The sequence below is a fragment of the Cornus florida genome, unplaced genomic scaffold, assembly GCF_030987335.1.
Source record: "Cornus florida cultivar Cherokee Brave unplaced genomic scaffold, ASM3098733v1 CherokeeBrave_3.0.0_Hap2_Chr03, whole genome shotgun sequence".
In the NCBI taxonomy this organism is placed as follows: domain Eukaryota; kingdom Viridiplantae; phylum Streptophyta; class Magnoliopsida; order Cornales; family Cornaceae; genus Cornus; species Cornus florida.
The window spans coordinates 15719110-15780057 of NW_026775573.1; the positions used below are offsets into that span (position 1 = coordinate 15719110).

At 33.3% G+C, this 60948-nt stretch overlaps 4 protein-coding genes and 2 pseudogenes across 4 annotated transcripts; 1 reads left to right on the forward strand and 5 right to left on the reverse strand.

Annotated features, from left to right (window-relative positions):
- Positions 1 to 3915: 3915 nt before the first annotated feature.
- Positions 3916 to 5509, reverse strand: LOC132298669 (ferritin-like catalase Nec2). Its single transcript, XM_059795060.1, has 3 exons — positions 5140 to 5509; positions 4760 to 4985; positions 3916 to 4496 (listed from the first exon to the last, which is right to left on the reverse strand). Exons 1-3 carry the CDS (start codon positions 5487 to 5489, stop codon positions 4125 to 4127), a joined length of 948 nt encoding a protein of 315 aa, XP_059651043.1. The 5' UTR covers positions 5490 to 5509; the 3' UTR covers positions 3916 to 4124.
- A 25376-nt stretch (positions 5510 to 30885) lies between these two features.
- LOC132301158 (ferritin-like catalase Nec2) lies at positions 30886 to 32637 on the forward strand. Its single transcript, XM_059798434.1, has 3 exons — positions 30886 to 31238; positions 31414 to 31639; positions 32266 to 32637. Exons 1-3 carry the CDS (start codon positions 30886 to 30888, stop codon positions 32635 to 32637), a joined length of 951 nt encoding a protein of 316 aa, XP_059654417.1.
- Positions 32638 to 35585: 2948 nt separating this feature from the next.
- On the reverse strand, positions 35586 to 37729 carry LOC132299669 (ferritin-like catalase Nec2). The gene is made up of 3 exons (XM_059796424.1): positions 37317 to 37729; positions 36878 to 37103; positions 35586 to 36150 (listed from the first exon to the last, which is right to left on the reverse strand). The coding sequence occupies exons 1-3, from the start codon at positions 37661 to 37663 to the stop codon at positions 35779 to 35781; spliced, it is 945 nt and encodes a 314-aa protein (XP_059652407.1). The 5' UTR covers positions 37664 to 37729; the 3' UTR covers positions 35586 to 35778.
- Positions 37730 to 40487: 2758 nt separating this feature from the next.
- Positions 40488 to 42612, reverse strand: LOC132301159 (ferritin-like catalase Nec2; annotated as a pseudogene).
- Positions 42613 to 48836: 6224 nt separating this feature from the next.
- Positions 48837 to 53952, reverse strand: LOC132301160 (ferritin-like catalase Nec2). Its single transcript, XM_059798435.1, has 4 exons — positions 53858 to 53952; positions 53476 to 53794; positions 52050 to 52277; positions 48837 to 49307 (listed from the first exon to the last, which is right to left on the reverse strand). Exons 1-4 carry the CDS (start codon positions 53950 to 53952, stop codon positions 48936 to 48938), a joined length of 1014 nt encoding a protein of 337 aa, XP_059654418.1. The 3' UTR covers positions 48837 to 48935.
- Positions 53953 to 57183: 3231 nt separating this feature from the next.
- On the reverse strand, positions 57184 to 59403 carry LOC132301161 (ferritin-like catalase Nec2; annotated as a pseudogene).
- Positions 59404 to 60948: the final 1545 nt, after the last annotated feature.

A 60948-nucleotide genomic window follows, 5' to 3' on the forward strand; every position in this document is an offset into this window, starting at 1 on the left:
GAGCTTGCTAAGATTATGAAGGATTATCAAATCGGATTGACCAATTTCTAGGGTTTCCCTAATGATTGAAGGTGACTAATTGAATTTATGGCTCCAAGTAGGCACTATTGTTGACACAATAGACTACTTCATTTATAAGGTGCATCATCAGTTGTGGAGGGTTTAAAATAGCTGTAAAAGGTCTTCATACTCTTTGTTTCCCTCTCCCTTCCTAAGAGCTTCCCCTTTTATCTTTGGATCACAAAACATAATTAATCATAGCTGGTCGAAAAATCAGAGTTGATCAAAAATATAAAATTTAAGAAAAATAATCATATATGTGAGGGAAAGAAAATCAATAAAAATGTGGTAGACTAACTAATAATAAAAAGAGTTTTAAGCCATGACTATCGGATTGTTTTGTTGGGAGGATGAACCAGTTGCTGCCCATCAATTGTGATTTTCTTAAATTTTACATCTTTAATCAATTATGATTTTTCCGATCAACTGTGATCATGATCAATCTTGTTTTGTGGGACAAAGCTCTTTTATGATGAGGAACCTCAATCTTTTATGATGAGGAACCTCAATCGTGTCTTGTGGGGCAAAGCTCTTTTACGATGGGGAACCATGATTTTTTTATTTTCTAAGATTTTATTTCCTTCAATAAAGTTGTACCCTTTTGTCTTTTCATTTCAATTATATTTAATGGTAATAAGAGTTTCCTAAATTATTACAAATAAAGGATATTCCTGCTCACTAGGGAGCAATTGAACGCTACTATATATATATATATATATATATAGATAGATATATGACTGACTTATTAGATCCTAATTTGTGTCTACTATTCTGTATGTGTCTACCATTTTCTAAAGCATTTTAATTTGCCTTTTCGATTGAAGTGGGTGGCTGTAATTAAGCATTTGGCTTTTGGTTCACTAAATTAATCTTCTAAAAATCTTGAAATTCGAAGTTGTTTTAATAAATCCTGTTAAAGTACTATTTGTCTTCTGTCCTAATTATTAATAGGGCACGTACACTGATCAACTAGCACTTTATTTGAGGAGGTTATAATTAACATGAGTTTCTATTAGTCCTAATTGTGTGTGTGTGTGTGTGTATATATATATATATATATATATATATATATATAATACGAGGACTGAATGTTTTGTTATTTGAGGTTGTTTCGCTGGAATATTGCTTGGTTTTTGTTATTATGTCTCCCAGAGATATGAGAAGTAGTATGAAGATGGCTTTGTGTGTGTTGCGTACAGTAGAGAGAACAAAACCATGAAACAAAAGGGATTTAAGATCAACTTTTCTCCGGAGGATGTGAGATGTCACATTGGAATAGTAGAATTTAACGAGAATTGGGTTTGAAAAGGGTTTTAAGATCAACTGAATGAAACCAAAAAAAAAGCTGACTGTAAGGTCTGCCTTTAGCAAGAAAGAGACGTTTATCCTCAAGAACCTGTAAACTAGTTTTGATAATCTTGTACAGGCACATCATCAAACTTTTGACTTATCTCCTCCACACCTACTGATAGCCCCCACCTGTTAGTAGTAGTCCCCAACTACTGTGATTGGGTGATTTCATCGTCCTAGTGCCTTTACTGAAGATCATCTAGGACCCCAATTGGTGCACTCCATCAAGGACCCGATCCCCATTTGTTAGAGAAATTATTACAATGGACCATTGGTCCCGGGCCTATACCATGTAATAATTTCTTCATTTGCGGCAGGACAAGGGAATAAATTATCTACCATTGTCAAATCTATTATGAATTTGAATTTTCTCATGCTTTTTATATCGCATTGAATCAAGCAATTAACGAGAAGTGGTTGGTACGGACGTAAATGATATCATCGTGATCTTACATTTTTGTATCGCTTGAGATGCTTAATACTACTTTGCCAACTAGCATCGTTCGTGCTTTTGTGTCTCTCAGTGTGGAAGGGGGGCTTACTTTTCCTATGCTAAATCATCTTATTCAAATTTAGCTAACACATTATATCACAATGCACATGCTATATCACATATATAGCACATGCAATACCCATGTGACATAGTAAATTGTATTGCATGATGCAGTCCTATTAATTCGAAAATTCAACGCCTTTATATATTTATTAATTGTGCAATCAATTTAAAATTGTTGCATTGTCGATTTAGACTGACAAGTAACATTACCTAAATTTGCACTTGAGAGATCCTAATATTCCAAGCCGATCAATCAATTACAAGCTAATTTGGTGGATAAGATGAATCAGAAAGGTACTTTATCCGTGATGTGTACTCATCATGCTATGGTTTCCGTATTTAAGTTTGTAAAAATCCATACATTAGGAGCAAAAGCGACATTTGCTTATGTTATGTGTGTATCAATGTGAGTTGGAATTATATTTAAGGGGTCACTCCATGTTTATTATATTTAAGTGTTCATGGCATATTATAACAATAAAAGTTTGAGTGGACAAGTATGATTATGAGAATTCTGAGACTAAGAAGAATAACAAAACTGTAAACTAAAAAAAAAAAAAAGTGTCTAGTGAATTTTAGGTTTTATACATCTTTAAAAATATACACTTTTAAAAGTATTGGAACTATGAACTTTAAAAACTAGGTTACTGTGATATTATTGATATTGTTGGGGTATCATTTGATTGATCAACCTACCAACATTAATGATGACAACAACAACAATCACGTCATTTTTTTTTAAAAATTAATTGAGTTAATTTAGATCAATCATATTTTGATAATAGGAGATTTTTGCTAATATTGTGTTGTGTTACATCTATAAAACATATTATATTATGTTGCAACACAATAACTATATTAAATCTCAAGAATTTGAAGTCTTTTCATATTTATTGCATAATGATGATATCATTACAATGTCTCTTTTTGTACAGCAGGAGATGTCGAACACCACTTTGCCAACTAGTGTCATTTGTGATTTTGTGTCTTCCAGTGTGGTCAGCCCCGAGGTGTTTTCGAGTGGCAAGGCTTACACCCCCATTCACATTAGTCCATCCAACGCCAAATTCAATCAAGGCATGGGGGCCTCCCTTTTTTCTGATGCCAAGTCATCCTATTCAAATTTAATTCACACTATATATCACGTACAATGCAACATGCTATATCACAAATAAATTATTTATGCAACACATTTACATAAAAAATGTAACATTTATACAATATATTACATTATGTTACAACGCTGCAATCTTATAAAATCGAGAATTCAACACTTTTACATATTTATTGCGACCTCTCTTTTTGTTGAAATGCTTAACACCACTTTGCTAACTAATGTCATTTGTGCTTTTGTGTCTCTCAATGCGGTCGGGTCGGGTGTTTAGCAGTGGGAATTTTCAAGCAATAAGGCTTACACCCACTCACATTAGTTCATCCAAAGCCAAATTTAATCAGGGCAAGGGTGGCTTAGTTTTCCTTATGTTGAGTCATCCTATCCAAATTTAGCTAAATGCACTATGTCACATAATATTTATACAACACATTTATATAGAAGATGCAACACTCATACAATATATTAGTAATTCTATTGAATGGAGAATTTAACATCTTTTCAAATTTATAACATAATGGATATGAAATTGTTGTATATATTGTCGATTTGAATGAACGGAACATGAACTAAATTTTTTCATGATAGATGATCCTGATCCAACCTAATCCGATCTATTCCATGCTGAATTGATGGATAAGATGCATGTGACGTTTTGTTTATCAATGTCCTCAATATTTTGTTGAAAAAAAAAAAAAATGTCCTCAATATTTATTGTAATTAAGTGTTCATTTGATAAAAGTTGACTTGTATTTCAAAATCGTCTTTAGTATTTCATTCAAACATTACTTGCGCTGGACCAATATTGAGTAATGTTTTCTTGTTACAAATCAATACATGCTGACGAACCCATGAATTTTTTTGAGCACTTATATAGGAAATGCCAATTTCACAGCAAAAGATTGATCACTTACATTGATCATAACAACATTACATGATAATAAAAAAACAACAGATTGATCACTTACGTTGATCATAACAACATTACATGAAAATAGAAATTATTTATTCATTAATTAATGTCTGGGCTAGCATTTTTGGCTATGCCTATTTCAGAAATCCCCTAGCAATCTTTCCATTTCCTCCCATGGGATAGAATCCGCCGGGCATACTCTCGTCGCCGGAGTCATACAGGACCCTCAATATCTCTGCTGGAATTCTGCTGTAAGAGAGGGAGTCAGTGTTGGCTGACAAAACATTGCTTGTGGTTCGGTTCTCGGCCCCGAGCTCAAGTGGGACTATGATTCCTTCATCTTTGATGCCACACATTGCCAGTTTGTTCCTCAGCTCCGAAATGCGGATTGTAAACTCTGCTACCGTGATGTTGTATGGCTTCACTGTTTCATTCAATCGCTCGTACAGATATGTTCGTATAACGGCATCTTGGCCGCCTTCAACCCCCAAAAGTCCTGCCAACAGCTGCACCAGACAATGTTTTTTGTTAAAAGCTTGATATATATATATTGAAACATGGGTGAGAAGTTATATGACTTGGAACCTTTTGCTGTACGTTACAACATTTTGCTGTACAACAGAGGACGACTGTGATCATTCACATATGTGGACACTTCACGTGTTTGAGTGATCACATTTGTTCTCTGCTATACAATACGTCTGTTGTTACAATAGAGAATCCGTGCTTAAGCTATATATGGCATTTCAAGGCCAAAATGATGCCTTACCATCTTTGATTTGTAGCCAATGAGATTTGGATTTGTCCCAACATAACCTACAAGTCCCATGTATGGAATCACATAAGAACCTAACATGTAACTCAGGCTGTCACGATACGGGTCGAAGGGAGGGAGGAGTTTGTATCCGAATGCTTCGTCGAACAGTTTTGCGAAGTTCTTACTGCTTAGATCCATCAGAGGCCTTGGAAACCCGCCAACTGTTGATTTGATGGCCCTGTATACAATCAATCAACATATACGAAGTTTATGCGCTTGTTTAGTTCAGTTTTCAAAGAAGGGTACGCAAACATGTACAAAAACCGTTCACAATGTTATTCAAACTTAATAGTATATATACATGTGTATATAGATCATAGAGAGATCCGAACCTGAGATGACCAACTTCTTGGTATGCGAATTCTTTGATGATGTCCTGCACGGGGAAATCAAGGTTAGCTTTCCTGGCCCCGATGGGAGGAGGACCGCCCATGGCTTGCTGCGGAGCAACCACATCAAGTCCATATCCCAGTGCAGCAAACAAGTAGAATTCTGCTTCTAAGTACTCGAGATTAAGAGGAAATTGCAACATGTCCACATCTTCATTAGCTACCGGAACTGCATTTGGTGGATAGGTTGGCTGGCAAGTAGGTTCAGAGAAACAGACATTGATCATCATGAAATTGGTGATCAAGATCATGAACATGACTAAGGAGGATGTGATGACTAAAGGAGTAGCCATTCCAGCTCGTGTGTGTAGAAAGATTGTGAGATTGGTATACAATGCAAGCGAAACTAGGTACTATATATAGCCGAATGAACAATTATTGTTAGACAAAGGTTGTAATTTAGTGGTACTTTCTCATCTTTTAAAGTTAAAATTTGAGGGTTCAAATCTTTATAAGAATAATGTGAAACAGCTAGCATTGTTTAGAGCTTAGATTATGTACATTGTAACATACTGGTACTGCATCGGACTGTCCACAAGCATCACACGTGTATACAATGACACGTGTTGCTTGTTAGTTGATCAATACAATACAACATGTGTGCACAAAATCAGGAGTACTCCATCTTTTGATTGCATGGCTATGCAATCTCCACGTACATTGTATGTGATACTGTATATACATGGACAATATAAGAGAACTGAAGTTCGCACTTCTTCTCACGACTCAAAATTATTGATTGTTGCATAATGAAAAGATACTATTGACTATGAAATTTATTTTGTGTCTATGAATTTTCTTTTTTTATTTTTTTATTTTTTACATGCAGAAAAACATTTCATGTAGTGTTAATACTTGATTGGTGACGAGTAAGATCCTCAAAACCTACCGGGGGAAAAAAAATGTTGAAGTTTGGATTTCTTATTTATTATTGAACATACATGTGATATTGGATGCCTGGCCTTGTTAAAAATGTCGGATTCCCTTTTTATCTATGTATTTATATATTGAAGGTTGGATTTGTTTCTTTTCTATGTTGTTGCATATAATTCTTACATATTAGGTTTTGATATGTTGTTACAAATGTGAATCGTTATATTAGGAGTTTAAGTGAAAATTATATATTTAAATTTAATTTAACAATTAATCAAGTGGATTAATTTAATATATAAAATTATCGGAGCTTAGAATCTAACTAGCTACGAATTATACATTTTCATTAGTTATGTTTATCTAATTGTTATGTGACGCCACTATTGCATATCAAGGTGATGTTGAACTTACGAGCTCACCTAACTCTTAACATTTTAGAATTGACGGTGAAGGCCCAAGAGGAATTCAGAGTTTGGTATTTTTTTGTTTCTTAAGAGAACTGGTTTTCTGGTTTGTTAAATTGGGATGGGCTTGTCCATGTTTAGCTTGTTTGGTAATTGGGTTGGGCTAGGGCTTTGTGGTTTGCTTGGCCTAGGCTCACTATTGTAAATTCTTATTATTTAAGTCAGTAGCTTAACTTTTCCACAAAAATAAAAAAAAAATAAAAAAATAAAAATGGAGAGAGAGCACACCTCGAGTTTGAAATAGCTTGATTTCACAAGAATTGGATTTTTAAAAGGATTTTGGATATATTCGGGTTATATGGAATTGGAGTCTTAAAATTGAAATTAGTAGAATTTGAGAAAAATAATTAAAAAAATTGAATCAAAATTTTATCAAATTTCACCAATTTCAATTCTAAAGCTTCAGTTTCATACAACCGAACACATCCTTCATATATTTGAAATTAATTGCTGTCCTATCAACCGCCAAGTCTCTCATTCTAAAATGATACAAAATCTATTTTCTTTCCTTCAAATTCCTTTTAATAAATTTTAGTTTATCCCAAACATGGCAATAGAATTTCATTTTACAATCTATTCTATTTACGTTTTTAATTCTAATTTTAAATCCCAAAAGAAATTGGTTCGAGACAAAACATAGTCAGTGATTTCACTAATCAAACAGAAGTGTAACTGTGACGTCCTCATTTAGCAAGATAGACGTTATCCACAAGCTTTTTATTTAACCTGTGAACTAATTTTAATAATTAGAAAGAAAAAAAAAATTAAAAAACTAGTTTTTAGAAACCTCTTCAAGTTTATATAATCCATACAGGCACATGAGAACATCATCACCTACTGATATGATTGTGGAAATCGGCCTATCAGTAGGCCTCATGTATTGATCGGGCAAACTTTCATCATTTTATGTGCGTCTTAGTCGGGGTTGGTCCAGAGATACCTAATATTCTCTGAGGCTTTAGGCAAATGTGAAGTACAAAATTTTAGAAGATTCTAATAATATATAATTTTGAGTCCAATTAATTGGGAGTTCTAGGCGATCACCTAAATCGCCTAATCTTGATCCTAACAAACAAATAGTATGCGGCTCTCACAAATGCGAAAATCTCTTCTCTTTATCTTTTTCGTTATAATCGTATAATTTGATTTGAACTGAAAAATCAAGTCAACAACTCTTATTAATGCGGCTCTCAACATTTATAAATGTAGATCAAGAGCACTATGCCTCTTGCTCTAATCCAATCTATTACATTCTGATTTGATGGAGAAGATGAATCAAATTGATGCACTTGATGGGCCTTTGACGGTGGATTAAAGTTTCATACGGCAGTTATTGATGTTATGGTTACGGTATTTAAGTTTGTGATTGTTCCAATATTTTTAAGTTCGTTGTTTCAAAAATGCACACGTTAGGAACAAAAACGACATTTGCTTAATTATGCAACTGTTATGTCTGTCACGTCAGTGTGTAACAATGTCCTCAATATTTATTGTATTCATGTGTCATTGCCTGTTATAGTGATAAAAGTTTGCCCTGAGAAATATAGATACAATAAATATGAGTACATTGATATGACATATATATATATATATATATTTTTTTTTATAAAAAAAACAAGATACGAATACTAGCATATGATAAAAATAATAATAATTTTTTTTTTATTTACATAAAAATTAAATTTTGGTAAATTCTTTGATTATAAAATTATGAATTTAAATGCATCCCATTATGGATAATGCTTAGCTACTCACTGGTAAATTGTTTTACCATATTCACCCCTACGTATTTCAAAAACAAAATAACACGTCAGTTTTAATATAATAAAAGTCCTGTATGTTTATTCAATGGTTGATTCGAAAAAGCAGAGGATCGCGTGGGTTATTTTATTATTAAAACGGATGTATTATTTTGTTATTAGAACACATAAGGGGTGAGTAGGGTGAAGTTACTCACCGGTGAGTAAACTAAGCATTGTTCTTCCATTATTACATACAAAATCATGATATATATATATATATATATATATATATATATATATATATATATATATATACTTTTTTAAAAAATAAAATTTAAACTATTTTTAACAATTATACTACGATAATATGGTAAGAAAATAATATTTTTTAAAATTATGCATACACTTAGGAAGTATCCGTAGACACATATCACTGAATATCTGTATCCTATATTGACACAATACGGGTATGTCACCATTCATACCTATACATGAATTCGTATGTTATAATTGTTGGAATTCGAAAATTAGACATATTCATTACGATATTTATTTGAGTGAAGAATGATGTCATATTTCACTCACAAGAAAAAGTCAAATGCGTCCGACTTTCAAATTACTTATGGATTGATTTAAATAGTTTAGTAATAAAAAAATCCCAGTCAATCAAGAAGGATGGCGGTGCTGAACTTACCGGCGAGGAGGGTCTGAATTGAGCTTTTGAATCGTCGGCAAGATGGCGTTGAACTGATGGTGAGCACAGAGGGTGGACTGGTAAGACTGATGGTAAGCAAAAAGGACGGCAACACTGACAGTTGTATTCCCGGCAGTGAAGCTTTTGAGTATGCTTAAAGAACGCCGACAATAGACAAGGACGGCGGCTAGAGAGCTCCACAACGGCAACCAAATTTCTGTTCGACAATGGGTTAGGTTGGGTTGTGTGTTCTTGTATGTTTCACTGTCGATATAGGAGATGATGATGCCAACGGTGGGTTTGTAATTTGTTAAGTTTTATTTTTTAATATGTTTTTTAGTTTGTATTTTTTTTTAAAGTAGGAATGGAATGGTCATTCTTTTTGTCAGAAGGTGGAATGATTTTGATGGAATGGCCATTCTCCAAGAATGGTGGAGAATGACGATTCTAAGTTTAAAATTGGGCACCAAACACAATAATGGAAAAAAAAAAAAAAAAAAAACCATTTCATTCCACTTTCTTTGTATTTCATTCTACCGCACCAAACTATCCCTTAGAGAAAAGAAAAATGGAAAGAGAACACTTCCTTGAGTTTGGAATAGCTGGATTTCACAAGAATTGAATTTAAAGAAGGATATTGGATATATATTGTTATATGAAATTGGAGCATTGGAATTGAAATTGGTGGAATTTGAAAAAAAACAATTAAGAAAATTGAACCAAAATTTTATCAAATTTTAATTCTAAGACTGGAAGTCCATGCAACAGAACACATCTTTAGATATTTGGAATTAATTGCTACCTAGTCTCTCATTCTAAAATGATACAAAATCTATTTTCTTTCTTTCAAATTTATTTTAATAAAGAGTCGTGATACTCAGACAGAAAGATTAGACTGATTTGTTAGACAGATTGTACGTGACACAAAAGACAAATTAATATGGCAATCAAATGGTTCCACTAGCATGTTTATTAAAACAATATAAATTTTCAAAGACAAAATTACCTTTATATTGCCTTCTTGTATTCATCCTCCATTTTTTAGAATCACTTGATTGAAATCATCGTTTAAAAAACAACTATAATTAAAAATTTCTTAAATTGCTTTTATAAATTTTATTAGAACACTATGTGTCGCTATATAGATGTATAATAATATATAAATTTCTAAAAAGAAATCATCAGAATATGTATACATAGATTCTTAAGCATACTGCAATTCAATTCCCATAATTTTGTTTTTAAAATTTTATCAAAACACTCTCTCTATTAGCAAACCAGTACCAATTAGTATTAGAAGTACTTTTAATACTAATTGGTACTGATTTCCTAACACCCTCTCCTTTATGTATATATATATATATATATGTTTAAGAATATACAAAATTTCGTAAAACATAAAAAAAAAATAAATAAATAAATAAAAAGTTTTTAAAATTTTCATCATAACTACAAAAAAAATGAAAAAAAGAAGAAAGAAAAGTGGTGCGTGTTTGTATGGCGACGGCTACGGTGACGATGACGAAGATAACGGGAAAGAAAACCAAAGTAGTGTAAAATGATATATTTGTGTATCCTGAAGTAAAATCAATGAGTAATGGAGAAAAGTGTGAGAGAAGAAAATAAAGAATTATTTGACTATGGGATAGAGATAGATGAAGAGAAGTATTACTAGTAATTGAGATTTTGTAAGGATAGTTTTGTCTTTAAAATTTTATCTTTTTAAGTGTAGTACAGCTATAGTGACACATCGACTTAAATTTTGAACTTAAGTAATCGTGCAAGTATCATTTTTCTTTAATAAATTTTAGTTTATTTCAAACATGGCAATAGAATTTCATTTTAGTTACAATCTATTATATTTACGTTTTTAATATTAATCTTAAATCTCAAAAGAAAGTGGTTCGAGACAAAAACATTCCAAATTCCCCGAAAAATAGACGTTATCCATGTAAATTGACTATGTTCCTTTATTTGGATTAGATCAAAAAGAAGTGTAACTGTGACGTCCTCATTTAGCAAGACAGACGTTATCCACAAACTTTTTATTTAACCCGTGAACTAATTTTAATAATTAGAAAAAAAAAAAAAAAAAAAAAACCTAGTTTTAAAAACTTCTTCAAGTTTATATAACCCATGGACACATGAGAACATCATCACCTAGTGATATGACAGTGGGGATCGTCTTATCAGTTGATTGGGCGTCTTAGTACCGACTCTGAAAGACTTAATATTCTCTGAGGCCCTAAATAAATGTGAGGTCTAAAATTTTAAAAGATCCTAATGATATAAATTTTTGGACCTAAATTGGAAGGCGTAGGCAACCACTTGGATCACCTAGCCGTGGTCCTACAGTACTAAATGACTTACAGTGAAGAGATATCACTCCATCAAGGACCCCCATTTGCTGTTGGATGATTCGGTAATCTATTAGGAGTCCGGATCCTCTCATGCTCCTCCCCTGCCATGCATCCTCTTGAATCAACAGTGCAATCCATGAGGAGCGATATGGTCACAGATGATATCATTATGTCTTCTTCTTTTGTACCGATAGAGGGACGGATCTAGCATACAACCAGGGCCAATTGCCCCACTAATTTTTTTTTTTTTTTTTTATACTTTTTTAGCATTAATATTACTTATCTTTTCTTTTTGAGCTATATACTTATGAAAATTTCATATTGCCTCTCTGAAATTACAAAAAAAATCACACTATTGCTTGCCTTACACAAATTCCTGAGTCCATCGTAGAGATGTTTAACATCACTTCTTTTATACCAATAGAGATGTTTATAACATCACTTTGCCAACTAGCATAATATATGTTTTTATGTCTATGAGTGTAGTTAGCACTGGCTGTTTTCAAACAACTAGACTTTCACTCATTACTATTAGTGTTATATCACATAGGCAACACATTTACCCGAAAGATGCAATATTCATATCACATATTATTTTGTGATTTGAGTAGTGATACTCACACCGAAAATTTTAATTTATTTCCTTAGTTGAATCTACCTGAATGCAATATCATCAAGATTAGGAGTCGAAATGATTTGCTTTGAGCCGGTCAATTTTCTTTAAAATTAAATTTTAAATAATTATCTTCATCAATCAAGAAAAATATTAATTCGCGATATATAATTTTCTGTTATAACTTCATATACCATATATATGGACATTATATCTTTCATATAATAAATTAGATTACCGCTAGTGGTCAATGAGATGATAAGGTGGGAGTTCATGGTTGAGATTGTTGATTGTGCGTAGCAGAATGGTTGTGGAATATAATATGGATAAATAACCTAGAGGATGGTAAATATATTTAACTTGCTCTTTTATCTAATTTTTACTTATTTTAATTTTACCGAAATAAAACTAAAATCAAACCACAAAGCAAAAATAAAGTGCAAGTAAAATAAATAGAGTTTGAGAGATGACATCAAGATTTTATCGAGGAAACCCCAATTGGTAGAATAGACTAACAGGAAAAACCTCGTTGGACGTTGCAGTCCTGAGATAAACGATCCACTATATTTGAAGTAAAGTATACCGAACTTTGACCCAGTCTCACTCCCTATCGTTTTACCAAAAATTAATTGCTGACAATCTCTGATTTTGCGACTTCCCTGTCCAATGGCTCTCGACCTCAGACTTACTCTTGATCTCTGTAGAAGAGTTACAGGTAGATCAGACAACACTCCACAAATGCTTTGACCCCTTCAAAGTGTGATCACTTCACCCCTTTTCTTCTAGATCTGAATTTGACGAAGAATGAATGAATTCTGCTTTTCCGGAATTTTTGAATCTTCAATTATGCTCCAATTTCGATGAGATAGAGAACAACACTCCTAAATCACTCTTGTGTTTATGTGTGTACTCTCAAAAATAAAATCAGAAAAATCAGATTGACTTTCTGAATGAATAAAAATATCTCTCAAAGATGGCTCTCAATTGGATCTGAATTTTCTATGCAAAAGTCGTGAATATACTTATGTGTATGGCAACGTTTATATAGAGTTTAAAATGTCATAGTCCTTTTGAAAATATAGAAAATTTCGTGCATATGACTTGGAAGGAAATCTAATCCAAAAAGGAAACAAATAGAATAAGAAAACTGAAGTTCTAAACTGATCAGGACTTACTTAAATCGGTACTAGAATGTGGCTACTGGTTCCTATCGGTTCCCAATGGATAGAAGTGAATTTCCTACCAGTACTAAATTTTGGCTACCAGTACCAAATGGACAGAAGTGAATCTCCTACCAGTACTAGATTTTGACTACCAGTACCAAATGGACAGAATGTAATTTTCTAAACACTTCAAACTTCCATAACTTCCTAAGTGTTCTTACACACTCACATACCTTTTTAAAATGTTGTTCTCATCATCTCGGAGTATAGTAAACCATGACCACTTGAATTTCTTCAAATCCGTATTCGATCTTCAACCTTGAAATTCTGAACCAAAATATTATAACTCGATCGGACTTGTTTTGACAATGAAATTAGCCAATATACAATATATATATTTTTCACAATTTCCTAAAATATTTATTTCACAGAGATGCCTGATGCAAAAGAGATTAATAGTGGTAAAGATAAGAAAGGAGAGAGAGAAACTGATTTATTGCTTTGTCGGGAAGATAAGTAAAAAGAGAGAAAATGGAAGAGAGAGAATTTAGAGTTACTATATTGATTTCTGACGTGGATATCCATCTAAGCAGACACATAGATTCGGATAAATCGGTGTATTACTTTGGTGTAAGTATCATTTTCCTACTTTGTGATACAAGACTGCAACCCTATTAAGTTTAGAATTAAACACATTTCCATATTTATTCCATAATTTATTTAAAATTATTGCATTAACAAAATAAAGTTCTCACGTGACATGATCTAAATTCCTAAGATCAAGAGAAAAAATTTGGCAAGCGTAAGGTTTATCTCATGTGAGCTCCACAAACAAAAAGCATGCAGCCCCACAAATGTAAAAATCTCTTTCTCTTTATCTTTTTCATTATAATCATATAATTTGATTTGAACAAATTGTAAAGAGTCAAGTCAGCATCTCTTGTTAACGCAACTCTTTCCATTTGGAAATGTAGATCACGAGTTCTATTACATTCTGATTTGATGGAGAAGATGAATCAAACTGACGCACGTGATGGGCCTTGACGATGAATTCAATTCTCATACTGAAGTTATTGATGTTATGGTTTCGGAATTTAAGTTTGTAATGGTTTCAATATTTAAGTTTGTTGTTTCAAAAATGCACACGTTAGGAACAAAAACGACATTTGCTTAGTAGCCTAAATTTTTAGATTAAATAGCAAACGTTTGACCTCTTATAATTGATATCACAGAAGGGGTTAGAGCAACTCCAATGGTCTTCTATATGTTGGGATTTATATGCCCTGATATAGCAAATTCCTGTTTGGATTAAAGTGACATATGTTCCTGACATATCTGAAATATTTATACTTTTATACAATTGGTGAGTCCAATGTATTATGTTTCAATTCATTAAGAAATTGATAGTGTCCATTTGATTACAAGAGATATTTATATATGTATGTGATGGCGATCAATACATGAATATAAATAGTAATCATAAATTGTTCATAGTTGGTAATTATGGATGGACTCATAATTAATTAAGACTTGAACTGGATTCGCATTAGGTTGAGATATATTGCGAGAGCCGTCGTATGCAATTGCTCCTTATCATTGTCATGGCATTTGACTCTTAAGCATGAGAAAATTATAAACTCTTTTATTAATTAATAATTACTTTGATTTGTTCGGCGGATACTTCGGGATCCTTAGACCGACACTTGAGTACTTATGTAATTAATAGTTAGAGTGTTATATTTTCAATATTTGAATCATTGTTATATGTATTTATTTTGTATTGATTATAGTTGATCACAAAATAAATTCGAAGGCCTTCGTGTATTTTTAGACAAAATGATTCATTATATATTTATTTATTTAAGTTTATTATTTTTGTCAAACAAATGTTTTATTGTGATCGAGTTAGAAATAATCAAAGGTACCAAAATAAATATATTAATTAAGTAGTCGGATTGATGACTTTATTTATTCGATAACTAATTAAGAATAGAGGGGTCAAAGTGCAAAATTGACTTAGAGGTTATTTATTATTTAATTGGTGTTCAATTAATTTCTTTTAGTAGAGTAGAAATTAATTTATGAATTAATTGAATTGGGTCCATGGACCGGGCCAATTATTAATTCATTGTAGCCAATAAAATAATAAACCCAAAGGATTTTCACTCATAGCCCAACTTGATATTGGAATCCTATTAGATTTGAAACATGTGAATTAGAGATTGAGAAAGATTTATTGTTTTATTTTCTTTATCTTTTTGTTACCTATATATATACATGGTTTATGTATATTTTAGGTTGTGATTTTTATGAGAAGGAAAAATGAATATATTTTCTCTCTCTAGAAAATTAGGGTTTATGTTCTAATCTAATGGAGACTCCCACAAGCCTAGTTTTTCAAGGTCATTCATGGAGGCTTATGAGTGATTCTTAAAGGCAAAACAATTACCAAGAAGATGAAGATCCAAGGAGAAGGCATCTTGCTAAGGGATCTACAATAAGTGAGAACATTTACTTTAGAGGAAAGAATTAAAGGTTTACTCAGACCTTTAATGTAAGTATTTAATCTGTTAATTGAATTGATACATCATATTTTATTTTTGCATAAAACTTGTCTTTATGTGATGAATCAAGATCTATGTATGAAAATCCCTCAGAAAGTTTTTAAAACTAGCATGTTTCCCAACAGTGGTATCAGAGTATGGTTTGATTCATTACTAGAGATCATGTTTTTATCAAAATTTATCATTCATGGATCCAATTTTGATATGCATATATTTATTTATTGATGTATGTTGATGTATGAATTAATATATTGATATATATTGATACATGATGATGTATGTATAATTGTGAATGGATGATGATGTGTGTTTGGGCCATGGATGAAACTTATAGGTCAATTGAATGTAATTTTATCTTTGGATGAATGTAATTAAGGCTTTGATTTAGCCCTTCGAAAGTTCAATGATGTAATTTAATTTTTTCCATTGTATTTCAAATTGTAAACTTATTTAAAGCTATGTAATCTGTATCAAAGGATGTTATGAAGCTTCAAGAATGTCCAAAAGGGTTAAATTAGGCTTTAGGAATTTTCTGGAATTTTTCTAAAATTTTTTGGGCTTAATTTATATTTTTTGGAATTTTTAAAATTTTTTCTGGAATTTAACGGTGATTTTCCGGTGGCTGGGGCATTTTCGGCGGCAAAGGGCGCGGAGGAGAACGTCGGAGCAGCTTCTGGCACGTGAGGAGCACGCGCCAATCAAGTTCAACACACTTGCGCGTGCGGAACACGCGCCATTCAAAGTCAAGATCCCTGGCGCGTGAGGAGCACGCGCCAGGCAAGTCTGCATCCCAGGCGCGTGGTTTGACGCGCGATTGTTGGCTGATGCGCCTTCCAGGTGCGTGGAGGCGTGTCCAGGCGCGTGCCACGCACCACAGCACCTCCTAAGGGAGTGTGAGGGCGTGGGGGCGCGTGCCACGCGCTGCTTCATCCCTCAGGCGCGTGCCAGCTAGTGTGGGGTCCTCCGGGCGCGTTCCAAGCGCTATTTTGCTTCTCCAGATACGTACCAGCTTCCTAAAGGTGTTTACAAGCTGTTGGAGAACGTCCGTATAATACTTAAAGCAATTAAATGTCAAAAGTTGAATCCATTGGCCATTTAATTTGCTTTATCTGTCATTTATTTATTTATGTGATGTATGAAATGAGTAAAATAGATAATTGTTAATTATTATTCATGCATTGGATCCATGATATTTATTTAAATGACTTGATTTATATTAATTAAATTATGAAAATTAATTGGATTTGATTACTAATTATTTGAGGGCACATCATGGGAAACGAATTTTTTTTTTTTTTTTGTAAATTATTTTTAAAAGTGTGCCTCAAATTAAATATTAGTGAATCATTTAAAAGTCCAAATATTTCCTAAATTTAATTGGATTAAAATTAAGGCGTTTTGCATGCATTATATCATATAAATGAATAAATTGAAAACCCTAATTATATATGATTAAAAATTAAGTGGGAGTGGGGATTTTTATACATTGCCCCATGGCCTTCGTTATTAAAACCATTGTAATTAGATCTTAAAAAATAAGGCCCCACGCATGATTTGAAGAGTCTTAATATTACAAAAATGGTTGTCTCATGAAAATAAAAATATTAAATGTTCATTATAATTAGATCTTTAAAAATAATGCCCCACTCATGATTTAAAGAGTCTAGATTATAATAACAAGATATTTAATGTTTTATTCTTCATTAGAGCTTTAATAACATTATACACTCAATCTAAAATCAATAGTGTTAGCTCCCCAACGGAGTGGTCTACGCTAGCTGATTTTAGAAAGGCTAAATATAATCGGGAATCATTTCATATAGATAGACAAGGCATTGTCTTAAGAGATATGAAAATGATGGGATTTGCCCGCCAATAGCAATAATGAACTTCGCCAACCAAATAAGTTATTGGCGTATTGGTTATCTAATTTTTCATGCAGTGGTTAAGGGACCCACATACTATTTTTATGGAAGTGCTCGCCTAATAGCAAACGAATCTCAGCAATAGTAATAATGAACTCTTCCATCAGGATAAGTTATTGATTTATTGACTGTGCAATTTATTTTGCTATGAAGTTGAGGGACCCACATTAATTAAAAGGGATTATTTACCAATAATGATAATGATCTCTTATTCTATTTGAAATTTATTATATTATGTGGTTAACAAACTCATTTTAATTTTAATATGCATGATCGTATTTATAATTCACCTTGCATATTGTTTGAATGCATTTATATTCAGATTAATTATGTCTAATCCATTTTTATCTGCTTGCTTACGTATTCAATGTATTTGGACCTCATTTATATTGACTGAAAAAGGAACTTAGATATTTTGTTCACAACGTAGTGGTACAAAATATATTTACTACTCCTAAACCTAATCTTTTACTTTAAGAAACCCAAGAGAACATTAATGCTTTTAATAAGTGAAATAAGGCAAATGATAGAACTTGGTGCAATATTCTAGAGTTTATCTCGATTACGCTCCAAAGCTAACATTTGCATTATTTTATTTTCTTCAAGCATCATGTTAAAAATTAATGAGATGTTTTGGTGAGATTAGATAGAGTTTATGCCTTAGTACTGTGTCAGACTTGATTACCATTGAGATAGTCTAAGGAACTCCAGTAAGAGATCGTATTTTGAAAATGATTGTTTATTATTTAAAAATTTAACTAGGGGTTTATAAGGTTGACTTGGGTGGTAAGTTTCAAGTTGACATGATTATTGCCTTGTTACCAAACTCGTTTGACTCTTTTAGAGTGAACTAAATAAGGAACCAGTTTGAGTTCACACTCGCTGATATTCTTATAGAATTGGTAACAGATAAAGGGATAATCAAAAGTATAGGCATTCTTATCAATCTAACCTAGTCTATACCATCTTCTTCTAGGCCCAAGTGGAAGGGGAAAGGAAAGAAGAAGGATGATAATAGGACTAGGCTAGCACAAAACATGGGTATTCAAAAGGTTAAAGGGAATAAAACAGTGTATGTTGAGGGCGAAGGAAACTGTTTCTTTTGCTGCTAACTAAGATACTAAAGGATGAACTGTCTAAGCAATGACGTGGCATAATGAATGTATATTTAATCATTGAGCCGTGTTATGTGGTTGTATCTATTAATTTCTGATGGATAGATACTGGAGCCACTAAACATGCTTGCAATTCGTTGTAAGGATTTCAGGAATCCAAAAGCTTCGATAATATGGATATATTTGTACTTGACCTGATGTCAAAGTTGTAGCTAAGTCAGTGGGAGTATTACATCTGAAATTAGAGAGTATGAGGATATTAGTATTAGAGAACTATCTTTATGCACAGATGTTAGACGCAATCTAATTCTTGTTTCACTTTTGGTTTATAAAAACTGTATTGTTATTTTGTAAAACTGGTTTTATAAAATTGAATAGATGTGCGATTGCTTCTTGTGCATTGAAAGATGGTTGAAATATTATAATCACAAACTCTTAATATTTGCAGGATGTAGAAACTAATGTTGCATCTTCTAGATTGAATGTTAAGAAAAAATTTGTTATTCCTGACTCATTGCATTTTTAGTGTCTATTATTGGGTTGTAATCAGTCAAAATGAGATTCAAAGATTGGTCAAAGAAGGTTTATAACCTAGTAAGACAGAGGAGCCTAAACCAAACTTGTGAATCCTGTTTTGAAGGATAGATAACTCTAAGGGCTTAATCAGCCAAATGAAATAGACATAAAGGACAATTGGAGTCGGTACACACAGACACGTGTGGTCTTATGAACATCCAAGCAAGATTACTCATGTTTTGGATAAATTTATCTGATGCGACACAAGTCTTAAATTTTTGGTATATTTTGAAAGTGTCAAGACTGATGTGGAGCACAGATTAGGTAAACTTATCAAAACATTCGATCTGACTGTGGATATGAGTATTTATTGGGATAGTGCAAAGACTATATGGTCAGTGAGGGTGTTGTGTACCAGTTTTCCGCAATTGACGCTAAATGGATTTAGGTGTCAAATAGGAATAACATAATTCCACTTAACATGGTTAGATCTATGATCATTTATGCCACATTATCTCTTTCATTTAAGAGTTTAGCGTTAATGACATCGATGCGCATTACGAACTGCATTCCATCTTAGTCTGTCTCAAGGATACCGTTGAGCTATGCTTTTGATTAAATCTTAGTTTGAATCACATGCACATATAGGGTAGTCTTGCACATGTGTGCTTGATATGGATAAGTGTAATACCCCTAATTTAAAAGGATAGGTTTGGAATTTATTTTATTGTTTACATTATATTTTTATTTATTTAACTATGAATTGATTTGTTTTAATTGAAAATTTGTTTATATTTCAATGTGCGTTTATTTTGTTTTATGTGTACGTCTTATTTTAATTAAATTGTTCATTGCTGTGGTTTAATTGCATTTAGTTATTTAATAGATTTAATTGTAGTTTTCCTTTAAGTGGGTTAAATTAGTTATTTTAATTAGGATTAAATGCTTTAATTGATTTAATTTAACTATTTAGGTGATTTAATCTAATTTAATATAATGGTTAATTATTTGAATTTAAGTGTTAATTATTTTCATTTAATTGTTGTTTTAATTAGGGTTGTGTTTTAAAAAAAAGTCATGTTATAGCTGTCGTAGGAATCTAAGTAAGTTGGATGGGCCGGTTAGGATTACAGTTGGGTCTTGCATTAAGTTAGGGTTTAGTAAAATCCTATAAATATATGTGAGATATTTGGTTAGGGTTTTAGGAAAAAATAACACAAACAAGTATACGTTTGTGGAGGCAGAGGAGGAACAGAGGAACTTTTGCAGTAGGAATCGCCAGAAAACTTAGAAGAAGACGTAGAGATTTTTAAACAAAGGTCTCAAAGGTAAGTTCTTCTCTTTCTCCTTCCCTTTGACTTATGTTCTGTGCACCTAGATATACTCTAGGGTTTTAATGGAATAATAATAGAATCAAGCATGTTTTATATGTCAAATTAACCTAATCTTTGCCGTGAATTAATTCGATGATGGGTTTCTGAAAGTCCATTACAGTACTTGTGTTATAAGCATGCGTGGTCTGTGGAACTTGTTGATTTGTAATTTGTTTATAACTTCTGTAAACACATCTTGGGACTATACTGGACTGAGTTTTACATGTATCTTAGATGCTATGTTGATAACCTAGATGTGTTGGAAATCTGTTATTGATGGTTCGTTCTTATCTATTCCAATTTTGTTCCTTAAAGCATGATCAGTTTTGTTGTAACTTGGTTTGCTGTGCTTGCTTTTATTTACTTTAAACCAACCATGGAGATGTTAATGGGGGTTAATAAGACTCTTAGACTCAGTGTTAAAGCCAAACAGAAAGGCTGGTAGAGGTGGAAAGTGACCGGAAGCAAAGCAGAGAGTCGTAGGAATTGCAGAGGTTGGAGACGGCTCTTAGAAGGGGAGAGAGCCGGCTCCATGGAATGAGGGAGCCAGCTCCCTCATCTTTTCTAGGTAAAGAGCCGGCTCCATGAAGTAATGGAGCTGGCTCAAGGCTCTAAAAGAGCCTGCTCTTTCCAAAAATTGAGCAGGCTCTCTTGTAATTTCATTTTTTGATTTTTTTTTTTATTATTTACCTGCTACTGTTGGAGCATTGGAATTGTTTTGAAACCTCTGGGAATTTACAGAGGGATTAGATAGTTTATTTTGGATTTCATTAAGACCATAAATTGATTAAAATTGACCTCTAAGTCTATGGGATAAACAGTAGAAAATTAGTGAACTTTCTATGCAGTTGACGGCCAGAAGGTAATAAATTGTCTAGTCTTAATTTGACAATTTAGGGTGCTAAAGCATGTTTCTAAATTAAGTTTTAGATGTACGGAGAAGTATTTTAGTTAACAAATTAGACTTATGGATTAGTGTATGGCCTTGTGTTAAAAGGAATAAAACAGGGTACAAGTATACAACTTAGTACGCTGTTACCGAATGGAAGGAACTAAATTGCTTAAAATAATTTTAACAATTTATTGGACTATAATATGATTATAGAATGGATTTTAAATGCGTGATAGAGTCAATGCTATATTAGATTTGATCTATGCATATCTGGATGTTAATTGTTAAGTTATGAAATCACAATCTGCAACTATATGGTTTAATGCTTGAATTTAATTGCTGAACTTTAAATGTTTTCCTACAATTACTTGGATATTGGTTTTGGATTATATATATGTGGAATTTTAATTGCTGAATTAATAGATTCTGTCAATTACATGGTTGTGGAGGATGGTATGAACCGGTATGGGACAGTGTCATACTAGGGATGGTTTAGCTCAAAACGCATAAACCTAACCTATTGGATTTAAGGGAAGGATTGTAAAATATTGAATCCTAAACCTTGTTTAGTCAAATCGACTGATTAAGTTGGAAGACTATCTGGATTATTGTGTTTGTGTGTAGTCGGATCGACTGATTAAGTTGAATGACTACCTGGATTAAATGTTGGTTGTGTTTAAGTCAGATCGACTGATTAAGTTGAATGACTAAACTAGATTAAAATTCTTATGTCAATTCAATAAACAATAAAATGGCATACCTTGGGTTAGACGGACTTTATATATATGTTATGACACCACGATATGGGCATGAGTCTCAGAGTCGTTGGTTAGGGAGCGTATATGAATTGGGATGCATAGCTGGATATGATGGTTGAGGTGTACCTTGTTAGGTCTAGGTATTCATGCCTACCTTTGGGTGCGTTTTTGCATGTTGCTTTCTACTCAGGTTGAGATCCCATTATAGTCCAGTGAAGGTCCTCTAGTGTGGATATATTTATTTATGGACTAGATAGATATTGTGAGGTATTTAGGTGTATCTGCGTATCGGGTCACTGTATGGATTGCAGTTAGATTAAAACTTGTTCGTAGGCCTGACCCACTCTTATTTTTCAGGTATCGGACGGTTCCAGTCTTAGGCTTGATCGTGCTGTGCAGGGATTATCATTCATTCCACCGACGATGTAGGATGTCCTTCCATATTTAGTATTTGGTTTTATATCAGTTGTTTACGTTTTAGTTGAGATTTTTATTTAGGGGTCCACTAGATGGATTCCCGAGTTGTAATTCATGGAAGTTTTAGAAGTTGGATTTGATTAAGTTTTATCAGGTTATTGAGGATTTTATATTAGTATTCTGTTAAGCTTTTAATAGTTATTCTTATTTCATTTTTTTTTCCATCTGTGTTCGTTTTAAAATACTTTAATTGTTTGATTTCCCTCGTGTTTGGGCCTGGGCCTGATCAACCCATATCTCGGATCCGAGGGGTATCACAATAAATAAGTTGGAAGCAAATCAGGTGCATGATTAATTTGATAGCTACTCTAAAGGCATTAGGATGTATTATTTTATGATCTTAATAATAAAAGTTGATTGTTTACACTCACTGTTTATCTATAGGAGGATCATATTATGAATCATATACTTTGTAGCATAATGTGTGAAAATATGGTATTAGTACCAGTTATACTATAAGATGAACACACTTATTATAGAGATTAAGAATTATAGATGAATTCCCTATTAATGCGTCAGCATCATCTAGTACACAGATTTCTGCATCGGTACATTGATGTAGTGGGAGGATTATCATCCAATCTGACAGAATCATGTTTTTAGGTGAGACCTTTACGGATATCTCTATTAAACATGAGTTGGACCCAATAAGCTACACGGAAGCGTGAACCGATATGGATATAGATCATTTTAGAAAGGTGTATGAAATCAGAGTTGGAATCTATGTATTCTAATAAAATCTGGGATCTTGTAGAACTTTCTATTAGGTTGATACCTATAGAAGGCAAGTTAATCTACAAAAGGATACCAGAAGATTTCTTAGTGAATAAACCATGAGTGTACAAGGGAATGTCACTATTTTTCTAATTCTATATATATTGATGACATCCTACTCATTTAGAATGATGTGAAAGTTTTGTCATTAGTAAAGAGGTAGTTATTCAATTATTTTGAAATGAAGGATTTTAAAGATGTAAGGTGTATTCCTAGGATCAAGTTTTTGCAAGATCAGGTTAAAAGGAAAATAGGCTTATCTTAATAAATCCTACATTGATAAAGTTTTGACCAGGTTTGGTATGCAAAACTCAAAGAATGAGTTATTGCGTTGTTGACATGAATTGCTCTCTCTAGTAAGTAGTTTTCCAAGCCTATCAAAGGAGATTGAGCAAATGAGACTGGAACAATATGCTTCAACATATGGGAGTCTCATATATGCCATGGTCTATACCAAACAAGACATCCGTTATATGGTAGGGATAGTCAATAGATATCAGTCCAAACTCAGACTTGATAACTGGTCTGTTGTGAAAAATATCATAAAGTACCTTAGGAGAACCAATGATGTCATACTCATTTATGGATGTGATGATGTGGTTCCAGTCAGGTATGATAGTTCTATTTTCAAATCAAAAGTTGATACTATGAGGTTCATGACTTAGTGTATGTTCACTCAATGGAGGGGAAATCAGTTAGTAGATTGTTAAGCAGATTTCAACTGCTGACTCAAACCTGAAGGTGGAGTACATTGCAGCCTTAAAGGCAGCAAAGGAAGCCTTTTGGGTTTGATCTCACTGATTTAGAGGTTGTGGAGCATACTAGCCTGCCTATCGAGCTATATTGCGATAATAGTGCAGAAGTAGTCCAAACAAATGACCCAAGGTTCCATGGAGGAACAAGGTACATTGAGAGGAAAGTATCATGTCCTATATGATATTATTCGGCAAGAAAATGTACTCGTGGCTATAACATTGCGATGGAACACAACTTTGTTGATCCATTAACAAAGGTGTAACGATCAATAATTTTGATCGTCACCTGGATAACATTGGAGTTAGATACAATCTGAATTAGTTATGAGGGCAAGTGGGAGCTGTTGGGATTTATATACCCTGACATAGCAAATTCCTGTTTGGATTAAAGTGACATCTGTTCTTGACATATCTGAAATATTTATGCTTTATACAATTGGTGAATTCAATGTATTATGTTTCAATTCATTATGGAATTGATAGTGTCCATTTGATTATAAGAGATATTTATATATGTATGTGATGGCGATCAATACATGAATATAAATAGTAATCATAAGTTGTTCATAGTCGGTAATTATGAATGGACTCATAATTAATTAAGACTTGAACTGGATCTGCATTAGGTTAAGATATATTGCGAGAGTCGTCGTGTGCAATTGCTCCCTATCACTGTCATGACATTTTACTCTTAAGTATGAGAAAAGTATAAACTCTTTTATTAATTAATAATTACTTTGATTTGTTTTGCGGATACTTCGGAATCCTTAGACCGACACTTTGGGTACTTATGTAATTAATAGTTAAAGGGTTATATTTTCAATATTTGTATCATTGCTACTTGTATTTATTTTCTATTGATTATGGTTGATCACAAAGTAAATTCGAAGGCCTTCGTGTATTTTTAGACAAAATGATTCATTATATATTTATTTATTTAAATTTATTATTTTTGTCAAACAAATATTTTATTGTGATCGAGTCAGAAATAATCAAAGGTACCAAAATAAATATATTAATTAAGTAGTCGGATTGATAGCTTTATTTATCCGATAACTAATTATGCATAGAGGGGTCAAAGTGCAAAATTAACTTAGAGGTTATTTATTATTTAATTGGAGTTCAGTTAATTTCTTTTAGTGGAGTAGAAATTAATTTATGAATTAATTGAATTGGGTCCATGGACCGGGCCAATTATTAATTCATTGTAGCCAATAAAATAATAAGCCCAAAGGATTCTCACTCATAACCCAACTTGATATTGGAATCCTATTAGATTTGAGACATGTGAATTAGAGATTGAGAATGATTTATTGTTTCATTTTCTTTATCTTTTTGTTGCCTATATATATACATGGTCAATGTATATTTTAGGTTGTGATTTTTATGAGAAGGAAAAAGGAATATATTTTCTCTCTCTAGAAAATTAGGGTTTATGTTCTCATTTAATGGAGACCCCACTAGCCTAGTTTTCCAAGGTCATTCATGAAGGCTTATGAGTGATTCCTAAAGGCAAAATAATTACCAAGAAGATGGAGATTTAAGGAGAAGGCATCTTGCGAAGGGATCTACAATAAGTGAGAACATTCACTTTAGAGGAAAGAATTAAAGGTTTACTCAGACCTTTGATGTAAGTATTTAATCTGTTAATTGAATGATACATCATATTTTATTTTTACATAAAACTTGTCTCTATGTGATGAATCAAGATCTATGTATGAAAATCCCTCAGAAAGTTTTTAAAACTAACATGTTTCCCAACACTATACTGGGCTGCTAAACTCAAAATATGAGAGGGGGTGGAAAAAGGGCTCTCCAATGGGTTCTCATTTGGGCCCTCAAATTTTGACATTCTCAATTTTCCTCTCAAATGTAACAGCTACCAATTTTTTTTGGCAACTCTCCCATTTCTCAATACGACGCAGTTTCATCTCTCTCTCCCTCAATCCTATCGCCTATTCTCTACCCTTTGTTGCATTCAATCTGTCCCTGTCGTCTCTCTCTCCCTCTCATCTATAACGACCAGCAATTATCGACGGCAACGGGCACTTAAAGGCGACGAACACCGACCGGGTAATAAATTCTCTCTTCTCAGATCTATATTTTCTCTTCCCCTCTCATCCTCATATATATATATATATATATATATATATATCTTCTCAGATCGGTAATTTTGTTGCCAATTTTTTCTTTGTAATTAAATGGAGGAATTGTGTTTGTAAGCTAAGGAGAGAGAGAGAGAGAGAGCGCACAAAGTAAAAGATGCCACGAACGACTACGCTTGAGTGCCCTGGTTGTCCTCCGATTCGAGCCCTAACTTTTGATGTTCTTGGTCTCGTTAAAGGTAATACTAATACATACTCTCTTTGTATATCTATTGTGTCAATCTAGTTTATCAAATACACTTTTGATTATATATATGTGTATACATACATACGTATTTAGATTCTTATACATCTTTTGGTATGACTGATTATTTTCAACTGTGGAAGCTCACGGTACAGAAGGGGGAGTTCGTAGACTGGTTGAGAGATGGGGGAGAGCTAAACCCCTCCGGTTATGTGCTCGCGGCTTCGATCAATGACCGTAAAACTGACCCTGTATGTTTTGGATTATGTTTACTGCAAATTAAATTTAGATATGTGTATTAGTAAAGTGTTTTTCAAACATGTATATAAATGTGTTTAAACTGTATTCCGGTTCTATGTTGTTATTTATTTATTCTGTTCACGAATAGGATAGTTCTATCTTGTTATTCAAACATGTATCCAAATTATTCATTTAGCATTGTGCTGCTATAGTGTTGGTTTTTAGTTAAAGATTGCATATTTTGATAAAACATGCAATTCGTCTGTTGGAATTAAAAAATTCTGTCATTCATTCAGGATAAGGTAACATATTCAGCACTGGTACGATGACTTATTTTTGGACCTTCTCATAAGATAAATCCAGCTATTTAAATGAAAAAAATTGTGAATTCAGATTTCCTATCTGAACTAATTTTATAGAATGGTAATTTTAATATATAAGTTATGTAAATATGTAAGCCATCTTGCATTCAGTGAAAAAAAAAAAAAACCATCATAATTGCTGAAGACTTTAGTACTTTAAGCTCCTACTTAGTATGAGATTTTGTGCATAATCTTCAAGAGAAAAAATTGCAATATCTACCTATAAAAAAAAGTAAAGTTTGAACTGTCATTCATCCTCTCTCTTGTTATCTATCTAAACTTCATAATTGTGAAGACTTTAGTACTTTAAGCTCCTTACTTGGGATGAGATTTTTGTGCATAATCTTCAAGAGAATAAATTTCAATATCTACCTATAAAAAAACAGTAAAGTTTGAACTGTCATTCATCCCTCTCTCTTGTTATCTCTCTAACCCCTCAGTGTTCTGTCACTTCTTTTGTTTAATATTCTTAACATTGATTTGTAGTACAATTCTCATAACATTGTTTTCTATGGTTTTTAGTACATCAAAATTTATAATAGAATCGTTTTCATAACATAGAATAGATTATTGTTGAGATTAAAATAATCATATTTATATCTTTATATTGTTTACGAAAATTTAGCCACTTGGGTGCACCTAACAATAAGTGCAGATGCTAAGTGGATCAACTAGGTAAGGCAAGGCAAGGCTGCTCCTTCTTTCTGTATTTTCTCATGTATGTTTGGGTGATTTCTTCTTAGGTCATATTTTACATATGTATGTTTATTTTCCGAGCCACCACAATGTATGCATAATGCAGGGTGAAGTTTTAAGATCTTCTCCATCCATTTGTTTTTTGGTCTTGAATTAGGTCATGCACCTTGCTTACATGTACAACAAAAGGACTTGCAAGTGAGGTCCATTGACGTTCACAAATCACCAGCGGATTCAACCACTAATGGTTCTTCAACAATCTGGAATGTATGTGCCTCCAGTGATATTCAATGTATGAAAGTGGATGTAAATGAAAACTGTGCATTATTTAGAGGGTGAGTTTATATATGTTTCATAACTCTATATTATAAGCTTGTTGGTTGTTTACAAAGTGATACAAGAGAAATGATCATTCCTTGCTCTCCAACTCAGGAAGGGAGTTGAAGTTAATGTGTGGGATCTTGACAAATGTACTAAGATGTGGACTGCAAAATTTGTAAGCTTCCGTGACCATCCTTCTTATGCATTTTAAAATTAAGAAATACTTGATCTTCATCATCATTTAACGCAAGACTCTGTATTGTTGTATTTTCTCTGTACAGCCTGCTAAAAACAATCTTGGTATATTTACCCCAACATCTACAACATTCTTAAAGTAAAGATGATCATCGCAAATTTGTGGCTGGCACCAATTCCCACCAGGTCTCTGCTTTGTGTGCAACATGGTGTAAACTTCTAACTTAAATGGACTTCTAAAGCTCACACAATACAGTGGAACATTAGTTAAGCCAATGGGCTCCTGTGATTCTGATATTGATGAATGACCTTCATAGCTTGTAAATTTGTAATTGCAATTAACTTTGATTGTATGGCTTCTGTTTTTGAATAATAATATTATTAGTATTGATTTGTGGTATAAAAAAATAATTAAAAAAAAAAAATGAAATTCTGTGAAGATTTTTCTGTTTCTTTTCAACTGGATCTAATCCTATGTCCCATTAAAATTTTCTTGTAGTCCATGAAGGACTTTTGTGAAGAATAATATAATAATATTTACATAGTGCAATCCTCAATTTGGCTATGCAATCAAAATTTTCTTCTTGGCTGTAAAATTATGTGAAATTTTATTTATTTATTTTCTTAGTTCAGAAAACCATTTTCAATAAATACAACATAGTAGTTTTATGAAATGCCAAACATTGATTTGATGATTTAAATATTTTTATTTATTTTTAATACGGCAAACAAGCTAAATAAAAATATAAACGCTCATAAAAAAAAATAACAAACACACTTGTACGCTAAGTGTACAAAACACACATACTAATAAATCAAGGATCAAATCAGGTTAAAAGATAAATAAATAATAAATAATATTACTTATAAAAATAAAAATAAAAATAAATAATTGTTGGTTTGGTAGTTGAAAATAGTAGTTGAAAAAGAATGGTAGTTGAAAAAAAAAATAGTAATTGTGTCAAAAAAATAACATTTCGGATGAAATACACTATTGAAATAGAATTACTAAAATATAATATTTTGACACTGTAGAACTGTCAAAATATAAATTTGACATCAAATTTAACATTTCACCATTAGAGATGCTCTTGATTGTCATATGAAGTGCCCACCTGACAACGTACAGGTCTGAATTCTCAAACTGTTCAAAACAATGACATTATAAATTCGGATAAAAAAATAATGTTAAATGTTCAGTCTCATAATTAAGAGCAGGTAGCTTCAATTTTTTGACTACGTGGGGGTGGTTGGATAAGTTCCCACCAAACCAAATGAATTAAAGGGTAAACCAAAATAAGTCTCCAACCAACCAAATGAACGAATACCAAAACTAGCCCTGATTTGTCAAGGGTCACTTCTAATGATTAGTTTGAACTTTGGTGGGCATGGTTCACCCATCGACTCGACATCTCCTGACCACGTATCTCCTAAAAAAAAAAAAAAACTTCTTTCTTTAATTAACATTTAACAAAATATATTATATATATAATTTAAAAAAAAGTGATTTAATTGACGATTATAAAACCCCAATAAAAACTTATTAGCATTAAAATTTAATTTAACTATCTTAAAATTTCAACTCAAACGCCAAAATTTCAACTCAAACGCCTTTCTTTTCATAATATAACTATCTTAAAATCCTTCCAACTCAAGCACATTCTTTTCCATAACTTTATTATCCTAAAATTTTATCCCAGACCCATAGGTGGCCTAGTGGTACAGAATCCTACTTTTCAAAGTGAGGTGTTACTTTTACAAACTAAATTTTTTTTTTATCTCATACATGATTCTTTCCATCACTTTTTTATTTTTTTATTTTTTTTTATTATATTTTTATTGGAATGTTTTTATAAGAATTCTATAAGAAATTAATTTTTATAAAATCTAGAACAAAATTTTCATTTGAAGTTTTGAATGTTAACAAAAATCGATGATTTAAGAATCTAAATTCTTATTTTATTTTATTTTATTATTATTATTTTTATCATTGTTATTGTTTTGTTAAATTTTCAATTGTTACTTTTAAAAAAAAAAAAATTCATTTTTGTTTTTTTTTTTCTTTTCGGTAAATAAAGAGAGTTATTTAATTGATTTTTTTTTTTTTTTTTTTTTTTTTTTTTTTTTTTTTTTTTTTTTGGCATAAATCTTATTTGTGTTTGTTCGGAAAGTTTGATAAAAATTTCTTTAAATAATTAGTTTTTTTATTTAAATAAATTGAAAAAAGTTTAGGGAACAAAAACGGGGCGGGGTGGGGTGGGTAAGCACGGGGGCGGGTCAATTTGCCATATAGGATTTGCCTACGTAATATATTTTTTATTATCAAAAGTTCTAGTTACGTAATGTTATTTATAATTTTGGCTCCTCCAACCTCAAGATCCTGGCTCCCCCCTCTATATATAGCAGTGGGGTCAATCTCTCATGCATGGTATAACAATCTCATAATCTCTCTACGCACACAACCTAGAATGGCTACTCCTTTAGTCATGTCCACATCCTCCTCAGTCATGTTCATGATCTTGATGAGCAATTTCATGATGATCAATGTCTGTTTCTCTGAACCTACTTGCCATCCAACCTATCCACCAAATGCAGTTCCAGTAGCTGATGAAGATGTGGACTTGTTGCAATTTGCTGAGAATCTTGAGCACTTAGAAGCAGACTTCTTCTTGTATGGTGCACTGGGATATGGACTTGATGTGGTTGCTCCGCAGCTGGTCATGGGCGGTCCGCCTCCCATCGGGGCCAAGAAAGCTAACCTTGATTTCCTCACGCGGAACATCATCACAGAATTCGCATATCAAGAAGTCGGTCATCTCAGGTTCAAATCTCTCTCTATATAATAGTTATATTATACATGCAGACTATTAAGTCTGAATAACTTTGTGAACTATTCTTGTAAATAAAACATTTTCTTAACGAATTTTTAAATTAAAAACATAGAAAGTAACTAAACAAGTGCAAACGGCTTGTGCATGTTGATTGATTGTATACAGGGCCATAAAATCAACAGTTGGTGGATTTCCAAGACCTCTGATGAATATGAGCGCACCGAACTTTGCAAAACTGTTTGATGAAGCATTTGGATACAAACTTGTCCCTCCCTTCGACCCATATGGTGACAGCCTGAGTTACATGTTAGCTTCTTATGTGATTCCATACATGGGACTCGTAGGTTATGTTGGAGCAAATCCATCTATCAATGGCTTCAAATCGAAGAGGGTAAGGCACATTTTGGCTCGAAAGGCCATATATATACTGTAAGTCTGTGACAAAATTCAACAATGCAAAAAACTCACACACCCACACACTCTTATCGGGATTTTAATCCTCAACCTTCTATTTGGGAAGGTGAGAAAGTATCACCGAACTATAGTCTTTGGTGGTATTATTAATCCTCAACCCGATTAGACCTATTTAACTAGCCGTGTAATTAGTTCAACCCAATTAACTCGTAACCTAAATTAACCCAATTATTCTGATATGTCTGTTATTTAAAAAACCCAATACAGATATTATAGTATTTGTTTCTTTTCCTAACTATATTGTCTTACGTACTTATTATCATTTTCATAATTTTAGTAATTCATTATGTCATTTAGATGGATCATGGGTCGCCTTCAATTTGACCTATATAATAGAATGCTATTAGATCAACACAAACACCTCTGCTAACATGAATTAATTCCACCCAATGCCAAATTGTTATATATATATATATATATATATATATATATATATATATATATATGCAGACTACCAATTGTCTGATAAGCTTGAGCCCTAAAAGATGGGCTCAACAATGTATATCAAGCTTGACGTAAAAGACCATTGTACCTGTTGTGCAGCTCTTGGCAGGACTGTTGGGGGTTGAATCCGGCCAAGACGCGGTTATACGAATGTATCTGTACGAGCGAGCTAATGAAAGAGTGAAGCCATACAGCAAGACGGTAGCAGAGTTTACAATCCGAATTTCGGAGCTGAGGAATAAACTGGCAATGTGTGGCATCAAAGATGAAGGAATCACAGTCCCACCGGAACTCGGGGCTGAGAGCCGAACCACAAGCAATGTTTTGTCAGCCAACACTGACTCCCTCTCTTACAGCAGAATGCCAGGAGAGATACTGAGGGTCCTGTATGACTCCGGCGACGAGAGTGTGCCCGGTGGATTCTATCCCCTCGGAGCAAATGGAAAGATTGCTAGAGAATTTCTGAAGTAGGCATAGCCAAAAATGTTAGCCCAGAGACATGAATGAATAAATGAATGATTCCTATATATTATCACGTAATATTGTTATCATCAATCTTTTGTAAGTGTGCTTGACATTTTATTTATTTATATATATAGTGTTGTTCATGGTCACCAGGATAATGAATTTTTTTTTTGGTGAGCAATTTCTGAAGTTATATTTTGTATATATATATATACACACATACATACATATTTGTTCATTAGTGAATATGTGCGAGTTGAGCTTTGTGTCAAATAACAAGTGTTTAATACTTACAAAAATCAATATACAAAAGAACAAGAAATCCAAATATAGGAGGTAAAAACAAATACTCACTGAAAACAGACGCCTTTTAAATCTGATTTATATATAAGTTTAGTGCGATGTTGTTTCATCCAAACTACCTTTTGAAGTCCCAAACAATGTTCCTTATCACCATTAATATAATTTAAATATGCCTGAATACCACAAAGCAATGAACCATCATACATAGAGGATAACAATATAGCAACAGATACTCCGTAAATGTTTTTTTAAATATATATATATATAATTGTTACTATAAGAATAGTGCACTTTAAACCCAAAAAGTAACTACAGTAGGGAATCACTAGTTTTATACAGTAAGATTTGATCTAAAGGTTAATATTATAAAATATGGCAAACTACACTGACCTCCTTTAAGGTTTGACCTAATTGTAACTAAATCTGAGATTTGTCATTTTTTGTACCAAGACCCCCCCTGAAGTTTGCCCATTTCTGCAAAGACCTCCCCTCCATACAAAAAATTATACTTTTTGTCAAAAAATTTAGTTGAAGTGACTAAAATGCCCATCAACTTAGTTAAAAGACCTCATTACCCTTATAGTGTCGTGAAAAAACCAAAAAAACCATGCATTAATGGACCAAATTACCCTTTATATATAAATGAGACCAAAGCATGAAATTAAACTTCAAATGCAAATCCAAATACGTCTTTTATCATTCATATACACATACATTATATATAAACATATATATTATATGCAAATAATTTTATTAAAATGTAATTACAATAATTAAAGTTTAATCAAAATATATTTAAGAGACTATTAATTATATTTAATTAAAACAACATTTATTTTTTTGAAACAAATTAATAATAAATTGATAACAGCCACATATTTTTTCTAATTCGACTCATTTCCCAAATTAGTACACACTATATATATATATATATTTGTCCTGATATATTATAAATGAGTCATTGCTGATGGGTTCATTCTGCTTAAAATATAATACAATATATATTCTTTAATATGTGTTACAGTATATATATATATATATATATATATATATATATGAACCCCAACAACACCAATAGCAAGTTAAAAAAAAAAAAAAAAAAAACAGACCCATTTACAATAAATAAATAAATAAATAAATAAATAAATAAATAAATAAATATATATATATATATATATATATATATATATATATATATATATATTGAAAAGCAATTGATGAACAAGCAACAGTAGGGCAACCGACCCCATCTGTGTAAGACACACAATCTAAAAACACAAATATAAAAAGACACTGAAAACAGTTTCAACCCCAATTCAAAACTAATTGGAGAAAACAAACAAACCAAAAAAAAGATTCTAATTTTCATCTTCAACGTGAAAGGCTGAAACCAGAAACGATCATGTTAGAGGAGAAGACAATCCAGAGATTATATCACTCCTTGGAAATGAGTTAATTTCTTTAAATCACTATATCAATATTTGATTTTATCAAGTGATTGTTAGTGGTGGTGGTAGGAGGTTGAGAGGTGTGACGATTCGGGAGTGGGGTAGGCGGCAGATAAATGGTGGCCTCCTCCCCACTTATTCGACGGTCGCATGAAGAAGAAAACCGAAGCTCCGGCGATGATCTTGACCTTGGAAGAAGATGGTCCTAAGGTACGGGGTTTACTTGGACCGGATCAGATGGGTCTGTGTCGGAAGAACGATTTGAGCTGTAGTTATACGCCGATCTGAGATCGCCGATTGTGGATCTTCCTCCACCAACGCCGTCCTCGTCTCCGCCACCGACACCAAGATGCTCAAGTCTCAACATGAACCCGCTTTGAGATATAAATTTCCATGCATATACACACACACACATATATATATATACAGGTATTTGTGTATATATATATATCTATATATACAGGTATTTGTGTGTGTATATATATATATATATATATCTTGTGTCGTAGTTGGGATTGAAACGTGAAAATAGGTCTGGTGGAGAAAGACGGTGGTGGTAGGAGGTTGAGTGGTGGTGGCGGCGATTGGGTTGGGGTAGCGGCTGAAGAGAGTGGAGATGGGAAAGAGAACCATGGAGGACGAAAAAGAAAAAGAAAAAGAAAAATTTGTGGTTGTAAGTATAACGGTGAAATAGTCATTTCATATTTTCAGATATTTTTAATAATATAATAATGAAGATAAATGCGTAAATTCATAACAAATTCTCGCATAGAAGGGCCTTTGCCAAAAAAAAATGACAAGCTTCAAATTTAATTACAATTAAGCCAAACTTAGAGGTCATTGTAGTTTACCCTACAAAATAATATACTCAAGTTCATTTTAATGAGTTAACATATGTTGGTTACATTAATAAGCTTAAGAGACAAAATTGATTAACCAATTTATTATATAGAATCTGAATAAAGCCCCTAGTCTGGGCTGAGCCTGTAACGGGTATCCCAGCCCGACCCTATAAGAGAATGAGTAAGGTCCGAGACTCTGAGTATATGGTTCAGCCCTCGGTCAAGCCCATTCCATCTCCAGCCCAAATCATAGCCCATTGGGCTTTTCTTGCACATATTCAACATTGAACCCTCTACTTCTCAATTTCTTCGTGAATTTGGAAATCCATATTCATCCATTAGTAGACTTCAAAGAAGGTAATGGTCACCGAAAAAATTCATCATCGTGGTGATCATGAAAAACACTTTATTTATATGAAATGTCCATTTCAAAACAAAAGGTACTTTGATCATAACATTATTACATGATGAAAATAGGACTTTATTATTCATGAAGCATAAAATAAAATGGCAACACCATGCATGCATGCATGAGCTAGCATTTTTGGCTATGCCTACTTCAGAAATCCTCTAGCAATCTTCCCATTTCCTCCCCGGGGATAGAATCCACCGGGCACACTCTCTTTGCCGGAGCCATACACGACCCTCAATACCTCTCCTGGCATCCTGCTGTAAGAGAGGGAGTCAGTGTTGGCTGACAAAACATTGCTTGTGGTTCGGTTCTCTGCCCCGAGCTCAAGTGGGACTATGATTCCTTCATCTTTGATGCCACACATTGCCAGTTTGTTCCTCAGCTCCGAAATGCGGATTGTAAACTCCGCTACCGTCTTGTTGTATGGCTTCACTGTTTCTTTAGCTCGCTCGTACAGATACATTCGTATAACAGCATCTTGGCCTGATTCAACACCCAACAGTCCTGCCAAGAGCTGCACAACACAATGTCTTCTGTTACAAAACTTAAAACCTTGATATACATTGTTGAGCCATCATTACTACCTCCAGCTTATGAAACAAGTAGTAGTCTAACATGGATATATATACATAATGGATGACAATTCGTGTTACGTAATATGTAGTATTCCATTATATAGGTGAATTTGAATACAATCCATTTAATAATCATGCTAATAACCCTTAACAGACCTCTTATTAAACCAACATCAAGACACAATTCATTTAATAAGATTGTGTGGCACATAACACAATAAGACTCGTTTACTAACTTATTTAAATAATATATTTAAATTAAATGAGTCAAAGTAACTTGTTCCTTAACTTCAATATAAAATGTAAATATAATGAAAAAAATGAGATAATAAATGACTAAAATTATGAAAATAATAATAATTAGGAAAATATAATTAGAAAAAAGGACAGATAATAGCCATATTGATTAGTATATTGAAATAACAAAAATCTATGTAATAATTGAATTAAAACATGTTACAAAGTTATTTTTATAAACAGGTTAATACGAATTGACTCGATTATTATACAATCATGATTATATATTGGCAAAAACTAATAATATTTATATATCCATATATATATATATATATATATATATATATATATATATATATATATATATATATTGAAACATTGGTAAGAAGATATATATATATGGTCATTCAAGACGAAAATATGCCTTACCCTCTTTGATTTGTAGCCATTGAGAGATGGATTTGCCCCAACATAAGCTACAAGTCCCATGTATGGAATCACATAAGAACTTAACATGTAACTCAGGCTGTCCCGATACGGGTCGAAAGGAGGGACGAGTTTGTATCCGAATGCATCATCAAACAGTTTTGCGAAGTTTTTAGCGCTAAGATCCATCAGAGGCCTTGGAAACCCACCAACTGTTGATTTAAGGGCCCTGTATACAACAATCAGTCAACATACACAAAGTTTATATGCTTGTTTAGTTCAGTTTTCTAAGAACAATTTTATGTTTTTAGTTTGAAAACTTGGTTATTTAACATTTTTTAGAAATCAATGCATAAAAATTGAGTTTAAAAAAAGGTTTGGTATATAAGAACGGTTGACAATGCTATTCAGACTTAATAGTCTACATTATAGAGATCCGAACCTGAGATGACCAACTTCTTGATATCCGAATTCTGTGATGATGTTCCGCGTTAGGAAATCAAGGTTAGCTTTCTTGGCCCCGATGGGAGGCGGACCGCCCCAGACTAGCTGCGGAGCAACCACATCAAGCCCATATCCGAGTGCTCCAAACAAGAAGTAGTCTACTTCTAAGTGCTCAAGATTCTCAGCAAACTGCAACAAGTCCACATCTTCATCAGCTATTGGAATTGCATTTGGTGGGTAGGTTGGCTGGCAAGAAGGTTTAGACGAACAGACATCGATCATGAAATTGCTCACCAAGATCATGAACATGACTAAGGAGGATGTGGACACTAGAAGAGTAGCCATTCTTGTGCGTGTGTGTAGAGAGATGGTCAGATTGTTATACAATGCATGACAGACTTGGTACTATATATAGCATAATGAACCATGAATGTTAGACTAAGGTAGTCTAGTGATACTTTTTTGTCATTTAAAATCAAGAGTTACAAGCAATGTGAAAAGTTACAACACGTGTCCAATATGCGGACAACTTTTTTTTGTGTGCTCACGCACTTACCTTATCCCTTTGAACAATACAGAGTTGCCTTTTCGAAAAATATGTGGTTGTGCAATGTGCACATTGTATACGGACTGGACAATACAAGAGAACATTTCTCATTTCTCACTAATGAAAACAAAAATTTCTATTATATATATATATCTTATTAGCGGGGTCAAAATCACTATTACATCTGAAAAGAGAATCACGTAGCGGTCAAACTCTTGAGGCGACTAATGTGTCCGATTCAAACGAGTGACTTTGTCAAAGTTTGGTATATTTTTTTAATCCTAAAAAGCAGAAATATCGAGTAATAAGAGTTTCACTCTCTCTTAATTGGTTCTACATCTAGATGTCTTCACAATCAGGTTGTTTGGTTTCTTTAATTCTCTATCTCTTTCATATTTATAACAATTTCCTTCTTGAACAAGCTTTTTTCAAAGTCTAACGAAGATGGTGAAAGATGAAAATATGGTCATGAGATGAGATGGTGAGTCGATGGGTGAACCACGTACGCCAACCAATATGATTGGTATTATATATGCCTTCTAGTAAGATTTGACGTGGGATAACGGACCCACGGGGAAGACTTACTATGACACAGACACCAACGCCTATCCAACCGACACTAAAAAAAATTGGATCTAGGTTGAGTTTGGTACAATGAAAATGGTAAAAAAAGAAGAAGGGAATGAAAGAAAATAAAAAAATTATATTTGGTATAAAATGTTGGAAGGGAATGGAAGGGTTTGAAAGAGAAGACTAAAGCATAAATAGTAACTTTTGTTTTCCTCCCAAAAATTGGAGAAAATGGAAGGAAAAAAAAGGAAAATTAACATTTTTAATGAAATTTTGTTAATACCAAAATTTTCCTTAAAAATTCTATAAAAAGGGTATAGATGTAAATTCATTACATTAATTTCCTTCTCTTTCTTTCCCCAAACTTGATTACTATTATTTCCTTTTTTTTTTCCTTTATTAATCAACCAAACACAACAAATAACTAACACTATCCTCTCCTCTCCTCACCTTTCTTTTCTTTTTGCTCCTAATTAATGTTATTCTTTCTTTTCTTTTACACTATACCAAACATACCCTAAAGAATCAAGAGCTCGACTTACTTTGATACCACTTATAACAAAAATATAAGACAAAGAGCCTTTTCAATTTGATAAATAAGATTTGCTATTATACATGAGCACTGGACATCATATGGAGAATGTATTTAACATATAACAATGGATAAATGATTTAAAAAAAAAAAAAAAATTTCTTATCAAGAATAAGTAAGTAATAGTGTCACATCACTGTAACTCTCTAGATATCTGCAATATCATCGTTCATGCATTTATCCCACATTAATCAAAAAGAGCAAATCCATTGTACCAGGCTATCTGCAATATCATCGTTCATGCATTTATCCCACATTAATCAAAAAGAGCAAATCCATTGTACCAGGCTGTCTCCTTGTGTCGTTGTGCGGTTTGAGAGGGTTAGACGTATGAAATATTTCCTCCACATTTGGAAAGTTTGTTTTTTGTTTTGAACCTGTGTGACCTCTGAATCATAATGAAATTGTTTTGAACCTGTGTGACCTCTAAATCATAATGAAACAAAGTTCGCCCTCAATATAACTTTTTAGACATCGTTTATAATATATATGATAATACATACTTATTTATTTACTAGTGAGTAGGTATTTCCTATTGACCGCTAATATGATCCAATCTTAGAACGATACATCACATTTAGTTACTAATTTTAAAAGTTGGAAAATAAAAAATAAAAAAGAAAAAGAAAAAGAAATAATGGATATCTATTACTTTTCTAATTTTATAATTAATGGATAAATATACGCAACTCGCTCATACAACCTTGAACGCTTGTAAGTTGGATAATCACCTTACTAGCTGTCTTTGGGCTATCAATGATAGGAGAGACCAACAGTTTTTGGCCCAAAAGCTGAGAAGGATTCTAGATTCCCCATGTGCAATGTTCCAATGTATTGATTCAACATTTTAAAAGTATTTGGGCTTGTGAGATAGACCTGTCAATTTGTTTAACTTGAACCTTAGCTTAAACAATATATGGCCTAAATGAGCCCATTCACTTTTTAGGCCCTCGAGCCCTTAGCAAAATTGAGCATTAGGCCCATCCACAGCCCAAATTAGTGCCAATTGGGCTTTACTTGCACATGTTCAACAATTTATTATTATTTTCTTAAGGTACGCATATCGGCCCCATAACACACACACACACCATTCAAGTATGCGATTCGAAAGCGAGATTTCACGAACTTATCTCTTGAATCACTGCCTACACCGCTATCCCCCTGGGTTGCACATGTTCACCATTGAATCCTCTATTTCTCACTTTGTTCATGAATTTGGAAATCCACATTCATCAATTAGATTTCAAGAAGGTAATAATGCTCACCAAAAAATTCATTATCTTGGTGAACATGAACACCACTTAATTTATATGAAATGACAATTTCAAAAGAAACGGTACTTTGATCACTTACATGGATCAAACATTATTACAAGAAAATAGGACTTAATTATTCATGAAACATAAACTGATCGATGGCAACAACATGCATGCATGGCATGCATGAGCTAGCAATTTTGTCTATGCTGAACTCAGAAGTCCTCTAGCAAGCTTTCCATTTGCTCCCCGGGGAAAGAATCTACCGGGCGAATGCTCATTCCCGGTGTCATACAGGATCCTCAGTATCTCCTCCGAAGTTCTCTTGTAAGAAATGGAGGAAAAATTGGCTGATAAAACATTGGTCATGGTTCGGTTCTCGGCAGGTGGGACCATGAGTCCTTCATCTCTAATGTCACACAATGCGATTCAGTTCCTCAGTATTGCAATGCGGTTTGTGAACTCTGCCACCGTAAAGTTGTATGGCTTTACTATTTCGCTAGCTCGCTCAAACAAATACATTCGTATAACAGCGTTTTGTCCGGCTTTCACCCCCAAAAGTCCACTCAAGAGCTGCAAAAGACAATGTACACATTTAACACTGAATACTTCTTCCCTTGTTGTTGGTTTGGTTTTTTTTTTTTTTTTTTTTTTTTTTTTTTTTTTTTTTTTGGGTGAATTTTATTATTACTAATGGTGAATTTCACTAATGTAATAGTGAAATTTCACTTATTTAAATTTTGTTGCTATTTGCTTGCAGGTGAATTAGCGAAATTCACCATTGATAGTAATAAAATTCACGGAATTGGTAGTATGGCATGGATATATATATATATTAAAGGTATGGGCATTGAAGAGCAGAATGGAGACTTACCCTCTTTGATTGGTAGCCCCTGAGCAAAGGATTGATCCCAACGTTACCAACAAGTCCCATGTATGGAAGCATGTAAGTAGCTAAAATGAAATTGAGGCTGTCACGATATTGGGTGGAGAGGAGGGTTGAGTTTGGGTACGAATGCTTTGTCAACCATTTTTGCGAAGTTCTCTGCGCTCAAATCCATCAGAGGCCTTGGAATTCCACCAAGTATATTTTTAAGAGCCCTGTGTATAATCAATCAATCAATCAATTAGTAAATATATATGCATACACATACTTAGGCTTCATTGTTTAGTTCAGATTTAACTTTTTTATTTTATTCGAATGAGTCTTTTTGAAAAAAACAAAGACAGTTTGAAAATTAAAGGGGTAAGTGCAAAAAATACTCCTGAAGTATATTTTTTGTAATATTTTTACCCCTTATTTTAAAAAGTGAGCAATAAACACCCCTAATCTTTTGATATTGTGCAAAATTACCCATCTGTCATAAATCTGACATAAATTAGTGTTGTAATACCCATTTTACCCTTTTATTCTTCCCAAAATGCCCATGCAATTATCTCTCCACTGCAATCATCCTATGCCGTCAGTGCTCGCCGTCTCCAGCACGCGCCGGAAATTTTAGTATCAGTCACCTGCCTTGTTGCAGATAAATCTAATTGGCTCAATTTACTCTCCAATAGAAGACTAAATATAATGAGTTGTTTGCTAAACCTGCCTTATTGTAATACCTAGTTTCGAATGAGCTGTTTGCTAAACCGTATCTAAGCGTTGGCAGCTTTTCTTCTATCAGTTCATTCATTGATTGGTTTATTCTAAATTCTACTGCTATGTCTCTGAGATCCAATTTTCTTATCTCTATTTTTGCTAATCCACACTCATAGATTCATTAGCACGATTTAATAATAATAATAATATCAAGGAAAGCCGCACATTAACTTCACAAACCGAGTTAATTATGAATCAAAAAAGAACTGATTGACTTGCACATTAATGATTCTAAGAATGGTGTTTGGAATTGAAATTGTAAAAAATATCACTTTTGAAAGGCATTAAACATCTATAGATAACTAAACTATGTTTCTTGATAGAAACACAAGAAACACATTAGAACCCAATTCATGCGTTCCATAAAAATAGAGTTAAAAAACAAAAAAATCCAAAATATTAAAAAAAAAAAAAAAAAAAAAAAAAAAACCCCACATTTCAGGCAATAAAAAAGGAAGTTAAATTTGATTATTGTACAAGGACGAGCCGGCCTAATCCTCCCCAACCCTTTCCTCCGTCTCCAAATTCCCTTCCTGCCTTGGGCACCATCACAACGAGCTCACTGTTGGCACTGACAGCACTGGCCAACTCCAGCCTCGCCGACGCTGGAAGCCGATACCTCCACGCATCCACCACCAGCTCATCCAACAACAATTCGACCCCGTCGCCACCACCTTTGACCATAATCTTGGTCACGCCGGGGTGAATTTTTACGACATGGGCCCTCATGCCGTTTCTGAAGGCGGCGCTGTTTCCAAAGGTGGCGCCGTTTCCGAAGGTAAATTTCAACAATTCTCTGGAATTGCTGCTATAAAAAGCAAAAGAAGCCTTTTCTTCTTACCCTTTCCACCTCTTTGGACTTTTTATAAAGTCAATATCATCATCGCAAAGAAAAAACAGTCTTGTGTAGGGGAGCAGGAAGAGGAGGCGACGGCAGAGTTGAAGAGAGGATAGGGGAAAAACATTATCCTTTTTGGTCTTTTTACAAAAAAAAAAATATTTTTTTATATTTTATAAAATTATTTCATAAGGGTAATTTGGTCAATTTAGATTTTAAATGTATCAGGGGGACCTAATTACACCAAATTGAAACTTGAGGGGTGTTTTTTGCACGTGAGGGGTGTGATATGCACTGTAAGCATACTTCAGGGGTGTTTTTTGCACTTGACCCAAAATTAAAGTATGTTTAGTTCAATTTTTCGAGAAATGAAAATAAAGAAATTCTACAAAAATCTGCTTAGTAAAAATATATGCATATCCCTTCCGATGAATGTTCTCTATTTTCATTGATAATAGAGAGTGGAAAATTTCCAAGATAAATAAAGAGCATTCATTATGTCCCGTGATATTGTATTTTATGTCCAAGAGGAAAGTGTACAAAGGAAACAGTAAAAATATATGCATATTCCTTCCGATGAATGTTCTCTATTTTCATTGACAATAGAGTGTGGAGAATTTTTAAGATAAATAGAGATCATTCATTATGTCCCGTGATATTGTAAATTTTCGGCTGGGAATTGGCTCTGATACCATTTGTCACAGCTCGCCCAGACCGTGTAGATACTGTTTCCTTTGTACACTTTATTCTTGATACTCACAATTTTTCTCGGAACGAACATATACAATTATAAGTCTCAGCAACTGTTGAGATTGGAATAGTAGAATTTAACGAGAATTGGATTTGAAAAGGGATTTAAGATCAACTGAATGAAACAAAAAAAGCTAACTGTAAGGTCTGCCTTTTGTAAGAAAGAGACGTTATATTTTCCCCAAAAAAATAGAAAGAGATGTTATCCTCAAGAACCTGTAAACTAGTTTTGATTAATCTTGTATAGGCACATCATCAAACTTTTGACTTTTCTCCACCACACCTACAGATAGCCCCCACCTATTAGTAGTAGTCCCCAACTACTTTGGGTGATTTTCATTGTATTAGTGCCTTTACTGAAGATCATCTAGGACCCCAATTGGTGCACTCCATCAAGACCCGACCCCCATTTGCCTAGAGAAATTATTACAATGCACCTTTGGTCCCGGGGACCTACCATATAATAATTTCTCCATTTGCGGCTGGATGAGGGAGTAAATTATATGCCATTGTCAGATCTATTTGAATTCTCTTATGTTTTTCATTTGTCATATGTCGTAATGAATCAAGCAATTCACGAGGAGTGGTTGGTGTGGATGTAGATGATATCATCGTGATATTACTTTTATGTATCGCTAGAGATGCTTAATATCACTTTGCCAACTAGCATCGTCCGTGCTTTTGTGTTTCTTAGTGTGGACGTAGGGTGTGTTTGTTGGGATATGTGTGCCATAGCATAGCAAATTCTTATTTGGATTGTAAAAGTCATGGTTCCTTATCTGAATATTATTATTAAGGCATTATACAATTGGTGAATGAAATGTATTATTTCGATTCATTATGAAATTGATTGAGTCCACTTGATTATAAGATATATTTATATATGTATGTAATGATAATTAATACTAAGTTATAAATTAGTAATCATAAATGGTTCTAAGTCGGTAATTATGGATGAACATTTAATTAATTAAGACTTGAACGGAGTTCACGATAGGTTGAAATATATTGCGAGAGCCGTCGTATGCAATTACTCTCTATCACAGTCATGGCTTTTAACTTTGACGCATGAGAGAAGTATAAACTCTTTTATTAATTAATAATTACTTTGATTTGTTCGGCGGATACTTCGGAATTCTTAGACTGACACTTTGGGTAGTTATGTAATTAATAGTTAGAAGGTTATATTCTTAATATTTGTATCAGTGCTATTTATATTTATTTTGTATTGATTATGGTTGATCACAAATTAAATTCGAAGGCCTTCGTATGTTTTAGACAAAATGTTATATATATATATATATATATATATATATATATATAGAGTAAATTATTATTTTTGTCAAACGAATATTTTATTGTAATCAAGTCGGTAATAATCAAAGGTAACAAAATAATTATATTAATTATGTTGTCGGATTGATAACTTTATTATCTGATAAATAATTATACATAGAGGGGTTAAAGTGCAACATTGACTTAGATGTTCTTTACTATTTTAATTGGAGTTATATTAATTTCTTTTAGTGGAGTAGAAATTAATTTATGAATTAATTAAATTGGATCCATGGTTTAATGGACCAAACTAATTATTAATTTATAGTAGCCAAGAAAATAGTAAGCCCAAAGAATTCTCACCCATAACCCAAGTTGATATTGGAGTCCTATTAGAATTGAGATATTTGAGTTAGAGATGGAGAAAGATTTATTATTTCCTTTTCTTATTTTTATCTTGCCTATATATACATGGGTCTATGTATATTTTAGGTGTGACTTTTAGAAGAAGAAAAATAAATATATTTTCTCTCTCTAGATTTTAGGGTTTGTTATCTCTTCTAAAGGAGGCTACCACAAGTCTTGACTCCAAGGTCGTTCATCAAGGCATATTGGTAATTCCTAAAGGGGTCTATAATAAGTGAGAACATTCACTTTAGAGGAAAGATTTAAAGGTTTACTCAGACCTTTGATGTAAGTATTCAAACTGTTAATTGAATGATACATCATCTTTTATTTTTGCATAAAATTTGTCTATATGTGATGAATCAAGATCTATGTATGAAAATTTCCCAAAAGATTTTTAAAAACTTGCACGTTTCCCAACAATGTTCTAATAGCGAGACTTACACCCATTTGCATTGGTTCATCCATAGTGGAATTCAATAAAGGCAAGGGGGCTTACTTTTCCCTGATGGTGACGCATCCTATTCAAATTTAGCTTGACACCCTCTAGGACAAATTCACAAGCAACACGCTTAAAAAATACTAATGTAATACATTTAAATAGAAATGCAACACATATATAATATATTACTTTGTTTTGTAAATTCAATGCCTTTACATATTTATTGCTTAATGATGATATCATAATGACCTCTCTTTTTGTACAGTCATAAATGCTTAACACCACTTTGCCAACTAGCGTCATCCGTAGTTTTGTATCTCCAAGTATGGACTTGTTTTTGTGTCTCTTACCGTGGTGTAGGTGTTTTCGAGTCGCGAGCCTTACACCCATTCACATTGGTTCATCCAAAGCCAAGTTCAATCAAGGAAGGGGGGCTTACTTTTTCCTATGCTAAATCATCCTATTCAAATTTAGCTAACACATTATATCACAATGCACATGCTATATGACATATATAACACATGTGCATAGATGTATTACATGATGCAATTTTATTAAATCGAAAATTCAGCGCCTTTATATATTTATTAATTGTGCAATCAATTTAAAATTGTTGCATTATCGATTTAAACGTTCAAGTAACATGACCTAAATTTGCACATGAGAGATCCTAATCCGACCTAATCAATCAATTACATGCTAATTTGGTGGATAAGATGAATCAAAATGGTACTTTATCCGTGATGTGTGCTCATCATGCGATGGTTTCTGTATTTAAGTTTGTAAAAATGCATACATTAGGAGCAAAAGCGACATTTGCATAAGCAAATGTCACATGTGTGTATCAATGTGACTTGGAATTATATTTAAGGGGTCACTCCGTGTTTATTATATTTAAGTGTTCATTGCATATTACAATAATAAAAGTTTGAGTCTACAAGTATGATTTTGAGAATTCTGAAACTAAGAAGAATATCAAAACTGTAACGGTAAACAACGGGAAAAAATAAAATAATAACCCCCCCCTATTCAAATTTTCCTATGCTAAATCATCCTATTCAAATTTAGCTAACACATTATATCACAATGCACATGCTATATGACATATATAACACATGTGCATAGATGTATTACATGATGCAATTTTATTAAATCGAAAATTCAGCGCCTTTATATATTTATTAATTGTGCAATCAATTTAAAATTGTTGCATTATCGATTTAAACGTTCAAGTAACATGACCTAAATTTGCACATGAGAGATCCTAATCCGACCTAATCAATCAATTACATGCTAATTTGGTGGATAAGATGAATCAAAATGGTACTTTATCCGTGATGTGTGCTCATCATGCGATGGTTTCTGTATTTAAGTTTGTAAAAATGCATACATTAGGAGCAAAAGCGACATTTGCATAAGCAAATGTCACATGTGTGTATCAATGTGACTTGGAATTATATTTAAGGGGTCACTCCGTGTTTATTATATTTAAGTGTTCATTGCATATTACAATAATAAAAGTTTGAGTCTACAAGTATGATTTTGAGAATTCTGAAACTAAGAAGAATATCAAAACTGTAACGGTAAACAACGGGAAAAAATAAAATAATAACCCCCCCCCCCCCCCCCCCAAAAAAAAAGTGTCTAGTGAATTTTAGGTTTTATACATTCTTTAAAAATATACACTTTTAAAAGTATTGGAACTTTGAACTTTAAAAACTATTGTTACAGTGATATTATTGATATTTTTGGCAAGACTTGCATCCATTTGCCCATTTGCATGTTCATCCATAGCCAAATTCGTAAAGGCAAGGGGGCTTACTTTTTCCTGATGGTGACTCATCATCCTATTCAAATTTAGGTCACACACTATATTACAAGCAACATATTTACATTTAAAAAAATACAACATTCATACAACATATTATATTGTGTTGCATCGCAACAATTTTATTAAATTGAGAATTTAAAGTCTTTACATATTTATTGCATAATGATGATATTATCACAATGTCTCGTTTTTGTATAGCCCTGAACACCACGTACTTTGCCAACTAGCATCATTTGTGATTTTGTGTCTCTCAGTGTGGTTAGCACCGAGGTGTTTGCAGCCCATTCACATTAGTCCATCCAATGCCAAATTCAATCAAGGCATGGGGCCTTCCTTTTTCCGATGCCGAGTCATCCTATTCAAATTAAGTTCACACTCTATATCACAATGCTACACGCTATATCACAAATAAATCACTCATACAACACATTTACATAAAAGATGTAACATCCATACAAAATATTACATTGTGTTACAACGCTGCAATTATATTAAATCGTGAATTCAACACCTTTACATATTTATTGCGACCTCTCTTTTTGTTATTGCCAGAGATGCTTAACTCCACTTTCTCACCTAATGTCATTTGTGCTTTTGTGTCTCTTAGTGCGGTCAGTATCGGGTGTTTAGCGCTGGGAATTTTCGAGCAATAAAGCTTATACACATTCACATTAGTTCATCCAAAGCCAAATTTAATCAAGGCAAGGTGGCTTAGTTTTCCTTATGCTGAGTCATCCTATCCAAATTTAACTATTGCACTATATCACATATATAATATTCATGCAACACATAGAAAATGCAATACCCATATAACATATTAGTAATTTATTGAATCGAGAATTTAACACCTTTACAAATTTATAGAATAATCAATATAAAATTGTCGCATTAATACTATATATAAAATTGTTGTATATATTGTCGATTTGAATGAACGGAAGAAGAACTAAATTTTTTTATGAGAGAGGATCCTAATCCAACCTAATCCGATCTATTACATGCTGAATTGGTGGATAAGATGCTTGTGACGTGTACTCATCGTTATGGTTTCAGACTTTCAGTATTTAAGTTTGTTTATCAATGTCCTCAATATTTTGTTGAAAAAAAAAAAAATGTCCTCAATATTTATTGTAATTAAGTGTTCATTTGATAAAAGTTTGACTTGTACTTCAAAATCGTCTTTAGTATTTCACTCAAATATTACTTGCACGCTGGACCAATATTGAGTAATGTTTTCTTGTTACTAATCAATACTATCAGTGACGAACTCATGAATTTTTTTTGAGCACTTAAATAGGAAATGCCAATTTCACAACAACAGATTGATCACTTGCATTGATCATAACAACATTACATGATATTAAAAAACAACAGATTGATCACTAACGTCGATCATAACAACATTACATGAAAATAGAAATTATTTATTCATTAATTAATGTTTAGGCTAGCATTTTTGGCTATGTCTATTTCAGAAATCCCCTAGCAATCTTTCCATTTCCTCCCCGGGGATAGAATCCGCCGGGCACACTCTCGTCGCCGGAGTCATACAGGAACGTCAGTATCTCTGCTGGAATTCTGCTATAAGAGAGGGAGTCGGTGTTGGTTGACAAAACGTTGCTAGTGGTTCGGTTCTCGGCCCCGAGCTCAAGTGGGACTATGATTCCTTCATCTTTGATGCCACACATTGCCAGCTTGTTCCTCAGCTCCGAAATGCGGATTGTAAACTCTGCTACCGTGATCTTGTATGGCTTCACTGTTTCATTAAATCGCTCGTACAGATACATTCGTGTAACGGCATCTTGGCCTCCTTCAACCCCCAACAGTCCTGCCCACAGCTGCACAAGGCAATGACTTCTGTTAAAAGCTTGATGGTTTAAGTGTTTAAAAAAAAAAAAAAAAAACAGAAAAAAGAAAAAAAGAAGAAAAAGAAGCAAAACTCTTCTACCATCGATACAGTGTAAAACGGTAAAAAATTTCCCTATATTATTGATTCGGTGCAAATACCCCCCTTGTGACTTAAAATGAATGTAATACCCTAATGTAATTAGAGTAAATTAATAGCTAAAAATATACGCCATGTAAAATGTCCATTTTATCCGATGGCCAAAGAAGTTTGTTTGGGACCAGAATAAAGCAAATCCCATTTTGTCTATACCAACAACCAGGGAGAAATTAGTAATGGGCTAACCTGCGCTATAGCCCAGGTCCAATTAAAAAAAAAAAATTAGTACTATTGTTTTTATAAGCCCATGTATTATTCTTCCTCTTCCGATCAGTCCAATCCATAGTCTATCTATAAATAAAAGGAGTTATAAAATTTATAAAGGCCAAGCCTTATAAAATTTATAAAGGCCAAGCCTTAAATATGAGCAAGTCCATGAACAATGGACAGGCGCAATCACAAAAAAAAGCCATAATAAAACATAGCATGGTCCAGTCCAACAAACCAAACACATTGTTAGTCAATAGAAAAAGACCTAGACTCAATTTTTTATTATTTTTAATCCAGCAAAATATTGATTTTTGTTTTTGTAAAATAAAAAAAAAGCTTTGTTGATGACTTGATGGTTTCTTATCAAATTAGGTAATTTATTATACAATGGATTAATAACTAGTTAAGGGTCAAACACATAGATCTTACTTTCTAATGTGAATTTATTAATAAAGAACATATATATCTTGCATTCTTATAGGCGTTTGTTTTAATACTTGTATAAAACATATTCCAATGGATTCTTAACTTTGAAAACACATTAGAGTTTGGAAGTGTAAATGTGTTAGAAGGTTGTAGATTATTAGGTTTAATTGAATGATTGATGCATGAGAATTTTATATTTAAAGTATGAATAACACACTAAACAATCATATTTAATTATTTTTAACTCCCCTTACTTTGCGATCCTGACTCTGCCTTGCCAACAACCAACACCAAAGACTCTATCTTTCAGTTGTGGGTCACCGATTTGATGAAGGAAAGTGTCGTTCAATTGAATCAAAGAGAGTTTGCCGGCTTATCTGCTGTGTCTCGCCACTGGTGCTTTTGTTGCCCTTAAATCACACCGGAGTTGTTCAGTCTTTGAATCAAGCTTGCCGGAACTGTTGATGCAGAATGAAACGCGTCGGACTTGTTCATGCAGCTCGCCGGAAAAATACAAGGACGAGCTCGCTGGTTCTTGTCGATTTCTTCTCGTTGAAGTTTCTGGGTTTATCAAGCTCAGTTGGTCGTTGGGTTAGCTCGGTCGGTCCGTTTGATCTCTAATCTCACTTGAGTTGTGGCACGACGGATTGAGTGAAGCTCGTGGGACTTGGAAAATATATGATTTAAATCTCTGCTATCGCCGGCGTGAAGCTCACGGTTGGGTCATTGCTTAAAGTTTTCCGGTCACTTGGTTTTTTGTTGTGCTGGGTCGTTGATGCAATCTCACTGTGGTAGTCTCTTTATCAGTTCTCGAAGCTGAAGGCTTTCTCGGTTGGTCTTCAAATATGTCAGCTTTTGATCGCCGGCATCATGGTCGCCGGAGTTGCCTCTTCTGTGCTTTTCACACTTTTAATTGATTTATCAATTTCCTTCCAAGAGAGCGCTACACGGTGACCTGTTATTTGGGAAATAACTTTGATAGTGCACGCTGGAAAAGTCTTGCAATACTCCATCTCTGCCCAGATTCCGTCCAAACAACGTCCCCGAATATTGCGTACAGTGGACAAATTTACAAGAAAAAGTCTTATAAATTTCACTAATAAGGTCCATCAGCAAAGAAAATGACCCAAAAAAAAAAAAATGAAAACATATCAAAGAAACATAGTAGACTTCAAGTATGCTCCACTGAGAGTAGGTTGTCATATACATTTTAGAAAAAATGAGATTCAGTAAGTTACTCATGGCCCGAGTACAAAACCGTTTAACAATCTCACTGGCTGGTTCCACTTCATCTAAAGGAATCATGATGTCTGCCTCTTTAAATTTCAAAAGCCCCCGCAGATTGCAGGTTTTGTTTAATTCATGTATCCGCTTAGAATATTCTTTGTAAGCTATATATATATATAATGACACAAAACAAGAATAATGACACAAAACAAGAATAGCATTATGGAAGGGAAAAGGACAAAATCGGATTTGAGAGTGAAGATGGCATAATGTGAGGGTAAAATGGAAGGAAAAAGGACAAAATTGGAATTTCATATTTAGTTTTTGTAAAAAAGTGGGTAGAGGGACTTATTTGTACATTTTTTGAATTTTATAGACTAACATACACAGTTTCAAAAGATAGGGATTAGTTTTGCACAAATCCTGTATATTAGTAGGTTTTTTGCACTTATCCCAAAGCTTGATATATATATATATATATATATATTTCGAAGCATGGGTGAGAACTTATATGACTAGGAATCCTTTGTTGTATGTTACAACGTTGTGTTGTACAACCAAGAAAGTTATGATCATTCACATTCGTTCTCTATTATATAATACGATGATTTTTTTTTTTTTTTTGGAAAAAAGTTTATACAATACATTTTTGTTACAAAAGAATCCGTGCTCAAGCTATATATGCCATTTCAAGGCCAAAATGATGCCTTACCATCTTAGATTTGTGGCCAATAAGATTTGGATTTGTCCCAACATAACCTATAAGTCCCATGTATGGAATCACATAAGAACCTAACATGTAACTCAGGCTGTCACGATACGGGTCGAAGGGAGGGAGGAGTTTGTATCCGAATGCTTCGTCGAACAGTTTCGCGAAGTTCTTATTGCTCAGATCCATCAAAGAGGCCTTGGAAACCCGCCAACTGTTGATTTGATGGCCCTGTATACAATCAATCAACATACACGAAGTTTATGTGCTTGTTTAGTTCACTTTTCAAGAAGAGTACCTAAACATGTACAAAAATCATTCACAATGTTATTCAGACTTAATAGTATATATACACAACCCAATTGACTTGTAACATATTTTAACTCAATTATTATGATAGTTCCTTATTTAAAAAACCCAAAATAGATATTATAGTATTTGTTTCTTTTTCTAATTATATTGTCCTACTTATATATCCTCATTTTCATAATTTTAGTAATTCATTAAGTCATTTAGATGGGTCGCCTTCAATTTAACCTGTATAATTAATAGAATGCTATTAGATCAACATAAACACAAATATGACTTCTGCTAACATGAATTATATATATATATATATATGGTTTAATATGTCTTTTAGAAAGTACATAGTCAATAAACTAACTATAGAATTAGAGATTGAAAAAAGTTTAGTACTACACTTAAAAATCACAAAACAAATAATGAGCATATTATTAGCATGAACATATGGGTAGACTCTATTAAAAGATCATTTTATTTTTTTCACCTAAGGTCTCAAATTATTGAGCTGCCTTGCATATATATATATATATATATATATATATATATGCAAGACTAACAATTGTTTGATAAGCTTGAGCCCTAAAAGATGGACTCAACAATGTATATGAAGCTTTTAAAACTTGGTCTCACGTAAAAAGACATTGTGTTGTGCAGCTCTTGGCAGGACTGTTGGGGGTTGAATCCGGCCAAGACGCGGTTATACGAATGCATCTGTACGAGCGAGCTAAAGAATCAGTGAAGCCATACAACTTATAATGAAAAAGAAAAAAAATGATAGTTTTAACCTCTTATCGTGTTTGGTTGATTAATGAAAAAAAAGAAAGGAAAGGATAATAATTGTTGATGGTAGTTCTTAGTAGGATGAGGAGATTATTTTACGTAAGCCGAGAAAGCTGAGTTCAGTATCCAAGTAAGGATCTAAGCAATACAAAGGACTTTCTGGAGTTAGAGATTGAGAAAGGGAAGGCCGACCTTAATACCAAGGAAACTCGAACTCAATAGTGATGGGTTGTTGAGGGTTGTTAAGGGTTGTTGTAATCTGCCTTAAAGACTGATTAATGCTCCTATTTGTAATACTCATTTCTCGGTCAATGATCGTTGGTCCTTGGGACGAGCCTCCTCTTACTTGTGGGTTCGAGGGCCTTTCCCCCTGACAGACGGGACATTGACAGGCAAACCACGGCGCTTTGCCCCCAGATCTGAAGAGGTAATGGTGGTCATTCATTAATGCGGATCTTATCAAATATCCTTCATAATTAATGTTTCTTTTGCCATACTCGGAGCTCAAGTTCGGGTATCGAAGGTCCTTTCCCCGTGTATCGGCCTCAAGTTGAGACAATTCCTTAGATCCCAGCCACATGTCCTCAGATTCCTGAGATTGAAGATTAGGAAGGAGCCTTCCTCGGGGTTCCGCCTTTTCGACCCCGTGGAGCTCGTATTCCTGCCTGTGCCTCAAGGTCTTTTCAGTTAAAAAAGAGAGCTAGAGAAAGAAATGCCCGAGATTACACCTGCAGGAAGCAACCTTGGAAAGGAAAGGGAGGAGGGGCCCATCCAACTGGAGCGGGGCACGTCCACAGGAGAGGAAGGGTAGCGACTCCTTCATCGGCCAGTGAGTTCAGTTTTAGGACAAGTAGCTTGAGATTACTTGGTCCGCTCAGGGACACACCAGATAAGTATTGGCCAGGGGTACCTACTTTCAGTGGTGGTGCCATTCAAGCAGACGACGTGGCACGTATATCAACAATAATTATGTTTGGGGAAGAAAGGAAATGAAACTATGTTACGAAATTTACCAATATACCCTCCTACATTTTAAAAGATAAATTATATAGGTTGAGTATGCAAATTTTTTTTAGGACACTCACTGGGCAAAAATAATAAAATTTCTCAGCTTGGATTGTCTTTGGCCTCATAAAAATAAATTATTTTTTAAGCTTCTAATTGAAATGTAAGGGTTCAGATCTTGCGGTTTTCACAATAAATTTTGAAATATATGAAGTTCCTATCGCGCGCGCGTGTATTATACAACCCAACCACCTCTTTGTTGCCAGAGTAATAAAAAAAACACATATCTCCAGCAAAGCAAAAATAACAACTATCAAGCATGTAAGTAATTGAAAGAAACTTTATGAACATAAGACCATGGTAGAACATAATGGGCAGAATTAAATACCACATCAAGAGATATACATCATATATTTTATATTATGAATGAAATATATAAATATCATATATATATTTCAACAAGTATTGAAGAAACCCATATACCTAGAAAATCAAAAGGAGTAGAAGTTCTCCTTCTCCAAACTCTGACTCACGGAAACGTACACCACTCAAAATAGTGAAGAGGAAAAATATCACGTACTCTATAATGATATAGAATGCATTGCAAAACTAATTTAACAAACCAATGAAAACAGAGAGCACCATTGAAGAACTATGGCTACAATTAATTTTATTATTTTTTAATAGAGACCACCAGCAAGAGAAGATCAACCAGGAACAAAAGAAACCAGCCTCTTTGTTTCCAGCCTTCCTCAAAATGAGAATATGAAGGGATTAAATTGAAGAAGAAGAAGAACCTCCTTTCTTTTGGCGCCTTTGTTTCACATAAATTTGTTAATTGAATGGGTAAATATGCCCTAGGACACATCTGTAATTCTAATTTTGTGTTTTATAAATATATGGGCAATGTTGGTATTTATAAAATGTTGACTTTCCCCTCCAATTCCTCCCAATTTTGGAAGGATAACAGAAGTAATGTTGCTGCCTTGTTGAAATCCTTCCATTTCCCTTTGTTTCCTTTCTTTTCTTTATCATATGTCATACCAACCACAAAATTCCATCTCCTTCTGTTACCTTTCTTTTCCCTTCCTTTTATTTCTTTCCAACCAAACTAGCCCTAAAGGATCAAGATCTCGACTTACTTTGATACCACTTGCAATAAAAATATGAGATAGAGCCTTTTCAATTTGATAAATAAGATCAATATCATATGTGAGCAATGGACCATCGTACATGGAGGATGACATTAACATATGATAACAATGGATAAATGATTTTAGAAGGAAAAAAAAAAAAAAGAAAAAAAAAATCTTATCAAGAATAAGTAACAGCGTTAAATGACCACAACTAGACGTCAATATCATCATTATTGTATTTATCTCACATGAATTAAAAAATAAAAAAAAATAAAAAAAAAAAAGGCAAACTCATTCTACGAGGCTGTCTCCTTGTGTAGGTTTGAGAGGGTTATATATATATATATATATATATATATATATGAAATATTACCTCTACAATTGGAGAGTTTGTTTCTTTACTTTTTTTTCTTTTTTTTTTTGAACCAATGATCACTGAATCATAATTAAGGATAAAAAATTACTATACGATACGAGTTTAAAAGGTTTGAATTTGGTATAAACGGGTTTGGGTCATAAAAGGATCGACACGATTAATTCGTTTACTTAACCGTGTCATATTAGGGTTGAAGGATTCAACCCGTGTAACTTATTTATGATTCATTTAACTCAACATGTTATAATCTGAGAATATAACCTATGTAATATGTTACTCATTTAAACCTAATTACTATGGATAGTTAAGTCATTTCAATATAAACCTGGAATATTTGGATTAATTATGACAATTTTTTTTTAATATTATTTAGCATTTGATTAAATATTAAATGTCTCGTTTTGATAAACATGTTAACACGTTTACCTGTTTAATAAACGAGTTGAGTTAGTGTTGAGAATTCTTAATACGATTATTAAATGGGTTAGATTTGGATTTACATATTTAGTATAATATCCTTACATCGACACGACCCACGAACACGAATTGCCATCCCTAATCATAATGGAACAAAGTTTGCCCTCAATATAATTTTCTAGACATCTTCTATAATATATATGATAATAATCTTATACCAACACATCACATTTAGTTACTAATTTAAAAAGTTGAAAAAATAAATAAAAGAAATAAAAGCAGGGTCAATTCGAGTGCATTTTCCTTATCTATTACTTTCCTAATTTTATAATTAAATGATAAATATACCATAACTCGCTCATACAACCTTGAACACTTGTAAGTTGGATATTCACCTCTTTAACTAGCTGTCTTTGGGCTATCAATGATAGACGAGACCAACAGTTTTTGGCCCAAATGCTGCGAGGATTCTAGATTCCCCATGTACAATGTTTTGATTCGAAATTTTAAAAGTAATTGGGCTTGTGAGTTAGACCTGTCAATTTGTTTAACTTGAACCTTAGCCTAAATAAAATATGGCCTTAAATGAGCCCATTCCATTTTTTAGGCCCTCGAGCCCTTAGCGAAATAGAGAATTAGGCCCATCCACAGCCCAAATTAGGGCCAATTGGGCTTTACTTGCACATGTTCACTAATTTTTTTTCTTATTTTTAAGAGTATTTGTATCGGCTTCACAACATACGCACTATTCAAGTCAGGAGTGCGATTCGAAAGCAAAATTTCAAGGATTTACCTTCCGAATCTCTACCAACACCGTTACACCCCTGAGGCTACACATGTTCACCATTGAACCCTATATTTCTCACTTTGTTTGTGAATTTGGAAATCCACATTCATCGATTAGACTTCAAGAAGGTAATAATGCTCACGAAAAAATTCATTATCTTGGTGAACATGAACAATACTTAATTTATATGAAATGTCAATTTCAAAAGAAAAGGTACTTTGATCACTTACATAGATCAAACATTATTACATGAAAATAGGACTTAATTATTCATGAAACATAAATTGATGGCAACATGATGTATGCATGGCATGCATGAGCTAGCAATTTTGTCTATGCTGAACTCAGAAGTCCTCTAGCAAGCTTTCCATTTGCTCCCCGGGGAATGAATCCACTGGGCAAACGCTTTTTCCCGGTGTTATATAGGATCCTCAGTATTTCTTCCGGAGTTCTCTTGTAAGAAATGGAGGAAAAATTGGCTAATAAAACATTGGTCGTGGTTTGGTTCTCGGCCCCTATTTGAGGTGGGACTATGAGTCCTTCATCTCTGATGTCACACAATGCGATTCGGTTCCTCAGTATTGCAATGCGGTTTGTGAACTCTGCCACCGTATAGTTGTATGGCTTCATTATTTCGCTAGCTCACTCGAACAGATACATTCGTATAACGGCGTCTTGCCCGACTTTCACCCCTAAAAGTCCTCTCAAAAGCTGCAAAAGACAATGTACATTGTATGGGAATCGATAGAGCTAAATTTAAATAAAGTAGTGATACTTTGTCGAAAGAGAATGTGTTCGACTTTCCTTTGAATGAATTCAAGTGGGATTCGAAAGGAGAGCTCTATTCGAGTACTCTACCTATCGAATCTATTGAATAACTTCAGTTTTTAATATATAATTGATAGCACTCTAGCTGTTTGTTTGAGTGCTTGTCTCTTCACATGAAAGCAAGTGTTAGAAAATTAAGTTTTAATTTATATACATTATTGGCCCATCAATACTAGTTCAAACACAAATGTCTTGATATTCTAGTGGATTAGTGCCTCCAATGGACTTTGGAGTGTTAGGTTCCGACTCTCTGCATTTACTAATCTAACTTTTAACACTTCTTCCCTTGTTTTTCTTTTTCTTTTTTTGAAATTTTATTATTATTACTAATGGTGAATTTCGCTAATGTAATAGTGAAATTTCACTTATTTAAATTTTGCTACTATTTACTTTTAGGTGAATTTCATCATTATAGTAATCAAATTCACCATTGATAGTAACAAAATTCAGTCATACGGAAAAATGGAGAAGATTTTGATCCGACAATTGGTAGTATGGCATGGATATATGATCACATATATATATATATATATATATAAAGACCAGAATGAAGACTTACCCCCTTTGATTGGTAGCCCCTTAGCAAAGGATTGATCCCAACGTAACCAACAAGTCCCATGTATGGAAAGCATGTAAGAAGCTAACATGTAGTTGAGGCTGTCACTATAAGGGTCGAAAGGAGGGTTGAGTTTGGTTCCGAATGCTTTGTCAACCATTTTTGCAAAGTTCTCTGCGCTCAAATCCATCAGAGGCCTTTGAATTCCACCAAGTATATTTTTAAGAGCCCTGTGTATAATCAATCAATCAATTAGTAAATATATATGCATACACATTCTTGGGCGTCATTGTTTAGTTCAGATTGAACTTTTTTATGTTATTCGAATGAGTTTTAATTTTTGTTAAAAAAAAAAAAAAAACAATTTGAAAATTAGAGTATGTTTGGTTCAGTTTTTCTAGAATTGAAAATAATTATAAAGAAATTCTAAAAAAATCAGTTTAATAAATATATATATATATATATATGCATATCCCTCCCGATGAATGCTCTCTATTTTCATTGATAATAGAGAGTGGAGAATTTCAAGATAAATAGAGAGCATTCATTATATCCCGTGATATTGTAAAATTTCTCGTAAATGTTATGTATGCCTTAATTAGTCCAATAATTTTAGACAATACAACTTACGTCAAGGATTTCACCGAATAACGTGCATTCGTGAGATGCATACAGTGAGATTCAAAGTTGGATCTTCCAATATGTTTTTCACGGATGCACTCTATTCTACAAGGACATCGGTGGAAGTTTTGGACATAGCAACCATTATCTATAATTATATTTACATGTATATATATATATAGATCATAGAGAGATGTGAACCTGAGACGACCAACATGTTGAAATCCGAATTCTGTGACGATATTCCTTGTGACGGAATCAAGGTTAGCTTTCTTGGCGCCAATGAGACGTGGACCGCCCATGACTAGCCGTTGAAAAACCTCATCAAGTCCTTGTCCGAGTGCACTGTGCAAGAAGTAGTCTGCATCTAAATGCTCAAGATTCTCTACAAATTGCAGTCTGTCGTCATCTTCAGGGAATACAAAAACTGTGTTTGGTGGAAGGGTTGGGTAGCAAACAGGTTCAGAGAAACAGACATTGCTCATGAAATTGCTCATCAAGATCATGAACATGACTAAGGAGGAAGTGGACACTAAAGGAGAAGCCATTGTAGGTTGTGTTTGGTGTGTGTATAGTTATTGTGAGATTGTTATATAATGCACAAGAGACTAAGCACTATATATAGTGGTCTGTGAGCATGCTAGTTAGCATTGTTTGATTGTAGGGTTGTGCAATCGAGTCCAGATCCTATGTTGTTACAGTATGGGTGTTGTAACACTTGGATGGTTTGGATTACTCGCGCGTGTAACACGATCACACGTTGAAGTCATTCTGACCGTCTGCTACTGCACAATATGTGTTATGCACCAACATGCCAGTGGCCTAGTGGTATCAGGCTCTTACTTTCCAAAACAAGATCAAAGGTTCAAGTCTCAGTGGAGGCATGTGTACGTAAGTACCAACTAAAAAAACAAAAAATTTGTGTTATGCAGCAGAAGATTTGAATAATGCAATCTTCAGATGCATTGTTTCCGTACTGTTACACTATGTGTGCTGCTACAGTACAACAGTACAACATGTATTGTGCAACAGAAGATCCGACCTATGCAATCTTCACGTGCATTGTATACAATATATGGACAATCCAGGAGAAGAGAAGTTCTCACTTCTCACTGCTCAAAGAAGAAGTTTCTAGCTATCCAAGCTAATAGTTTTACATAAGACATGTCATTAATATTGAAGATGGAGAAAGATCAAAGATGGTCATGAGATAGTGAGTTGGTGAACCAATGCAAGGCTACCAAAGTTCAAGTCTCAAACTAATCATCAAGAAGTGACCCTTAACAAATCAAGGCTTTGCTTTTCATGGATCACTATTACTAGTTTGGGAGTTTGGGATTTCTTGTCCATTAACTTGTACAATATATATTAGCTAGATTTCTTTATTGTCATTCATATTAATGTCATTGTAACAAATTTGACAAACTAGTACTTATACCTAACATGATTTCCATGTGTGTGTGTTCTTGTAATGGAAACCCTGCCCATATTAGATTTAGTACATATGTATGACAATTCTATATATAGATTTGTTAGTGTAAGAATAGCTGCACAAGGGAAATTTGGGGCTCAAAACCTAACTGTGTTCTTTAAACCTAAAATGTAAATAAATAAATAACCAACATAACTCAATTTGAAAAATCATTAAACATAAATATACTGAAAATTATCAAATAAAAATTATTTTTATTCACAATAACATCACTTATTGTCATAAATATATACAACCAATTTTTTAAACAGATCTCATTATAGTCGCACAAAGGGAGAGGAGAAAGAAAGGAATCAAAGTGAATTTCACTACTATAATGATAAAAATTCACCATTTAGAATGAATAATAGAAAACAGAACAGAAAGGATTTGAGTTCGAAAAAAAAAAAATGGTTGACTTCAGTATTTGAGACTCGAGACGATGGGAAATGAAGGGAGATCATGGAATCTTTATGAGGTTTCACAAATACCAACTCACTCATAAAATTACTAATTTTAGTCAGCTTAGTGACAAAACTTAGAAATTAATAGTTGTTGTCTAATGAACAAGGTCACTGTATTACAATTATTTAAATGAAATTATTGATCACACAAGTTGTTT

What these genes read in the sequence shown, in the direction of transcription:
- LOC132298669 (XM_059795060.1), bottom strand. Translation starts at nt 5,489, where the DNA reads ATGGCTACTCCTTTAGTCATCACATCCTCCTTAGTCATGTTCATGATC. An exon ending in CAAGAAGTTGGTCATCTCAG is followed by an intron (nt 4,986 to 5,139) that starts GTTCGGATCTCT and finishes GATTGTATACAG; the next exon opens with GGCCATCAAATCAACAGTTG. An exon ending in TTGGCTACAAATCAAAGATG is followed by an intron (nt 4,497 to 4,759) that starts GTAAGGCATCAT and finishes TGTCTGGTGCAG; the next exon opens with CTGTTGGCAGGACTTTTGGG.
- LOC132301158 (XM_059798434.1), top strand. Translation starts at nt 30,886, where the DNA reads ATGGCTACTCCTTTAGTCATGTCCACATCCTCCTCAGTCATGTTCATG. An exon ending in CAAGAAGTCGGTCATCTCAG is followed by an intron (nt 31,239 to 31,413) that starts GTTCAAATCTCT and finishes GATTGTATACAG; the next exon opens with GGCCATAAAATCAACAGTTG. An exon ending in ATGGCTTCAAATCGAAGAGG is followed by an intron (nt 31,640 to 32,265) that starts GTAAGGCACATT and finishes CCTGTTGTGCAG; the next exon opens with CTCTTGGCAGGACTGTTGGG.
- LOC132299669 (XM_059796424.1), bottom strand. Translation starts at nt 37,663, where the DNA reads ATGGCTACTCTTCTAGTGTCCACATCCTCCTTAGTCATGTTCATGATC. An exon ending in CAAGAAGTTGGTCATCTCAG is followed by an intron (nt 37,104 to 37,316) that starts GTTCGGATCTCT and finishes TGTTGTATACAG; the next exon opens with GGCCCTTAAATCAACAGTTG. An exon ending in ATGGCTACAAATCAAAGAGG is followed by an intron (nt 36,151 to 36,877) that starts GTAAGGCATATT and finishes TGTGTTGTGCAG; the next exon opens with CTCTTGGCAGGACTGTTGGG.
- LOC132301160 (XM_059798435.1), bottom strand. Translation starts at nt 53,952, where the DNA reads ATGAAGGAGTCGCTACCCTTCCTCTCCTGTGGACGTGCCCCGCTCCAG. An exon ending in AAAGGCCCTCGAACCCACAA is followed by an intron (nt 52,278 to 53,475) that starts GTAAGAGGAGGC and finishes GATTGTATACAG; the next exon opens with GGCCATCAAATCAACAGTTG. An exon ending in TTGGCCACAAATCTAAGATG is followed by an intron (nt 49,308 to 52,049) that starts GTAAGGCATCAT and finishes TGCCTTGTGCAG; the next exon opens with CTGTGGGCAGGACTGTTGGG.